Source organism: Trachurus japonicus, chromosome 22, assembly GCF_045865225.1.
Source record: "Trachurus japonicus isolate A0001 chromosome 22, Traja_1.0".
Classification (NCBI taxonomy): domain Eukaryota; kingdom Metazoa; phylum Chordata; class Actinopteri; order Carangiformes; family Carangidae; genus Trachurus; species Trachurus japonicus.
Genome location: NC_140928.1, coordinates 17,774,285 through 17,845,808, shown reverse-complemented (window position 1 = coordinate 17,845,808; position 71,524 = coordinate 17,774,285). Strand labels below are relative to the sequence as shown.

Below are 71,524 nucleotides of genomic sequence, written 5' to 3'. Positions count from 1 at the left end.
AATAACTTAGTGCCATTATTTTTTCTGTATTATCATTTCATCATCATTAGGGGCCCCCCTGAATCATGGGCCCCTAGAATCCGTCTCCTTTACCCCCCCTTTTCGGCGCCCCAGTTTACAGGAGAGAGATAAATACATTTTAATAATGGACTCAGTGACATGTTAGCAGGAAAATCACTGTGCCTTCCCCAATAGTCCTCAACTGAATCTCTTCTGACAGCTGGGATACAGTATGTCTGTGATAACTGTGATCCATCATGTTTTAACTAATGTGATGAATATGGTTTTTGCTTCTCTACAGCCTGGAGAAAAGACGAGCGTGCACATAACGTATAAAACTGATTCATATTTGTTTTATTTGATTCCGTTAAAACACAAAGTTCATTAGCTATATCCATGGTCCATACAGCATTTTATTTGTTTCCAGTTGTATTTATTGTTGTGTGTGTTTAAAGTTTAACATGAATAGTGAATTTGTTTAGACTATGTTTTTCTCTTCAGTGACGCTGGTGGTTCACAGACTTTTAGCTTCGTGATATTCTGCCTTGTCCTTTATCAGCAGCTGAGTAAAAGACAACATGGTATTTTATCCTGTAATAATGGACATTTCCATCTTTGTGAAAACTGAAAATGCATTAATATTTCAGTATACCCACTACAACAAAACTATTTAACTAATAGTCTATGTAATAAAGGTATGAACAGAGTAGGCCTACCCACCTAAAAAGCAGTATACCCACTACAACAAATTAGACCACGCCACTGTGACCGAGTAACATCCATTGTCCTCTGGGGTCAAAATGACCCCAACTGGTTTGATTGCTAAAAAGCACAAAACAACATTATCACACAAATGTATGTTTCATCTTTTTATTCAACTTCAGACCAACCTACTAATTTCACACTTTTTTTTGTAATTCATACCTCATTTCTATGAAATAATACCTATTTTTTGAGTTTCACAAAACAGAAAATCTGAATAATTTCAAATATTGTAAAAATCAAAGGAGAACTAATTGATGGATTAACAGACACTGGCATATGACAAACTTCCATCAGGATTTTTAACCCTTTCATTCTTTTTAATGGCTGCATAACTAACATCCATTGTCCTCTGGGGTCAAAATGACCACAATTGACGGCTAAAAACAAAATATAACATTATTAGGCCTACACATATTTGTGTTATAAAACATATCAACATTACATTCATTTCCAAAACATTTAACATTTAACAGCATACATTCAATCTTTCAAAACTAAGTTTTCAGAATTAATCTTCGTTCAGAAACAGTCTGCATGTGCCCTCAGGTGCAGGTAGCAGAGCGGTAGGCAGGTAGCGTGTTGTGTGCACATGTGAGCATTGCATTTTTGCAGGGCCGTTGTATAGGGGAGAAAGGTGATGATAATTCTAGGGGCCCAGCGCCCAGTAGGGCCCACGAAAACCCCAGTAGTCTAATCCAGTGGTTCTCAACGTAGGGTTCGGGGACCCCTAGGGGTCCTTGAGAGATTTGAAGGGGGTCCCCGATTTTTTCTTGAAACTTTACCACTTTTTTTAGATTTTTTTTTTCTTTTTTTGTTTTAGAAATTTTACCCCTTTTTTCTAGATTTTTTTTTTAATTTTACCACTTTTTCTAGATTTTTTTAAAAACTTTTTTGTTTTAGAAATTTTACCACTTTTTTCGAGAAAATTTTAACTTTTTTATTTTTATTTTGAACATTTTTTACGAGAAATGTTACCACTTTTTTTCGAGAAAATTTTTACTTTTTTTTATTTTTCACTTTTTTTTGAGAATTTTTACCACTTCTTCCTAGAAATGTTTAAATGTTTTTGGAGAAATTGGACCACTTTTTTCCAGAAATTTCTCTATAATATTTCCAAAAATTCACGCCATTGGCCCTAATTTAAATGTATAAAAAAGTAATGTTCTTCAGTCTCAGAACAATTTTGTGCATTTCTGGTGTTTACTTCTAAATTTGGTCCAATGGGGGTCTGTGGTCTAATTTGTGTCAATTTAGGGGTCCTTGATGTACAAAAGGTTGAGAACCACTGATCTTTGTATGACTGAATTATTCTGCATAAGACCCTGACTAATACTAGTAATGCTGCATTAGCATCAAAACAAAGAAGGCTAAATAAAAAATGATAATACATATGTAAGCTGTGTCCCAATTCAGGGGCTGCAGCCTTCGGAGGACCCAGCCTACGCGGTCTCCGGAGGAAACGGCTTCGGAGGCTCCTCCGGGGGCTGCATCAATGGTCGGTAAATGGGACGGTCTAGCCTTCAGAGCATTACCTGATCCGAACGTAAACAACGGCGTAACGTAAACAACGGCCGGACGTTAAACATTTGAAAGTGCCGCTTGCAACGGCTCTACTGCTCCTCCGCTCCTCCTCCTCCTCCTCCTCCTTTTTTTTTTTTTTTAAAGAAGTAGAATCAATACAAGGGCAGTTATCATTCATATACTAATAAACAAACCATTGAACAGCAGCCAGGGGGCTAAGCTTCAGGCTGTTAAGGCTATTAAGTGAATAGAGAATAAAGAGCACAAGTAATGTGTTTTCATAGCTTTCTATAAAAGTTGTCATGCTTTGCCTCCGCTCCTCACCTGTGCAGCCAGAGCAGAGCAGAGCAGAGCTCAGCTCAGCGGGCAGCCACACCTCCGAGCCGGCCGCAGAGCCGGGTTACCGTGGCTACAGCACAGAGCTGCTCCGTTCGATAGCTAGCGGCTAGGTTGCTAATAACAACAACGGTGCAGCAAAGCATCTTGGGATACGGGAGGCCGCGAAGGATAGTAGCGATGCATCCTCCGAATGCAGGGGAAAGGAGGACGCATTTGGAGGCTGCATTTGGAGGACCCTTCGAATTTAGACGAATTGGGACAGCCTTCGCGCAGCGCTGTGACGTAATTGGCCTTCAAATGCACCCTCCGAAGGATGCAGCCCCTGAATTGGGACACAGCTGTAGTTTAAGAAAAAAAGTGGAAAAGTCAGGGGCCCACTTTACTGTCATTCTATAATTAGGGGTACCTGTCATGTCCTTAGGCTTTGGTCATCAACTATAAATTCTTTGCTAAAAGTTTATTTAATGTAATTACTAATTTTATGTCAGGGCACATTTCCCTTTCATTTGATATGAAAATCCAACAGATCCCATCATTTATTTTTTGTTAAAAATGCATATTCTGTGCTGAAATAGCTGTTTTTGGGATGTCCAATTTTCTAAGTACAAAGTTTTGCTCTTCAGGAGAACACAAAAAAATTTTTTTTTGTGTACAATTTTTACAAATAGTTATTCAAAAACAGTGAAAAAACACGAGAAATGTGTTTTTAAAAGTATTTTTTGCTTTAATGTACACTAAATAATTCATTTTGATAGTGTCCGAGAACTCATGTCAACCGTGTTACCAATTGACCCCTTCCCCAATAACCAAGCAATGGTTCACTCCAAAGTCCAAAGTGCAACATCATGTGATGCCACTTTTCTTTTTGGAGGGAAACTTGAAGATACTATGGTAAATTTCTACTCCTCCTCTTCAATATTTTCTCAATATTAGGGTGTGCGCATAGAGCGGGTTAATTGACCGTCAACTGTGTTACCAACATATTCTTTTGAACTTTCTTTAGTTGCTATATTGACAAATATGTAGGGAAAGTGTATAAAAACATGAGTTAATTAAGGTCATGTGGTGATGGATCAGAAGCCTGCAGTTAGCACAAGGCCCCAAAAATGGCTGAAATGTCAACCTGTGTTACCTGTCAACCGTGTTACCCACAGTTGAAAGGGAGTAACACAGTTGACATTGTTGGGTGTTTCAACTGTACACTGCTGTCAACCGTGTTACTTTGTCAACTGTGTTACGTGTGGTTTTTTCGTCATAAATGTTTTCAATACTCTGATAAACTGTAACAAAGACGATTGGGGCTCTCTCTGGATAAGGGGATATTACATAAATATGGTGAATATTTCTGAATTCAGTGTTTTCAGTGGATTTATGTGGAAAAAAGATCCATCCTTCATGGTAATATCTCACAGAATTGACATGATAACGCTCAAAATTCATAAAATCCAATTAGTTAAACAAACAACCTCAAAACCCTTGGTGTGTGGACCTGAAAGCTTTCAAGAAAATGTGTTATCAAATCTGTAGCACTTCACACATGCTTTCTATGACCAAACATTTGTCCGTAACACGGTTGACAAAATAATGTATCCAATAATTATTTTCACAAATTTAAATAGACATTAAAGATTAAGCTTGGCAAATTATGAATTAAGCACATTAAGGGGGTATACTATGGAGACATCAAGTTTATTTTTCAAAAAAAGAATACAGATTTTTCTGGTTTTGGATATGCTGAAATGTACCCAGAATTCCTAGCAACGGCCCTGATTTTTGGCACATTTACCTGTTTTGACATCACTCTGGCGAAGGCAGAATGCTCACCTGAGCCTTTGAGTGATGAGCCAGGATCTGCCGCAGAGCTCCTACCTAATCATCTTGTTCATCATTTTCTTCTTGAGGACACACACTCACTCACAAACACTGCTTGATCGTAGGCTACTCCAGCCATGGATGTATTGACTCCAGCTTGCCGTAGGGAAAACATTAACAACAAATCCCTGTCTGTACTGTAGGTGGCAGTGTTGCGATCTACGGTATTCACTCCGCCGGAAATCCATCAGTGAAAGAGGCAGACTTCCGGTGTGTGTTACCATATTTTCGTCCGAGATATCTTTGGTTTAGCTCTTTGCAGTCTACATGGTTTAGCTACTAAATGAAAAAACGGTAGCACAGAGGCGAGGAGGCTGTTTTTAACCACCCCGGGTCTGAAATGGGTAAGAGCACCGTGGCTTCCACCTGGTGACATTTTACATTTTGTTTTTCTGTGTCCGGCTTTACACTGTTGTAAAGACGTCACTCTGTTTCATAAACCGACTGCGACACCCACGGTGAACTAACGTTAACACTAGCTGCTTCAGCACAACACTATAGATATGAGCACAACACTAGAGCTCTTCAGCGGCTCCTCAACATATGTATTTTTCGAAATGACATTATCAGACTGTATGTTGCGCAGCTGGAAAGAAGCGACGACTCGCTACTGTACAGAGTAACGCCCGTTATTGCCATCACTGTGAGTCCTAACTCACACTGAAGACGTCCATCATGATTAAATTATTTCCTTTTAGCTTTATCCATCTAAACAGCCAAATAAAACCTAAACTTGTCTGTGATCAACGAAAAAAACGAAACAACAAGCAATTGAGCTGTTGTCAGGGATGATAGGAGCCACCTGGAGCCTCCATTATCAAAATACGGTGAAAAACATGTCCCTGCACTTTCCAGACACACAAATGCTTGAAAATTTAAAAAAAGTCATCCACATTAAACCAAAATTATGTAATTTAAAACCATTTTAAATGATGATGATAATTTCAGTTTATATATTTACTGTTTTATTTTTTTTTTTTTCAGTTTTAATTTCCTTTGTATCTAAAAAAAACACTTGTCCCACTGCCATGGTTCAACGCTATTGGACAGTGTAAAAACATTTCCTCTTTCTTGTTTAAAAAAAAAAAGTGGTCAATAATGGGCAAACACTGGGCTTAATATATGAATAAAATTAAATCTAAATTGGCTATTTAATAATAAAAATATCTGTCCTTCGATTTGGTGTCATTGGTGTTACTGGTATCACAGACCATTATTTTGAAAGGTTAAGAATATGTAAGAAAACTCCCAAGGTCAGAAAGAAGAAGAAGAAAAAGAGCCATTTAAGACAATACATTGTGAGTGTCTCTTTCATGAGTAAAAAGTAAGATACTTATATATAAATATATAGATATATTAAAATGTCATTTTTCAATGTGGTTCTTTTTTTGTGTCATTGGTGTTACTTTGATTTGCGCTATAATGAAACATTTTTATGGACAAAACAGTTTAATAAGTATAATTTATAGATTTTAAGGTGCTGACTCATGCTGGCTTTGAGCTAGCTTGGACACTATTTTGTGTAATTAGCCTTTTATAGATATTTGTCATGGTAACACCAATGACAGAAAACTAAACACGTTTGATAGATGGAAAAAAAAAAAAGAAAAATATTATAGTTGTCCATTATAGTTGGTAACATGGTCAACATGCTAATAAATAGTTCCCACTAAATAAAATTTGTGAAAACTGAATTAAAATTTTTAACTTTTTTGACTCGGAAAATCACCGTATTTTGATAATGACCCTCTGCTGTGTTCACATGTGCCTTCTGCTGTCTAATTCATTTGTATGTCGTTACAGCCGTGGCCATGAGCTCAACATGCCCAGGCTTGTACTGTGGCAGGATGTTGGTCAACGGATCAGTGGAGGGAGAATGTGGGGTGAGTAGACGAGATGGGATGGTTGTTGGCGTGTGTATCCAGCTTTATGTCCTGCACCAGACTGTGCAGTGGGTGTAGTGTCCTAACCCACTACCACTCGACAGTGCTGTATCAGCTTCACTTACTGTGCTGTGATCATAAGCACCCTGACCACTTGCACACATCCCCTCTCAGGAAGTAAAACTAAATGTCAACGTGGTAAAGCTGTATACTGACATGTTAATCTATCTGGCCTGCCTTAAAGGGATAGTTCACCCAAAATTTAAAACTCCTTTTCTACTCACCCTCATGTCAACTAAGGGCTGGGAGAAGTTTCAGAGTTATCCGTGGCTTCTCTGAGTTACAGGGGGTCTCTGCGTAGCAGTGCATGTCCATTTAACGGTTGCAAATGGATACCAACTGTCTTCGTAACAAAAAGACACACCAAAAAACATCCAAATACCTCCATGCTGCTCGTATGTAATGTCCGTCTTGTATTGAAGCTTTGAAATGCGAAATTGTCCCGAAAAAAATTAAATAAGTCTATATTTTAGCTTGTTTTGTAGCGGAAGCTTCTCGAAGCTCCTCTTCCCGGTTCGTCAAATTTGGACGAACTGAGAAGAGGACAGACCCTGGTTCGTCCAAATTTGACGAATCGGGAAGAGGAGCTTCGAGAAGCTTCCGCTACAAACGAGCTTGAAAAATAGACTTATTTAATTTTTTTCAGGACAATTTCACATTTCGGGGCTTCAATACATACCCCCTGTAACTCAGAGAAGCCACGGTAAATCTGAAACTTCTCTCAGCCCTTAGTCGACATGAGGGTGAGTCGATAATGAGGAAATTTCAATTTTGGGTGAACTATCCCTTTAAAGAGGGTTAGAACAGGGGTCTCTGTCCCCTTTTACACTTAAGTAATATCAGACATGAGAAGCTGCCGGTCCAAGTAACTTTGACATGAACTCACACATCATTTCAAGATGCTCAAACTCATCACCAAACCAAATCTGCTGAATGAAAACGTTAAACAAGCCAGTGACACTGGTACATCGGAGACATGGCAACATATTTCCTGTTTGTTTGTTTGTTTGTAAAGTATAGTATAGTTTATATCTGTATAGAAATTACAGTGGTTTGAAATTGTAGATCATTTGTGACAAAATACAAACATCAAAATAATGCAGATTGAATTCTGGTCCCGAGAAGAAAATGTGAATGATTTGCTGTGCTTGGTTGTGTGTCTGTCCTGCCAGGTGTGTCCTCGTGGAGAGCGGGCCAACCTGCAGAAGGTGTGTGAACGCTGCACCGAGTCCCCGGAGCTCTATGACTGGCTGTACCTGGGATTCATGGCCATGTTGCCGCTGGTGTTGCACTGGTTCTTCATCGAGTGGTATTCTGGAAAGAAGAGGTACGATTAGACACACACACACACACACACACACACAGTTTCTCTGCTCTCACTTCTCTCACTCTCACATGGCAACAGCCCAGTCATTTACATCAAGCTCATTTGAAAAGACAAATATTGCATATTAAAGAAAGTAAGGAAACGCTGGTCGGCTCGCCCAGCATTTCCACCATTAATTAAAATAACAAAATAACGATAGAGACAAAACAATATATTTATCGAAAATGGAGCCATTAACAAGTGTGGCTAACGTAGATACATCCACATTAATGTGAGACTTTTTTATAACCAAATACAAACTCCTCGTTGTCCCTTTAAGGTGGATTGCACATTTTCATTTGATAAACAAAACTCATCACATGTACAAAACAAAATCACATTTAACCATATCATATTTGTGACTGTATCAGGGGGATAAGAGTTGGGATGTTTGCTATGTGTTGCTGTGAACACAGTACTGTGCAAAGGGTTTAGGCACTTCAGATGTTTAGGTTCTTATTCATAATGCAGTACCATCAAAGAAACCTCTGATCAGTCCCACATTTATTCTGCAGCAAGACAATGAGCCAAACATTACAGCTGTTTTAAAGACAAATGATCATTTGATTTAAGTTTCTTCTGTTGACTGAACTTTGTGTGAAGTTAATCCATAAATAAAGACTCTTCAAGGCATTGTTTTTGAAAGCATCTTCACTTTACTTATGTGCCTTAAACCTTTGCACAGTACTGTATGTGTTAGAATTACACGGATGAGTAACCAGAGTTGTGTCTCCTGGCTGATTCTGTGTGTTGTGTGTTCAGCTCGAGTGCTCTGCTGCAGCACATCACCGCCATGCTGGAGTGTAGTGTGTCTGTGGTGGTCACTCTGCTGGTCACAGAGCCCGTGGGCGTGCTCAATATCCGCTCCTGTGGAGTCCAGATGCTGTCGGACTGGTACACCATGCTTTACAACCCCAGCCCAGACTACATCAACACCATCCACTGCACCCAGGAGGCCGTCTACCCACTGTAAGAATGGATGGTGCAGAGAGGTCTTTGAAACTGAAATAAACCAACTTTAGGGCCCTATGATTCCTGCAATCACGGAATCGTGGAATTGGCCAGTTAAAATGAACGTGGAATATTGCACAAAAATTGCACAAAATAGTGTGAGCGACATGGCTTTCCCACAGCTCTGTGGGAAAAACTAAGAATCTCGACACTAACCCCTCAACACAGAGCTGAGCAGTTCCCAGTGACCTCTGTGTGTCAGCTGAACTGTTGTTTTGCAAATTCTGCAGCATTCTGTTGACTGGAAGTGTAAAAATACATGCAGTGACCACCTATTGTCCAAAGGCCATGAGAAAAACAAGGAAATTATTTTTTAAACTAATAAATGTATTTTACTGGAAACAGTTTAAAGCATAAGCATTAATATTTTGTTGGTACTTTAAGTACTTATATTGCAGTGTCATGTTGCAATATCTGTTCTTAAAGGGATAGTTCAACATTTTGGCAAATTGGCCCATTGCCATAATCTCCATAGTCTTAGCAGTAGGTTCGTTACCTTTAATTGTCGGTGTAAGATGTTTTTAGAACAGCAGAGCCGAGCCGCCAGTTGTGGAAGCTTATGGGATTTCTTGGTTTCCCTCATCAAATACACAATCCAACAACTCCAAAACGCTCTGGTGGACAAGTTGTGACCTGCACATTCACCACGCTATGAGATAATAACACAACGTTACCAGACAGAGTTGTTTTAGAGGGAAATTCATGCAAAACAGCTGATGCGTGTTCCCGTCGGTGGCAGTTTTTCATCAAGCAGTCTCTGTATTTACCTCGAAAACAACTCTAACTATTAACTCATAGCGTGTTGTTCACAAACTAACCGGTAACTGCTAACAATATCTTTGACCAAATACTATCGTTTTTTTTAAAAAAAGTCATATTTCACAGCAAAAAGTTACACAGGAGGACTTGCAGGATGTGCCAGTTAGGCAGTGCGGTCCCATGAAGGCAGATCAGAGGACAACGTACTGGGACATAGATATGTAACAATGGCGCTGCTAAAAAATAAATGAATAAATTAAAAAAAGGATGTGGGTCGCTGTGCTCTCCAGCCGCTGTCCCTCTCTCTTCAGCCTGGTGTTTTGCTGCACTTTGTATAAACACAGTTCAACATGGGAAGATGTGGCCTAGCTGCTAATGCTGCTCAGCTGTAGCACCGTGTGTGTTTTATAACGGCAGAAAAAAACAAAAACAACTACGTCGATCATCCTCCGGTAGGTGCACCGGCCACCTATGTATTATACTGTAAACAACTCATTCTAAGCTACGAGACAGTTTTCATTTGAAAAAACAAAACAAAAACAAATTTAGGTAAAAATAAAACAGATTGTATAGGGCCCTACTACTTAGTTGTTGTCATCATGTATGTTTGTGATGGCCTTCACTGTATGTCCTCCTCCTCAGGTACACCATCGTGCTGATTTACTATGCGTTCTGCCTGGTGCTGATGATGCTGCTGCGCCCTCTGCTGGTGAAGAAGATAGCTTGTGGTCTCGGCAAATCGGACCGCTTCAAGAGCATCTACGCCGCTCTCTACTTCTTCCCCATCCTCACTGTGCTGCAGGCGGTGGGCGGAGGACTGCTCTGTAAGTACTTGTGGTCACGTCACACAGCTGCTGCCTGTTTCAGTCTGAGTAATAATGTGGAGGTTGACCTTGTAGATGTGTGTGAGTGACGGTTTGTGTGTTTCAGACTATGCGTTTCCCTACATCATACTGGTCCTGTCTCTGGTCACACTGGCTGTCTACATGTCTGCCTCTGAGATACAGGTAACTACCCTCACTTGCACCGTCAGCATCAGGAGGATCGTGGTGTATCTGACTTCCTGGAAGCTGGTCTTAACCCTCTCGTCTCCATGTGATCTTCCACAGTCTTTTAAGAACCTGGTTGCCAAGAAGAAGCGTCTGGTGGTCTTGTTCAGCCACTGGCTGCTCCATGCGTACGGCATCATCTCCATCTCCCGATTAGACAAGCTGGCCCAGGACCTGCCTCTGCTGGCCCTCGTGCCCGGCCCCGCCCTCTTCTACATCGCCACGGCAAAGTTCACCGAGCCCAGTCGCATCCTGTCTGAGGGCGGCAACGGACACTGAGCTGGTCTCATCAGGAACTCAACATAAATGAGATTGAACTCACTGAAGCATCCGTCTTCAGACAGCAGTGTGTTCCCTGTCTGGTTTCTAGTGTGGTCAGACTCACTCAAGCATTGAACATGAACGCTGGATATGATATTTAACATTAACTTTACATATCCAAGTAAATTGAACAATAACTGATACTGATAGCTCTATATTCTTCATCATGAATGTACTTCTGTCAGATGGTCTCGTTCTGAATGAAATGCTATTTTAACAGTTTCATGTCCTAACCCTCCCAGATGAGTAAGGCACCATGAACTGCAGTTCTGCTACTGTGTGAAATCCAGCCTGAGAACTGCTTTCATCACTGTTTACAACATTTCTACTCTGCAGCGAATAATGGCTCCTACCGAGAAAATCTCAAGTTATTATTATTAATAATATTATTAAGAAAATAATTATTCAGAATATCCATTAGAATGATGACATTTGCCAAAAACCAGTTAAAAGTTACAGTTTTAAATTAAATTAAAAACCGATCATAACTCAAATAAAATCTGTAGAATCTGCAACCAGACAATATTTAATATGTAACTTGATTTGAAGAGCCAAATGATTAATTGAGTGACACACTTTTTATCATAGTTACCATCCTGCTTTTGGAAAGTTGAGTTTGAAGAGCCATCCTTGAGTGTTTTTGTGAATATTGTACATTTTCTCTTGTAAATCCAGTCAGTGAAGACAGATGGTGGCTTGGCTCAGGTTGTGGTGTAGACACTCACTGGGCCTCATGTAAATCACGGTGACATCAGCATCATCTATCAGGACACTGGCAGTCCGGTATGTGCTTCTCATATTTTAACGCTTATCTCAGATTCCAGCTGTCGAAACGTGAAGTCCCTGATTGTCAGATGAATGCATGGGGAATGCAGGCTCTTTATCTAACAAAAGACTGTAGCTGTAAATGAACTTGCTTGAGTAGCACAAAACAAATTTGACATTTTTTTTCCAATTATATGTGGATACACAATAACATTTAAATGTTTTGAGACAGACTCCTATCATTAGACAGACTGCGAGTCACATAAAGTCTTATGTGTTATTGGATTTACAAAGTTTGGGATAACATGATGACACAAGATAAATATAACACTGAAACAAATGAGCTGAGTTTACTAAAATGGGCTTCATTGAGGTGTACAGACATTTTAGAGATAATCCAGAAGAATTGAGGAAGCTGCGCAAAAGGTGTAGGTTTATTCTTTTTATTCAAATGATATATATATAAAAAAAATCCCTGCAACATAACTGAAAACGGTGAAGGGGCAGAAAACTTCTGAATATTCAAATTCTTCATGTTGAGTTGAAGCTGCTGATGTACTGTGCATGTACATGACTGTAAATTGATGTAAATATATGTAATAGTGTTAAGTAGCATTTGTGAGATACACAGTATTACAAAGTGCAAAGTAACACAGTCAGTCTCACTTCCTGTGTGAAATCACATGAGTTGTAACACTACGCATGCTCTCTGTCTGTTAGTGCGTGTGTTTGCTGAACAAGTTACTTTATTTTGCATGAGCTTTATGGGTCTCATAATTTAAACAAACACTGGGCTGGGAATGGGAATGGGCGCTTGCAGGTGAGCAAATCCAGCTCCATCCAACACAATATGAAGGTCACATAAACCACACCGGGAGCATGTTCAGAAATGCTGTTTTATTTGTTATGTGGATCACCCTGCCAGAGCCTCAACGGGCTGGTTCCACGGGTTTGATGTTGTACAGTCAAAGGAATTTGGTGCAGCTCACTCTGTAATCCTGCCTGTGGGAGAATACATGTACTGTATGTGCCTGTGTAAACAGAGTCTGCCCTTTGTGGGTGTGAATGCACAAATTAAGTGCACCAATAAACACAATCGAGCTTGGACTTCCTTGCAAAGAGCACTGCAGGTCCATGGAAATAAGATAAAACACCTTCTACATGTGACTTTGTATATTCTTTCACCCCCTCTTCCTTCTTTCATCACAAAGTCCAGTTGAAACAGTTTCACCAATTGCTCATAGTACACATTTTTTTCTTACTTGCATAATGAAACACGTGTTGAATACATTCTGGAGAGGATATAGTCAGTAGACAGTTACACAGCATTTCCCCAAACTGTCAGTTTCACATTCAAGAAGCCTGAATTGACTGTGGACTGACTCTCATCTCTGTCTCTGTCTCTCATCAGCACAAACTCCATTTATTTTCAAAATAACTGATTACATTTTCTCAAAAGAAAGACAAAACTGCAGCATGGCAACAGTGACTGAGCAGTGAGGAGACTGTACAGTAATGATGTCTCCCCTGGCAAACTCTGTAATAAACTCTAAAATCATAGATGACAACAGTGTGCGACATAATTACATGTTAACAACAACAACAACAGAAGAGTTAAGTATGTTCAATTGTTCTACCTGAGACCTTTATGACGGAATCCCCCCCCATTAGATTCTCCCCATCTACAAGATATGATTATTGTGTTGCTGTAAAATACTGATTGTACATATTTTGCAGTAAGTAAAGTGAAATCTTATTGTATCATTTCACTGGATGTCAGAATGGGATTAAAAGAAAGCAACCTTCATCTTTATGAAATGCTATTGTTGAAGACACTGTTTAAGTTTATGATAACAAGCCATTAGGCAACATCATATCATGGAGTTTATAATGATAAACGAGTTACATCAGCAACCACAAAGCTGCCAGTCTCTGTAGGCTAAATCAAATGGTGAACACCACTGACCAGCAATAAAAGTCTGTAAATGGAGGAAGCCTGGAACAAAGCAAAGCACTCAGAAATGGTTAGGCTACAAGAGCAGCACTATGTGATATGACATTTAATTTACATTATAGCTGTGTTCCAGTTCAGGGGTTGCATCCTCCGCCCTTAATCTGTCTGCCAAGTCCACATCTTTGGCCGTTTTTTTGTTGTTTTTTTTAAAGCAATCTTGATATGTAAATTTTGCATTCAAAAACTTCCGGTTCAGCTGTGAGGGTCTCGGTTTTTAATGGTTGTTCAATTCAAAAGTGTAAAATCCTGTTTGCAGCCACATTATATTTCGGGAGTCGTTAAAATAGGATGATTTTATCATCACACCACTGTGACACAATCATGGATTGGGACACGGCACAGCTTAGATTGAGTGCAAATGTAGCTTCAACTTAAGGACCAGATAAAACCACTGGCTTCGATGACTGAGGATGACTTACAGGGGAGGCAGACCGTCTTCCAGCTGATCCATATTGAAAACTGACACCTGACACAGCTGTCAAATCTGTAGCATAATGAGCTTAAAGAGACCTCCAAGGAGTTTGCTTTTGGTTATAAAAGAGTCTCATATTAATGTGGATGAATCTACATTACACACTTGTTAATGGGTCCATTTTCGATAAATATAAAGTTTTGTCTTTATAGTTATTGTGATATTATTATTTAGTGGTCGGCTCGCCCAGCATTTCCTAGTTTCGGTTTCCTGGACGCTGCCCAGCGGGTCATGGGAGTAACGCAGTCGAATCGCTAGTTGGCATCGTTTATGATCGGAACTACGACGGTATCTGATCGTATTTAAACCTCCAACTTTCATTCATGATTAGTGAAAACATTCTTGGCAAATGCTTTCGCTTTCGTCCGTTTTGCGCTGGTCTAAGAATTTCACCGTGCGCGCAGAGGCTCATGGGAAATGTAGTGTGAAAACACTTCGGTTTACGAAACTTCTCGTAGTCCCTCAACGTGCAATTAGTGGGGGTCTGAGACTGATCTGAGACATAGGACTGAAAAGGGAAGCTCGTGCAGGTTGAGATGTGAACAGACGAATAGTCGTGCAGTGTAAGCCCGCCTTTAGACTGGACACTGAAAATATACTGATATGGAAGGTGTCGGTTTTTGCTGTTAAAGTCAATATATCAAGGAGTGTGCTGCTACACAGTCTCAGGCAGAGTGGTCCCTCTAACCCTGTCACATGGGCTCCCAAATTAAAACCAAGATGTTCTGCTGCTGCGACATGCAGTCAGTGATCCCAGCTCCGAAAACTAAAGACACCTGATGCTTCAATCCAAACAGATGTAGTGGTTACACAGGGAAATGTAATGCTAATTCCACTAAACTAGAACATGCTAACAGGTGTAACTTAAATGTTACAAGGATTTAAAAAGGAGACATATTCTGCCCCCTTTTCACAAATTACATGCTTCGGTCAAAATCCCCCAAGGATCAAACATCACAGCTCTTTTCATCCTCTCAAAACAGCCCTGTTCAGAATGGCTGGTTTCAGTGCCTGTCCCTTTAAATGCTGCCCCACCCCTTCTACTGGTACCAGGTAGGGGTGGTATTATGGAAATTTGAAAACTAGTTACATCATTGTCAGACAACTGAGGGAACAGCTCGTAAAACCACATGGATTTCAACCTCGGGAGCCTGAAAATTACATATTTTTTTTGGTCAATTCTTACATTTTGGGGCCGGAAGGCAAGACAAACACCTAAATATACTGTATGTTAAAGAGCCTTCTGTGAATATGAATGTATTTCAAATATATAGACAAAACCCTACGACACAATATATAGTCTGACTGGCTGACATTGATATTGTGAGTTCCAGTTACTTAGATGAACAGACTATGTGTGAAGGTAACAAAGGTCAGTCTTACTTGAGATGTTGTCAGGCCACACCAAACCGGAAGACTGATATGTTGTTTGCATCCAGTGTAAAAGCTATACTTTCTCTCAAGAAATAGAATAAGAATACCTGAAGTAAACTGTCTCTGTTCTTGCCCTTTCATCAAATTTTTGTATCTCCACGAGTGGGAGATTTCTATTATACTTCACATCTCGGTCCATCCCCCTCAATATACAATTTCCACTTGTATCTATGAGCAATGCACTGATGTGCAATTACAGCTAATGACAATTGGATTTTTCCATTTATCAGAATAAACAGTGCATCTCTACTATACCACAAAGTAAACATTTTACAGTGAAAAGAGCATAACATATCCTGTACTGTCAGACACTGTTCCTAATGATTCATTATTGGAGTCATATTACTGCTGCACTTGTGCATTTTAACAGCCACACGTTTGTGCAGTTCTGTTTCCTGAGCACAGCCGCTTTCGGCCTTTACTCTGTAGCTTCTGACTCAAACAGAGACAAACCATTCTCCATCATATCTATCTGGGATTCTTTTTTTATCAACTGATCAATACTATTTAAGTCATGTGAGCAGAGGCATCAGCAGCTAGACTTCTCTTTCCTGAGGCATACGCTTCAGACCAGACAATCCTAAAGAGTCCTCTCTGGACAAGCATTGACCACAAACATGCCACGCCCTCTCCACCAAAGTCCCTCTAAAGCACGATCCACTGCATATTTCAATTCAATCATCAATTACAATTAAATTAGTCCAGCATGTGCAAATATTAACCAAAGAAAACAGCAGGCTCGGCCAAACTCTCATTATTTCTGGATGTAGATGATGATGATGCACAGAGTTCCCACCAGTCCCAGGGCCTGAATCCCCAGAAACCAGAGCAGCAGCCAGAAGAAGACAATCACCACCGGCTCCACTATCTTGTCCCCAAAGTACATCTGACTGAAGCCCATCCTCCGCAGACACTTGTTCAGCATCCCAAACAGGGTCCCCATTCGCTCACAGTCATCTAGCTGAGGCCGGGTGGTGGGGTCGTCCATGTGGGTCCATCTGGCAGTGGGGTCGCTGGGTAGTCCAACATGTGTCTGGCTGCCAACAGCCTGTGTGAAGACAAAGTTTGTGTTCAAGTATTAACATAGCTATTCCAATCCTCTTCACATTCCTTAGGTTTCAGAGAAGCTCCGTAAAATAAACAACAGTATTAATATGACTCAGTTTTTTTTTTGAGATAAGGATAAGAAAGACATGACATATTAGTGCTGTAGTGGACCATTAAGAAAATCCATAAACTATTGTCCCTGCCTGTCTATTTACCATAAAGTTATAGTTATGGTACAGAAGACTCGCTATTACTAATGAAACACTTCATTCATTTTAACCAGTGCTGAATCAGCTCAACAGAGTGAGGTGAAACAAAAAGTTTTTCTGAGTTCAGAGCTCTACAGCTGTTATTTTTAGTTGGAATATCAAATGACTTAAATTAGGATCAGTGTCAAAGAAAAGTCTGTTGTTTCCTTTATCATACTAACTAGTGCAGTCACTCTAATATATCCCTGCCAACAGGGAAACAAATGTACTATGTGGGAACAGTATTCCCCCCAGGCTACACCAAGAGCAAAAAAGAAAATCTTAGACAACATGGAACTAAAGGCCGTCAATACCACTGCTTTGCTTTTCTACTGTGACTGAATCATTAGAGACTGACTTTTTCCCCCAGGCAAGGCAAGGCAATTTTATTAGTATAGCCCATTTATACCAACAGTTTGTCTCAAAGGTCTTTACACAACATCATAACAACATCCTCTGTCCTTAGACCCTCACATCCACTGAGGAAAAACTCCATAGAAAAGCCAGGAGAAAGGAGGAGGGATCCCTCATGGAGTAGATGTTGTATACAGACAAGGAAACACTGACAGTTTGCAACATGGAATATGGGAAGACATGGAAATGCAATCAGTCAGTTAACAAGAGCAGGTGTGTATAGTTGACATGGTCACACCTCTGAAGTAGCAGTGAGCCAGTGCTTTTAATAGAAATAATGCTGAGGCCAGTCTGAACCAAAATACAATTGTAAAACAGGTTACAGGAGCATTTCTGCTGACGAAGGTTATTGATCCTGTCTCAAAAATGAAAATGAAAATGAAAACAGGTAAGTTGTCAGTCTTGTTGGAGACCTTTGGCCTCTAACTGCTGAGGGCAGCAGTAGGCTACGTCAGGTCCATCTTCCTTTAAACAAACTAAATCTAATAAACATCTACTAAACAGCAGACCTTCCCAATGCCTCCCCTCCCGTTTTATTTCACTAACACTACCGCGTTCATAGTGAAACCATCCCTGTCACATGATGATCTGCTCTCTCTGTTGTGTAACAAGCATTTGATTTAAAGTTATTGTATACAGAGTCCAGTGCTAGTCTGGTTAACGCTGGACTGTCTGTATGACAGGAAACGGTCCAGCCCGAGAGGTGCCAAAGTTAAAACTCTTGTCATGTCTGCCCGTTTAGAGTTTTTCCTCAGTGGATGTGAGGATCTAAGGCCAGAGGATGTTGTAATGATGCTGTTTAAAGACTTTTGACAAAGTGTTTGTAAAAATGGGCTATAAATCACCTTGCCTTGCCTTATTAAATTAGTTCTCTGAATAATAACAAAACATGTTGACATAAAAATACAGTATTTTGGGATTCTGAAGTATTTTCAAATCAATTATAGTTTAAACCTTCCTACTGTTATGCACTAGTCAGTCATCAAATTATGATTTCTTGATAAAGTGCCTTTTGTATTGTGCTGCTGTAGTTGGCACAGTGGTGGAGGAAGTGTTTTTAATAGTAAATATTATAAACACACACTGTGCTTCAGTTTAAGCACCACATTCCTAATCATAACACTAACTGCAACTCCCAGCACTACTAGGAAACAACAGTGTGTTGTACAAGATTATGGTTAGCGTAAAATGGCCCTCCAGTTGTGAAGAAACTCAACCAACCGGTCAACCAACCGTGTGCGGTCTAACTGAACAGTGAACAGCCCCAGAGTTTGGCTCAGTGTGTGTCAGGGTTAGCATAATTAGACCCAGTGAGTGCACGGCTACAGCAGCTAGCTTGCTGACGTGACGGTAGCCTACTCGTGTTTTACCCGGTGTCGCTGCTGCTGCTGCTGCTGCTGGTGGTGGTGGTGGTGGTGGTGGTGCGGCGCGGTCTGCCTGGCGCCGTGGACAGCAGGTTGAGCGCTGTTGTATCTGCTGCTTCCTCTCTGGTTCATATTTGACGGTGGCAGCTCGTCACATTCACGTCCACGGAAAACACACCGGTCGTTCACAGGCGGTGTCACGGCTGACATTTTGCACACCAGCCCGCTCCAGACAGCAACTTTCAGGAATCAAAACAAGCCAGTCGACTGACTCGAGCCGAGCGTGGTGGATGGTACTGACTGTCTGTAGCAGCAGCACGGTGTCTGTGTCCGCCCTGAGACTTCGCGAGAGCTGGTCAACATCATCAGCAGTCCTGTTGGATGTGTTAATGCATTGGGGCGAACTGGCGCCCCTGCAGGCCAGGACAGATATTACAGCAACACTGCAAGTAAGGTGGCCTATCTCAGTGGTTCTCAAAGTGGGGTCCGGGGAGCGACCCCCCAGGGGTCCTTGAGAGGGTTTAAGGGGGTCCCCAACTTTTTCTTGAAATTTTATCACTTTTTTCTAGACTTTTTAAAGTTTACTCAACTCTCCTGTCCATTAAAGGCGAAAAAGCCCCACAAAATATACTTTTAAAAAATAAAATAAATGTTCACCACATTTTTTTTGTTGTTGATTTTTTTTCTAGAAATGTTTGGTAACACTTTACAGTAAGGGTCCCTTAATTAATGATAGTTAGTACATTTCTAAGCATTAATACATAAACTAATGTGTTAATTAATGCTGAGTAATGCATACATAATGATAACTAATTACATTATTCAAATTTTAAATGTATTATACTAACTTTGAGTAGTAAACATTAACTAGAAAATTTCCTCTCGGGAAATTTTGAATGGGCCACGGGGCTACTGCCGGTTGTGCCATCTCTGTCAACATGGGAATCAAATCCACGATCTTAAGGTCAAGACAGAGCTGATCAGACACATGATCATCTTTCTATAAGCACTGATATGGAGGAGCTGTAATCACATTAGGTTAACTGTGTGTGTGTGTGTGTGTGTGTGTGTGTTTATCTTGTGTAATAGGGCCAGGACTCAATTAAAACAATTAATCTAATTAATTAGAGGCTTTGTAATTAATTAATCGCATTGGCTGGCCCCACTGGCTGGTGGGGTGGGCTGCTTTCAGCTGGGGGGGACTCTATCTGCTCCCACGAGAGGCATTTGACGCATTTGACACCAACATGGTTTAACTTTAAAACCAGATTAAATCATGGTTTAAGTTTAGACGACAGGCGCGTGGCTTACGTTTTTTTTTTTGGACCAAAAATTAAAATTTCTTCAAATTTCTCCAAACTCGGATATATCATCTGGGGGTCCGAGGGGAGTCCAACGCAGAAGGTTTGGTTGAAATCGGGCCGGTGGTTTTGGAGAAAATGACCAAAAACCAAACAGGCGATTTTAAAAAGACGACAGGCGCGCGGCTTACGTTTTTTTTTTTTGGACCAAAAATTAAAATTTCTTCAAATTTCTCCAAACTCGGATATATCATCTGGGGGTCCGAGGGGAGTCCAACGCAGAAGGTTTGGTTGAAATCGGGCCGGTGGTTTTGGAGAAAATGACCAAAAACCAAACAGGCGAGTTTAAAAAGACGACAGGCGCGCGGCTTACGTTTTTTTTTTTTTTTTGACCAAAAATTAAAATTTCTTCAAATTTCTCCAAACTCGGATATATCATCTGGGGGTCTGAGGGGAGTCCAACGCAGAAGGTTTGGTTGAAATCGGGCCGGTGGTTTTGGAGAAAATGACCAAAAACCAAACAGGCGATTTTAAAAAGACGACAGGCGCGCGGCTTACGTTTTTTTTCTTTTGACCAAAAATTAAATGTTTTCCAAACTCGGATATATCATCTGGGGGTCCGAGGGGAGTCCAACGGAGAAGGTTTGGTTGAAATCAGGCCGGTGGTTTTGGAGAAAATGACCAAAAACCAAACAGGCGATTTTAAAAAGACGACAGGCGCGCGGCTTACGTTTTTTTTCTTTTGACCAAAAATTTAAATTTCTCCAAACTCGGATATATCATCTGGGGGTACGAGGGGAGTCCAACGCAGAAGGTTTGGTTGAAATCGGGCCGGTGGTTTTGGAGAAAATGACCAAAAACCAAACAGGCGATTTTAAAAAGACGACAGGCGCGCGGCTTACGTTTTTTTTTTTTGACCAAAAATTAAAATTTCTTCAAATTTCTCCAAACTCGGATATATCATCTGGGGGTCCGAGGGGAGTCCAACGCAGAAGGTTTGGTTGAAATCGGGCCGGTGGTTTTGGAGAAAATGACCAAAAACCAAACAGGCGATTTTAGAAAGACGACAGGCGCGCGGCTTACGTTTTTTTTTTTTTGACCAAAAATTAAAATTTCTTCAAATTTCTCCAAACTCGGATATATCATCTGGGGGTCCGAGGGGAGTCCAACACAGAAGGTTTGGTTGAAATCGGGCCGGTGGTTTTGGAGAAAATGACCAAAAACCAAACAGGCGATTTTAAAAAGACGACAGGCGCGCGGCTTACGTTTTTTTGTTTTGGACCAAAAATTTAAATTTCTTCAAATATCTCCAAACTCGGATATATCATCTGGGGGTCCGAGGGGAGTACAACGCAGAAGGTTTGGTTGAAATCGGGCCGGTGGTTTTGGAGAAAATGACCAAAAACCAAACAGGCAATTTTAAAAAGACGACAGGCACGCGGCTTACGTTGTTTTTTTTTTTGACCAAAAATTAAAATTTCTCCAAACTCGGATATATCATCTGGGGGTCCAAGGGGAGTCCAACGCAGAAGGTTTGGTTGAAATCGGGCCGGTGGTTTTGGAGAAAATGACCAAAAACCAAACAGGCAATTTTAAAAAGACGACAGGCGCGCGGCTTACGTTGTTTTTTTTTTTTGACCAAAAATTAAAATTTCTTCAAATTTCTCCAAACTCGGATATATCATCTGGGGGTCCGAGGGGAGTCCAACGCAGAAGGTTTGGTTGAAATCGGGCCGGTGGTTTTGGAGAAAATGACCAAAAACCAAACAGGCGATTTTAAAAAGACGACAGGCGCGCGGCTTACGTTTTTTTTTTTTGGACCAAAAATTTAAATTTCTTCAAATATCTCCAAACTCGGATATATCATCTGGGGGTCCGAGGGGAGTCCAACGCAGAAGGTTTGGTTGAAATCGGGCCGGTGGTTTTGGAGAAAATGACCAAAAACCAAACAGGCGATTTTAAAAAGACGACAGGCGCGCGGCTTACGTTTTTTTGTTTTGGACCAAAAATTAAAATTTCTTCAAATATCTCCAAACTCGGATATATCATCTGGGGGTCCGAGGGGAGTCCAACGCAGAAGGTTTGGTTGAAATCGGGCCGGTGGTTTTGGAGAAAATGACCAAAAACCAAACATGCGATTTTAAAAAGACGACAGGCGCGCGGCTTACGTTTTTTTTTTTTGATCAAAAATTAAAATTTCTCCAAACTCGGATATATCATCTGGGGGTCCGAGGGGAGTCCAACGCAGAAGGTTTGGTTGAAATCGGGCCGGTGGTTTTGGAGAAAATGACCAAAAACCAAACAGGCGATTTTAAAAAGACGACAGGCGCGCGGCTTACGTTTTTTTTTTTTTTTTACCAAAAATTAAAATTTCTCCAAACTCGGATATATCATCTGGGGGTCCGAGGGGAGTCCAACGCAGAAGGTTTGGTTGAAATCGGGCCGGTGGTTTTGGAGAAAATGACCAAAAACCAAACATGCGATTTTAAAAAGACGACAGGCGCGCGGCTTACGTTTTTTTTTTTTGATCAAAAATTAAAATTTCTCCAAACTCGGATATATCATCTGGGGGTCCGAGGGGAGTCCAACGCAGAAGGTTTGGTTGAAATCGGGCCGGTGGTTTTGGAGAAAATGACCAAAAACCAAACAGGCGATTTTAAAAAGACGACAGGCGCGCGGCTTACGTTTTTTTTTTTTTGACCAAAAATTAAAATTTCTCCAAACTCGGATATATCATCTGGGGGTCCGAGGGGAGTCCAACGCAGAAGGTTTGGTTGAAATCGGGCCGGTGGTTTTGGAGAAAATGACCAAAAACCAAACAGGCGATTTTAAAAAAGACGACAGGCGCGCGGCTTACGTTTTTTTTTTTTGGACCAAAAATTAAAATTTCTCCAAACTCGGATATATCACCTGGGGGTCCGAGGGGAGTCCAACGCAGAAGGTTTGGTTGAAATCGGGCCGGTGGTTTTGGAGAAAATGACCAAAAACCAAACAGGCGATTTTAAAAAGACGACAGGCGCGCGGCTTACTTTTTTTTTTTTTTTGACCAAAAATTAAAATTTCTCCAAACTCGGATATATCATCTGGGGGTCCGAGGGGAGTCCAACGCAGAAGGTTTGGTTGAAATCGGGCCGGTGGTTTTGGAGAAAATGACCAAAAACCAAACAGGCGATTTTAAAAAGACGACAGGCGCGCGGCTTACGTTTTTTTTTTTTGACCAAAAATTAAAATTTCTTCAAATTTCTCCAAACTCGGATATATCATCTGGGGGTCCGAGGGGAGTCCAACGCAGAAGGTTTGGTTGAAATCGGGCCGGTGGTTTTGGAGAAAATGACCAAAAACCAAACAGGCGATTTTAAAAAGACGACAGGTTTGCGGCTTATGTTTTTTTTTTTTTGACCAAAAATTAAAATTTCTTCAAATTTCTCCAAACTCGGATATATCATCTGGGGGTTCGAGGGGAGTCCAACGCAGAAGGTTTGGTTGAAATTGGGCCGGTGGTTTTGGAGAAAATGACCAAAAACCAAACAGGCAATTTTAAAAAGACGACAGGCGCACGGCTTACGTTTTTTCGTTTTTGACCAAAAATTAAAATTTCTCCAAACTCGGATATATCATCTGGGGGTCCGAGGGGAGTCCAACGCAGAAGGTTTGGTTGAAATCGGGCCGGTGGTTTTGGAGAAAATGACCAAAAACCAAACAGGCGATTTTAACGAGTGGCCAGGCTGCACCTGCACTGTTCTATTTATAGACTTTGATAACGAGCTGGCCCCAACAGCTGGCCACTGCACACAGAGCAGAGCAGAGCAGAGAGATTTGTGCTCTGAGCAGCTTCCGAAAACAGCCCAGAAAAAGAGAACCGTACCTCTTATCAGAATGTGGCCATGACTACTGGGGCAAGGAGACCTTCCTGAGCACATTGATGTGCATTAAATGTTTGTAGGGCAAAAACTTTTGTCAGGGTCGCAAGGTAGAAAAGGGGGGCATTTCTGTTTTTCTAAAAAAATCAGCTCCTACTTTTATATTGAAGTGGATGAGCCACTGGAGCGGGTCTAGCTGCACAATTAGGCTCATTGAGACAATTCTGTAAGTCTGTCTGCTGTTTTGAACACATCAAATGAGACACGACAAGTGTGGCTACAAACCAGTGAGAAAATCATGTGTCTAGAGTTTAATTTGTGGCCGTGCTGGCAATTTATCCAGAAAAAATCCTGAATTTTTTTTCGATCCCTCTCACTCTAGCGATGATGTCACTCACTCTAAGCCCTGCTCGTTAGACGCAACACACACCCATTATAAAGCTGGATTTTGTCAAAAAACTTAATGATTTTAAAGCGGCCAAATATCAGAAACTGTTGAAGATATCAATAAGCTGAGTCATAGAGGAATACTTAAAAAGTTTGTCTACAGCTCAGAATTTGAATGAAGTCTCTAGCTGAAAGTATGTGGACACTTTAAAGGCTGAAAGAAGTAAGAAGATTTGAAGAGTTTCAAGACTGTTCCAATGCATTCTCTATGGGGAAAAAAAAATCAGAAATAGTTGAATATTGCAAAAAGTATGAATAGTTGAAAAGAGAAAAGACATAGCACACCTGTCCCGAAAAGGCTGAAAATTTTGATATTTGAATTGTTGAAATAGCACAAAGTATGAAGGACTAGTTACATGACAAAGAAAGGCAGAAAATGGCCGAACCGAATAACAATAGTTAGTTATAAGTTATAGTTATAGTTATAGTTATAGTTATAGTTATAAAACTAGGACAGGCTCCTCAAATTGTGGTTTTGTACAGTTGCATCATGCAACAAGTTCTGTATTCTAAAAGTTCATAGCCTATAGATGAGATGTACAGTTATATAAATATCTGTTTTCTTTCATAAAGACGCATTTTATGGAGCTAATTTATTCTCTCATTGCATGTGTTCCCATATTCCGTGTTTTAAACTGTTTTCTTGTCATGTCTGCCCGTTTAGAGTTTTTCCTCAGTGGATGTGAGGGTCTAAGGCCAGAGGATGTTGTTATGATGCTGTTTAAAGACTTTAAAGACAAAGTGTTTGTAAAAATGGGCTTGCCTTATTAAATTAGTTCTCTGAATAATAACAAAACATGTTGACATACAAATACAGTATTTTGGGATTCTGAAGTATTTTCAAATCAATTATAGTTTAAACCTCCCTACTGTGATGCACTAGTCAGTCATCAAATTATGATTTCTTGATAAAGTGCCTTTTGTATTGTGGTGCTGTAGTTGGCACAATGGTGGAGGAAGTGTTTTTAATAGTAAATATTATAAACACACACTGTGCTTCAGTTTAAGCACCACATTCCTAATCATAACACTAACTGCAACTCCCAGCACTACTAGTTCAAGTTCAAGTTCAAGTTCACTTTTATTTGTATAGCACAGTTAAAAAGACCTGTGACAGTCGTCCAAAGTGCTTCACAGAGCAGAGACAGAAACAAAGACAAATGCATGTGCAAGAAACAAAAATTACATGCATACTATCACACATTCTCACACACAGATGTATGTACATATACATATACGGACATATGCGCATACATACACATACGCAAATGCAAATGTGCACAGCTACAGTAGTCATAGACAACATTGCACATAGATATTTAAACAAAAAACTCGCCAGGATCAGAAGTCCTTATGGGTCCGAAGGCCAAGGAGAAAAGGTGCGTTTTTAAGGCACACTTAAACCTCTCCATGGATCCCGCATGTCTAACATGTAATGGGAGGCTGTTCCATAGTCTGGGAGCAGCCACAGAGAAGGCACGATCACCCTTGGTTTTTAATTTTGACCTTGGTGCATCCAGCAACAACTCACTGGATGACCGTAGATTTCTGGCTGGATTTCGGATTTGTATAAGGTCTGCTAGATATAGAGGAGCCAGACCAGTTAAAATCTTAAAAACAATTAATAACACTTTAAAATCAATTCTAAAGCGGATAGGGAGCCAGTGGAGGGAGGCCAGAACAGGGGTGATGTGTTGATGTTTTTTAGTGCCGGTCAAAAGGCGAGCAGCAGCGTTTTGCACCAGCTGCAGGCGACGGAGTGAGCTCTGGTCTAGACCAACATATAATGAATTACAAAAATCGAGCCTACATGTTACAAAGGCATGGATAACTCTTTCCAAGTCATTAAAAGATAAATAAGGCTTGACTTTTGATAAAATACGAATTTGGTAAAAAGACCCTTTTACCACTGAGTTGATTTGTTTCTTAAAATCAAGTTTACTATCGAAAGGAAACAACAGTGTGTTGTACAAGATTATGGTTAGCGTAAAATGGCCCTCCAGTTGTGATTCTGACAGTTAGGCATGGGATTACATGCCGCTTGTAAGCAGTGTAATCCCAGCTAATCTGGGATTCAGTTTCACTCAGTTCACTGTGGACACCACCTCAGACTGGAGAGCACCGGGCACATGGAGATACAAATGGCCTATCTGAGTGTGGGGTAGCTCTACTGAAGAATGTATCTGCTGGTCCTAATTTACATCTTGCAGTCGTCACTGTTGGCAGTCCACTGCTGTCCATCTTTGTGCACCTGCTCATATGGGAACAGTGGAACAGAAGAACTCAGGTTGAGTGAGACTGACTTAATTCTCATTTCTGTGTTGATTGATGTGTGTTTGAAGTGATTTGCCTCTCCATAAATATAACTAAAAGTAGTCTATTTATATCTTAAGAATTATTTCATTATTGAATGAATAGTTTCCCTATTGCAGAAAAGGGTGAAATTTTATGGATGTGTATCACATGCATATTAGATTACACTGTGGATAACTGATGTTCTATAATAATACTAATAACACCCCAAATATTTGTGTCCATGAAGAATCAGATTTTTAAAAAGAAAACGTTTCATATTTTTATCTCTCCATCAAGATGATTAGAATTTGGAGCTTCAGTCTTTTGAGTTTATGACCCATGAGACTGAAGGCTTTTGTAACTATGACCAAGTCTAGCTGGTTTTCATGCTAACTTCAGAGAGGAAAAGAAGTGATAGAAACACAGTTTGGTCCAAAAGTGCAAGGCTGGAAACACACTGAATGAGTGGACATGAGCGTGGTAGCTGTGGAATATGTTTATTTTCATTGCAGCAAAACAACACACATAGCTGGTTTGTTTCTCTTTTGTTCCTTTGTTCCCTGCGTAATTCCACAGTGGTTCCACGAGGTGGGTGGGGGTGGGGGTGGGGGGCAGGACACAGCACTGGGATAGAGGAGGAGTTAGGCCTACTGCCGAATGCCATCCCATTACATCACATCACACTACTACACACAATGCTACATGAAGATTCACTAATTGTTCATTTTTTAAATGTATTTTCTGGTCATTTTATAAATCACTTGATGCAACTGCTACCTTTGCACATGTTTAACCTTTTTATCTGATATTTCCACACTTCCTATATTTGGTGCTGTTCATTTTGTTAGAATTGTCTGTCTGTCTATCTATCTCAATCAATCAATCAAATCAAAATAAACTTTAATGTCCCCAGAGGGAAAATTGTCATGGACAATCAATGCTGTACATCCTGCATACAGAATTTATACACCATTTCACATACTCACACACACAACCAACAGAGATCACTTACAGACAGTACGACTAAGTTCCTGGTTCATACAAAGTAATAAATAATTATAGTAATAAATAATTATTGCACTTTCTCCTATAGCCTATTGCATCTTGCATCTCAGTATTGCCACAGTCTCTGGGTCTAAATTGCACCTTTTGTATGTGTGGACTCCACCATCAGCATCAATTTAAAGGTGCCGAAGGAATAGTATATGTATCTATAAAAAAAAAGAAGACATTTATATAACAATTAAAATGATGGATATAATACAGCAACACCCTTAAACATCATTTACAGTACACAGATAATGACCAAATACCTAATACAAAAAAAAAAAAAAAATTTAGAAGGAACACCTGAACCTCTATCTATCTATCTATCTATCTATCTATCTATCTATCTATCTATCTATCTATCTATCTATCTATCTATAGAAGTTTAGCCATAAACCCAATGCCACACATCTCATGTGTCTTTTTCCCTTTAACAGGTCGGTGCAGTGCAGTGACTCTGGAATCTCAGTTGTTCCAATTAATGTCCCATCTGACACAGTCAAACTGCGTCTGGAGAAGACCTTAATCTCCAGGGTACCCCGAGCAGCTTTCTATAACCTGTCGGAGTTGCGGTTTTTATGGCTGGTCTACAATGTCATCACATCCATCCACCCCAGCAGCTTTGTCAACTTGAAGGCTCTGCGAGAGCTGCGTCTGGATGGGAACCTTCTGACGTCCTTCCCCTGGGAGGGGCTGAGGGACATGCCACAGCTCCAAACGCTGGGTCTCCACAACAACCGTCTGTCCAGCCTTCCTGCTCATGCTGCTCTCTTCCTCTCTAACATTACTTACCTTGACCTGTCCAGCAACAGGTGGGTACACATTTGGTTTTGACACAACTTCAAGGTTTGCCATCCAACTTTGCAGCCACCTAGTCCAGTCATTTTATGAGAAAAGGTTAAACAAATTGCAACAGAAGCAAACTCATCTGATTTTGTATCCTCAGCATGTCCTGAATGAGGGGAAAAAAGCCCCGAAGAATCCCATTAGGGGAAAGTTTTGAAAAACACCCTAACATATCCCATTTATACATTTTTTTCACGTGAATAGGGTAAAATTTTTAACCTTTAGATATCTCCATGAAAATTACTGAGTTGATTACTTAAATTAAGACAAACAAAAAATGTATTACAAGTTTTTTGAAATTCTTTGTTAACATGAGCAAATTTGCATACATTTGCATAAATTCCACCGTATAAATGGGATATGTTTGGGTGTTTTTCGAAACTTTCCCCTAATGGGATTCTTCTGGGCTTTTTTTCCCTCACTCAGGACATGTTGAGGATACAAAATCAGTTGAGTTTGTTTCTGTTGCAATTTGTTTAACGTTGACCCCTTTTTTGGCCTAAAATTACTGGACTATAAAGGCAGATTAGAGAAAGTGTTAGTGGAGTATGCAAAAGAGACTCACATGGATGCTGGTGGAGGAGAGATTGGCTTATAGTTTTATAATGTTCTTGAGAAAGACTTATACCTCACATAAACCTGTTTCTTTGTTTTTAAAACTTCAACCGACAAATGTGAAACATAGTCATAGTACTAGACAGGCCTCAGGAAACAACTTCACCATGCCTTTACCTAGAACCAGTGCGCTCTATACATAAGGTCAGTTATGTATAGAGCTGTAGCTCACTGGAACAGTCTTCCCTCACACTTGATCACAACTACTGGAATGTCGAGTTTTAAAATTAAACTGAGAGAAGCTGCGTTTCATCATAATTAGGGCCACGGGCCATCGCACCAGGCACTGGCCCCTGCCTAGGCACTGGTCCCTGCATCGGTTAGAGTGGGAGAAAGCCCAGAAAAATTCCAGATTTTTTCTCTTTCCACACACACGCACACACACAGGTAACCTAATGTGATTACAGCTCCTCCATATCAGTGCTTATAGAAAGATGATCACGTGTCTGTCTGATCAGCTCTGTCTTGACTTTAAGATTGTGATTCCCATGTTGACAGAGATGGCAAAACTGGCCGTAGCTCCCGTGGCCCTCTCAAAACTTCCCAGAGGACATTTTCTAGCATTATGTTGCAATAGGCTACTATTAAATTAGGAAATCATGTTAAGTTGAACTCATATTACGCATGTTTATACATCTGCGTTGAACAACTTGGTAGGCCTACATTTTATGCTTCAGGTTACTTCATGTATACTCTTCTATAATCATGTAAGTCTTTTATAATCATGTAAAAAACTATATTATTCCTCTTGATCATGTTAACACATTTACATTGTACTACTTAATATACATTTCTATAATCATGTTACTGTAATATATTCAGGATGAATGATTTTAATGCTGTAATTATGTAATTGTTGTAAGAATTGTTTGATTTAATGTGGACCCCAGGAAGAATAGTCTTCATCTATGAAGACTAATGGGGATCCAAAGGATACAATAAACAACAATATGTGCAATGAAAAACTTTGGAAACAGGAATGGAAACACAATAAATTGTCAGGGGAAAAGTGAGCAGATGAAAGGGAGGCAGAGGTTACTGGACACAGGTGAAACACATGAGGACACAAGACAAAGCGAGGGAAACTAGACAAAGACAGGAAGTAAAGCAGCCCATAGACATCCAGGATACAGTGAAGCGCAGACCATAACACCTTGTTTCCTTTCTGTGCCTTTACTTTTCCTCTCCTTTTCCTCTCCATCTTTCTTGTACCTCTCTCTCCTCAGGTTGACTGTCTTACCTGCCGAGCTACTGGACCTGTGGTTTCCTCTCCCAGGACAACAGGGAGGACAGACACAACGGTGGATTTTGGGTACAGCATGTTTGGAGCAATGCAGGCTTTAGATTGCATCTGAATCAGGCCAAATACTTTAATATTTGCAGCATTAAACTATACATACCACATAGATTCTCCTGAGATTGGGTTTCTGACAGGATAATGAGATGGTTTCAGGTAGTTAAAAAAGATGAACACATCTCAGGTTTCCTCACATGACATCATGCTTTACAGTTCTCTTGGGAAACGTCTATTGTAGCATTCATTCAGTAGGGTTCCCAGGTTTGGTGACATTTTTGGAGACAGCTACAGCAGCAGTGGGCTGAATCTCAATATCTGTTTTCCCTACCCCTGTCTGTACTCACGAACATATTTTACTTCATACAAACCAGTCACATTATAACTGAGTGAGTGTAAAATATGAGCAAGAATTGTATTACTTTCTTCAGGGTCTGATATAGTCTGTCTAACTTCCCTAAATCCCCGAGGAGACAGATATCAGACAGCACTGTCAGCAGGTTTCATTTCAACAATGCAGAAATAATTGACTTTGCAAAACTGAAAACCTGCCATCACAGCAGACACTCCGCCAGTCTATGCGAATATCAAACTGGCAATGATGCTAACAGGGCAAATTTGTCCCGGCTACCCAGGTCTCCACGACAACCCTTGGTTGTGTGACTGCCAGATCTCCATGGTGATGTCCTTGTCCATGTCCCTGTGGAGTCCTGTGGTTCTCATGGACCAGATACTGATGTGCAGCAGAAACCTGGGCCAGTCGGGGACGCTGCTGACCCAGGCCGAGCTGTCCCGCTGCATGAGACCCTCGGTCCAGCCCGCAGCCACCAGAGTTGTCTCTCCGTTGGGCAGCAACGTCATCCTCCGCTGTGATGCCACTGGATACCCAACACCAACCCTGACTTGGATCAAGACCTCAGCCTATACTGGTAAGAAATTCTGGGTCCCTCTGCAATGATGAATGACTGAATTAATTTATTTCGGTATATCAAGCTTATATAACCGAAAGGGTGTAGGTTGAAGCCAAAGCTTATATACCCCTACCCCTTTTACCTTAAAAATTAAAATAAAATAAAAAAATATATATATATATATGCATTAATACAATAGGATCAGATCACAGATATTTGAAATTAATCAGTACACTTAAATTTCTGATCACAACAAAATAAAGAATTGTACACAGCGCATAACCCAAAATAGTACAAAATCATTGAACTTAATTTTCCATACTGTAACGAGAAATGATGTTGTTCTTATAAAGTTTTTTAAAGCTGACTAGAGTACAGCATAATTTAATATTTTCAGGACAATTATTCCAGATGTTAACCCCTCTAACAGAAAGACAGTGATTTTTTACAGTAGTTTGAGTCTTTGGTTTCTCAAATAATAGTGGTCTTCTCAGGTTATAACTGGAATCCTTCATTTTAAACAGATTCTGGATATCTTGAGGAAGAAGTTTATTTTTTGCTTTGTACATGGTTTGTTTGTATTGTAATGTAATCAACTAAGTCCCTGAATTTCAAAATGTTCAGGCGACTAAATAGTGAGTTGGTTGGCTCACGGAAAGGTTTATTACTGATGATTCTTATAGCCTTTTTTTGCAATAATAAAAAAAAAATGATGAAGTGATGTCACTAACTAACACTTGAGCAACAGTGAAGTCGTTTTTGTGTCTGGGTCTGTGCAGGCTGTTGTCAGCAAAACATGGTTGAGAGCTCTGAACAGCTGCCCAGGAACTTGGAGAGTTGTAAGTGCTTCTTCTTTGTTGTGTCTACATGTGTTCAACCTGATGTTCACTAGAGTGTGTGTGCATAAAAAAAAATGTGCAGCATGAATATGAGTGAATAGGTGAGTATGATGACAGACCTTTGGATCCCATTATGTGTATATGATGGGCTTCTCTACTTAGTACTTTCTATGATCTCCCCTAAAAGTTGGAAATAATAAGTATGTGTATGAGTGCGAGTGTGTGTTTTTTTCTTTCTCCATGGATGTTTTTGTTGTTGTTGTTTGTTTGTTTTTGTTTTGTTTTGTTTTCTCTCTTTTTTCTTTAATAATTTGCTGATCGATATATAATTTATTTTAATTTTTTTGTGTTATAGCTGTTCGTGTTTTTTTATATTATTATAATATGTTATTATTACTGATTCGATGACTAGTAACATCATTTACTATTGTATTAATCAATATGTACGCATGAGAGGGTATGCTTTGTTTTTTCGTGTTTTTTGTGTGTATGTGTATGATATGGATTAAAGCAGAAGTAAGCGATCCGGTCATTTTGGCTAATGCTGCGTTCCAGGCAGGCTTTTGAAACCGTAAATTACAGCTTCAAGTCACGACTTACGACTTTGTAGCGTTCCAGGCAACCCACTCGTGTTTTTCCGACCTGTTTTACCGGTGAAAGTCACTATAACGGTCACTCGTAACTTCCGACCCATGAACTCGTACCAGATCGAACTGGTACGAGTTCACAGGTCGGAAATACACGAGTTTTACGGGTTGCCTTGAACGCACCATAACTTCTTGTCAGCCGATGGAGTTAGCAGCCCCCGCCCTCGTCATGGATCTATTGGTCCTCGTCCCTACGTCACCACATTCAGGCGCATCCCTTGGCTGCACCACACAGCCCTTCATGCCGTTCTCTCTCCTCATTGGATAAAACTTGTAGGATACAAGGAAAGTTTTCTCCTCGGCTCAGAGCAGAGCAGAGTGACTGAGAGACCCGTTTTTCAGACCAAACTCTCTATGTAAGTGATTGCTGTCGGAAGATATAACTATTAAAGACTTATATTAACACAAAAATATCGCTTACTTCTGCTTTAACTGAAGAAAGAAATTAAAAATAAATGTAAAAAAAAAAGAGGAAATAATAAGTGTGCTGCAAGCTAAGCTTGTTTACCTTTTTCTGTCCCAGTTATGCAGGAGTCTCCTCGGACCGGGGTTCGCTGGTCAATAATCAGCTTGAATGGTTTGTCATACAAGGATGCAGGAGAATACAGGTGCCAGGCACGGAACATGGCAGGAATATCTGAAGCCCTGATCAGACTGAGGGTCGTGGGCATGACAAGACTATCCCGTCTCCCAAAGAAGAAGTCCCAAAAGACCCCACTCAAATCATTCCCAAAAAGCAGGAAGCCGAATCAGAGTCCATCCACTATCCCTGCCTCCTCAACAAAAGAGAACCAGATACTCCAAAACATCACACCACCTTCCATTAACAACAGCCAGATTTCTCCTGGTCCTGTGTCCAGACTGTTCCCTGCAGATAAGTCCAAAGTGAACTACCTTACAAAAAAGAAGACTCGGATATCTGCAAAGCTCACCCCTGAGTCGCCAAACAACTCCACAACTGCTCCTCTGTCAGAAACACTAAGGATATATAATGAAGATCAAAATCAGTGACATGCTCAACCTCAACCTGGCCATGAAAATAAAACATCTTGTGAATCTCAAGATTTAGTTTTCTGTTTTGTAAGATAATTCACAGGTTGTTGATGAGCTTTCCTGTCAGCAAAAATAAAGATTGTGATACACTAAAGTTAGTGTCAGTGATATACCTTTAATTTTCAGCAAAGGTATAATATTACTAGCTTGTGAGTCAGATTGTGTCTGCATTTACTCTCACGCTCACTAAATAAAAATAAAAAAGCAGCATGGCATTCTATAAAAGCATGTTTTACAGCCCCAGTGTGTAAACAAAGTGACAGTGGCAAACACATTCGCAAACTAACCATTAGCTTGGAGCAATTATTGGGTGTGTGGGACACACATGCAGACTTCCACTCCTGCCTTCAGTCATATTTTGCAGCAATGAGTTACAGGAGGACCTACAGTCTGTGCCTATGCAGCGCAGTCCCCGTGAAGGAAGATCAGAGGACAAACGTACGTAGATATGCATCACCTGTTACAACGGCCCTGCTAATTTGTATTTGTAAACATCTCATTCTGAGCTACAAGAAAGCTTTTATTTGTATGTGATAGTGATTAGACTTCGGTAAATACGTATTTATGAAATCAGTATTTGATTTTTGCTAATAAAAAGGCTTCTAAATAGTGTATGTGTGAGGAGCAGGATCTCAGTGTAACGGCCAGAACATTCAGACCTGCACGGCACAGAGGAGAGTGTGAGCTTACAGCTTAAGGAGTTGAATTGAAAATGCTCCATTTTCTTTGTTCACTGACAAGTGTTCATGTAATGGTATGTTCTACAAACAGCAACTAAGTAAAAATCTGTTCTGCTTGTTATAAGTAACAACTAGGACGACCACAAGGTGGTGCCGAAATATACATTAACTTACTGTGACACTGTCGACTGAGCTTTATAACAAAGGACATCATTTCTGTCATGCAGACTTTTGGAAATTAATATTATTCAAAATGCAATGCCAAAATTTGATTTAGGGGAGACTGGGACAGTTGCAACAAGGGGCGGTTACAACAAGTCTTTCTCCAATCAGAAACCTGCTAGAGTGATGACACTCACACTGGACCGTATGAGTTTCGCTTTTACAGTGCAATGCTGTCATGCATGTGTATGTGAACGCCAATAACAGAGAAAGAGCGCTATGCGGACATCAATGAACAGAACGATGTCCACTTTTGCGTACGATATTCAAAGATGGCGACGCAACATGACAGCCTCCGGTGGGTGCACCGGCCACCTATGTATTTGTAAACAATTCATTCTGAGCTATGAGACGGCTTTAATTTGTGTGCGGTTGTGATTAGACTAAGGTAAATACGTACTTATGAAAGCAATATTAGATTTTTGCTAATAAAAAGCCAAATAAGCTATATTGATCGATTGATTCTTTTAATGACCACACAGCCAGGCTGGTGGAATTTGCTTCCAGTACAGCTTATTGGTAGGGGAGAGTGGGGTTAGTTGAGCCACTTTTTGTATTCAGGATCACTACATCAAGACAATTATAGTTTTGTTGCTAACTAACACATCTGCATATATTTCAGGATGTTTTGCATCCCTACAAATTAACAGACTGAGTGTAAATATAACTGTTTTTAAAATATAGCATGTTCAAAAAAAGTGGTCTTGTGACTCAACTTACCCCATGAATGGGGTAAGTTGACCATAGGAGTGGGGTAAATTGATCAACCCCCCCTTCTTTCCTTCCATCCATCTCCTACCTCTCCCTTTACTTAATATCTCATCTGTCCAAGTTGCAGGTGAACACAAACTGCAGGGACTTCCTGCTGAGCCACCAATTCACTGAGATTTGGGGAGTTTTACAATTACGTTGCATCTTGGGAAGAATCCCAGATATTTTTCTTTGAAAGTAAAGTTTGGCACACTATAAACAACTTTTCCTGTTTATAGGAACATACTTACTGTAATCACAAACATACAGAATCTTGATTTAATCATTTGGACACATACAGCCAAAATACATTCATTAAGTGTATAGGATAGGTGGCTCAACTTACCCTTGGCCAAATGGATCAACTTACCCCACAGCTACCTTAGCTTGGGTTTATTGCTCTCACAGCTAAAATGGTGCAGTTTCATACTAGGTTTACTACCTCATGTTGTAGCTCATAGATACCACAACCCATGTATAAAACAAATTTGCAATAATCTCTTTTGGTCTAAACACAATTCTCATGAAACTTATGATCGACAAAATTCACTCTCGAGAGTGAAAAATGATTTTTTTTTTTGGTCATAAATGTTAAACCACTTTACTCACGTGGTTCTAATCTTCACAGACTCCATGAAATGATGCCTGCCTCCCTAATATGTGGTCACATGCTAACTTTTTCCTATAGTTTCCTAGAAACAAGGGGTGGGTCAACTTACCCACTGGCTCATCTTACCCCACTCTCCCCTACAGGTTCCAAACATATAACATGTATAGACAAACATACAATTACAACTTATGTAGGGCCATGCTTGTTCCACAGTGTACAGAGTTCAAGATATTTATATACTTATTTATATACTGTCCCTGAAAGCTATAGAGTTTTAATTGCACCAGTAACATCTTCTCATTGATTCAAGGCCTATGCAAAGCAAAACTCCAACTGTTCTTTGATATATATTACTACAGTATTATTGTAAAACAATGCATATTTTAGCAATACAATGCTTATTGAGACAAAAAGCAAAAGTTAATCAGTGAAATTTAATGTGTGTTCAATATGTTGCAACCGTCCCTGATCCGTGTTGCAACTGTCCCCAGGTTCTGGGTCAGTTGCGACGTCTGAATTCTTCCAATCAAACAGTCATTGTGATTGATGTGTCATATGTACAGTAGCCATCTTTTAATGGTATGGCAAATTCATGCAAAACCGCTGATGCGCGTTCCCGTCGGAGCCAGTTTTTCGGCTAGTAGTCTCTGCATTTGCCTCGAAAACAACTCCATCTCGTAACGTTCCCTTATTATCTCATAGCGTGGTGAATGTGCAGGTCACAACTTGTCCACCAGAGCGTTTTGGAGTTGCTGGATTGTGTATTTGATGAGTTTGATGAGGGAAACCAAGAAATCCCATTAGCCTCAGTAGCGTAGCTCTGCGCAGCTCACGGCTCTGCTCCACCATTCTAAAAACAGATTGCACTGACAATTAAAGATACCGTACCTACTCCTAAAACTATAGGGATTATGGCAATTGGCCAGTTTGCCAAAATGTTGAACTATCCCTTTAAGGATCCTTTTTGAAGGTTCTTGTGGGTCCCAATAATAATGATGACCCTAACCCAATTTATTGATTATTAATTGTCATGAGTTTACTTCTTTTTTTTTTGTCGGTTTAGGTTCCCTGATGTAAGTTTGAGAACGACTGTCAATTATTAAAGATGGATAGCCACTGTAATGTTACCCACAGGTTTCTACTCCATCGCCTCCATCTCAAATGTGACTATTGTGTGTCTCTCATGCAGATACTTTGTGAGTTCAAGGTTAAGGAAGTCTTAATGTTTATGAGTCTTATCGCCATGAAACCTGGGAAGACTATAAAGATACGTTATGAAGAAGAAACTCAGGGTCAGGCTGTTGTATAAGTGGCTCTGCTGCTGGGTAACATGGTCAGCTTAATTCAGCTTTTGAATTTATGATTGTGGGGATAAAAATAGAACACAACATGATGCTGCTGAGATCATTTTTTCCAAGTTATGAAATCCTTCCTCAGATGCTATTCATGTAAATAGCTCTGCGATTTTTCCCTGTTAAAAGGGTTTTCTATGGAGTTTTTCCTCAGTGGATGTGAGGGTCTAAGGGCAGAGGATGTTGTTGTGATGCCATGTAAAGCCCTTAAAATTGCCTAATTGCCTTTTTATTGGTTTATTGGGAATCTTAAAACCTGTGAACCCTGGCCTCCATGAATTGTATTGCTTTGCTGAAGTGCTGCCCATCCCAAAAAAAGTCACACACTCTAACACCTTCTCCTTTTTTTCGCTTTAAATATGGCACACATTCGCTGTGGCATTGTTTCGATAAGCTTCTGTAATCTCACAACAATGGTAGCAGGAACTGAGGCACTCAGGGTAGGAAGGTGATTTTAAAAAGCCTTTATTGCAGCATGGCCAAACAAATAAAATTAAAAAAAAGCCAACGCGTTGCGGCCACAGGCCTTCATCAGGGCTGGTATAAAATGGCCGCCCATATGTAACCTGTATATATAGAAAAAGGTCACATGACTGGGCGGGCCTTATGATAGAAGCACATGTGATGTTAATCAGTAGAACGCAGTATACATCCACATCTAAACAGACATGAAAGGAGAACAACACAAAATATACAGGCAATCAACAATAGAGAACAATTCAAACAAAATCATCAGGTTAATTAACAGGGGTTTCTCATTCAGGAAGCTGAAGGAAGACACATATTGGGAGCTGGTTCCGCCTAGATCAAAGAAAAGGGAAGAAGTCAAGTTCACCATTTAGTACTCTCACAACAATCATGATCATTCAAGATTTTTCCCCAACCACAATTCTTCCTTGAAGATGATACTTCCCCACTGTCTCTGCAGTTTTTAATAATGCATTGGAAAGTTCTCAATTTTCGTAGTCTCAGCAATTTCTTTAGATGTTTTATTTGCTTGATGAATGCCAATAATTTGACCCTTCTGAAACTGCCTAATATCTTTTCAAAAACCACAGGATGTGTCTTTCAAGATGGCTGTTTAAGAAATGAGGCTGCATCAGTAAGGGTTAAATAATTTGTTGCCAGCTGAAACATAATCATGCAGTAATTATCCAATGAGAGGCTCCTACACAGAATCTATAAGCCTAGTTAAGTCCAGGTGGTGATGTTTTTTTTTTTTGACGGGCATTGTATATCAAAAAGAAAAGAAAGGCAACTTAATCCTGAAAGAAAGCGCTAAGCTTCCACTTGAGAAACACCAAACTGCAGCAGATGAAATGATCAGATCTGTGTGGAGCAGAAATGTTTATGCTTCTTTAAAGGGACAACGAGGAGTTTTGGAAAAGCGAAGCGTTTTCACACTACATTTATGAGCCTCTGCGCGCACCGTAAAATTCTTTGACCGACGCAAGACGGACTCATGTTTTCATTCATCAAGAATTAAAGTCAGAGGTTCAAAGAGGTTCACATACCGTCGTAGTTCTGACCATAAACGGTGATTCGGCTGCGTTATTCTCATGACTCGTTGCGAAACCGAAAGTAAGGAAACGCTGGTCGGCTCGACCAGCATTTTCACCACCACTAATAATAACAAAATAACGATAGAGACAAAATGATATATTTATCGAAAATGGGCCCATTAACAAGTGTGGGTAGCGGAGATTCATCCACATTAACGTGAGACTTTTTTATAACCAAATAGAAACTCCTCGTTGTCCCTTTAAATAACATAACAGGGGAATATGCAATATGCATTTCTGGAGTTACTGTTGTGTTCTGTTGTTTAGATTTGGATGGAAAGATCACTAGCTATGTGATCATTTTCTGTCATTCCTTATCTAAATGTCTTGCAGCATTTCAAGAATCTCACTGGCTTCACAACAGTGGAAGCTGTTATAGTTGTTGGTAAGCGCCCACATATGAAAATGACAACTGACAAATGTGTGCTTGCTTGTCTTCTAAACTGTATTTAAAGAAAAGAAAACATACGGTACCTCAAATATTTTCATTTGGACTTAGTTATTGGACAAACGTCCACCATTATCCTCTTCCTCAGTCCCTGCTACCAGTGAAACAAGAACATTTCTCTGTACTGCTAGTGTGGTTAAGCATAATACAGCTGTTGTTTTGCTTATGTGCTCAGATGTCTCTGTTGCAACAACTTTGGCCAAAGAGCTATGCAATAGTAGCCAAAGTCATGCAGACGCCTCCCCCCTATGTGTCACTGTCAGCAGGGCATCCAGCTCACTATACTGAAACCACTCATAAGGATTCAAACAAAGCACACAACTTGCATGTTTTTAGAAATGTATGTCTAAAATGACACACAGTGTTCACATGAACACACAGAGAACAAGATGAAACAGTTTTAGACAAAACATTTATTGAAATATATACTGCATATGCACATATTTCTTTCTTTTTTTAACAAATACTCTCAAATAATCCCCCCCCTCTCTCTCTCACACTCACTCACTCACACACTCTCTCTCTCTCACACACACACACACACACACACACACACACACACACACACACACACAAACACATAGTTTAAAGCTGTTGATTTACAGACAGATTGTAGACATTGTAGATGTTTAACAGGAGGAGGCGTGTTATCACAATACAAAATAAGTCAGATTTCCTCTCCTCACTTCTCCTTCTCGATCTTATCTCCACCCCACATTACCACAGCTCACACAGTGAATATAAATAGGACAGGACCTTGTGTTTCAGTCCAGTGAGAGTTTAGGCTCTGAAGTCACCATGGTGGACAGCTTGGACATGGACAAGCAGCAGAAGCGTTACTGCATCCGTGGTAAGCATGTAGCAATCATATGTGTGACAGTGGCGGTGTGCTCTCTGGCGGTGGGCCTCGGGGTGGGCCTCTCCAAGTCAAACACTACTAATCCGTCCACCCAGCCCCCGACAGTGGAGCCTCCCGGGCCACCTGTGCCGAGCAGAGGGCCTTGCACGCCTTCCAATGACTCCAGTGGGGACTGGAGGAATTTCCGCCTGCCCAGCTACGTGAAGCCGGTCCACTACGACCTGCTCCTGGAGCCAGACCTGGTCGACGACACCTACACGGGCACCGTCGATATACACATAGATGTCAGCAAGCCCACTCGCCATCTGTGGCTCCACATCAGGGAGACATTTGTCAGCGCCAAGCCCAGGCTGGTGCTGAACGGCCAGGGGGGGCAGAGGGAGATACCTGTCAAGAGCTGCTTTGAGTACAAACCTCAGCAGTACGTGGTGGTGGAAGCTGCAGAGGAGCTGCCTGTCACTAAACCCGGGGAGCAGTATGTGCTCAGCCTGGACTTCCAGGGCTGGCTCAACGGCTCTGTTGTGGGCTTCTACAGAGTCATCTACAACGAAGGGGGCGTCACCAAGTAAGTAACAACACACATTTGCTCTTATTAACTGAGCAAAGGCACAAAGAGAGAAACAGTGGCACTCAGAGGACAGACAAGCCTTTCATCTGGGAATAATGTTTCTGGGACAACTACACATCCAAAAACCTCCAAGTAAATGCTAAGCAGCTAAGCAGAAAAGGTCTGAGTCAGGCTGCTGCCACTCCTAATGAGTGTACTATGACTCAATTTTGAGGGAGTAATGATTATAGTGGAGTTTGTGAGGGATGGAAAAACATCTCCTGAATGACACAACCCAGTTATTTTAGTTCAGACCAGTTATTGTTACTGCTGGATGCTGTGCATGGTAGTACGTGATTCCAGTAACTGAGCTCCTCCATGAAAGTTTATGTCAGCTGCAATGAACCCTAGCAGCGGACTCACTTGTAGTTGTTTCACCAGTAAAAGTTGGTCTCAGCAGCTCTGTGACATATGAGAAGACCTTAGAAAACATTGTTACATACTTAAAGTGTCCAATGTTCAGGTTCAGGTTTGCTGTTGTAGTTTAATTGTATGATTTCTCCGCATTTCTGCTTATAACACTATACATTTGTAATTATTCATATTTATTATGTGTTATGTATAGTCTTACATCTTTATTTTACATGTTTTGAGATCACAGATTTGTTTTGAGCACAGATGAGATGAGCACACAGGTTTGTTGAGTGAACTAATACTGACTGAGGATTAATGATTGTTAACAAAGGCAATCATTCTTAGAATTAAATTACAGTGTTGATGTTATGATGTCAGTAGACTGAAGACAACAGTAAAATATGTCAGAATCCACCTGTTTGTTCGATTAGAGATGTGGATGAAGAAAAGTGAGTGGGTGAAGTTTCCACAGTCCAGAAGAAACTTTAGAAGACGATTCAAGAGGATTTTCTGAAATTCTTATTTCCCCTCGTGTTATCCCTTACCAAGCTTTAAACAGAATAATAGTAAATTGCTTGATAAATACCTTAATAAACGCATGATAAAGTTTGTTTATCAAACTAAGTAGCTAGTGTTAGGGGAAGTTTGGAGTGTTCATATATCACTCTGCATGGAGAGTTCAAGTTATCAAGTTATCTTGAGGATCTGGCCATCAAAAGACATTTCAGTTGGTACTGGAAAACCTGAAAGGAGTCGGTGATGGTGAAGCAGATCAGTGTGATGTGGGTGGTTCAATTCCTGGCTCCCCCAGTCTGCATGTTGAAGTGTCTTTAGGCAAGACACTGAACCTGCACTTGCCCTGTGTGAATGTTTATGAATGATTAGCTCCCAAAAAGCCTGTCTGCGAACACTATAAAGCGCTAGGCTATATACTGTAAGTGCAAGTCCATTTACCATTTAAGAAATAAGCAATAGCACAATCAACACTGAGTCAGATGTTGTATGAAATGCACCGTTTGCATTTTATTGTCCACTGACTTCAGTAAAGTCAGTGTTCATGTTCAACCTGTCAGCTCCTCCCAAACAACACGGCTCTTTGACTAGCTGTCGTAAAAGACCAAACAACATGACATGTGTAAATCATTAACCCTCAGTTAACACATCAATTGACTGACAATTGACATTGATAAGGCCTGTTTAATGGAACACTGTCTTATTCAATCTGTTGGGTGTGGTATTAAATGCTTCCAGGTAGTGTAATAATTTGATGTTTGTATGACTTCAAAGGAAAATTGCCGCAACTGATCATGAGCCAACAGATGCCCGTAAGTCATTCCCCTGCTTCGATGAGCCAAACAAGAAAGCCACCTTCAGTGTCTCAATCATTCATGATGGTACCTATAGTGCTCTCTCCAACATGCCGGTCCAGGTAGGACTCAAGTCAGCTGAAATAAAGTCAGTGAACACGGTGTGTCACTTACAGGTTGAGTGAAACCCACATTAACCCCCTCCCTCCCTTGCAGGGCTCCCCTCAAGAGCTGCGCGGTGAAAAAAAAAAGACCTCCTTTGAGAAGTCAGTCCCAATGAGCACCTATCTGGTGTGTTTTGCTGTGCACCAGTTTAAGCATATAGAAAGAACATCTGCTAAAGGAATTCCTGTGAGTTCATCATCACAACACTTGAATGAAACTAATAGGTGTACACACACACACACACACATCCCAAAACTAACGCTCACACATTTCTTCCTCCTCTGCTGTTTCAGCTGAGGATCTATGCTCAGCCTAGTCAGCTGGAAACAGCCACATATGCAGCGAACACCACCAAGGTCATCTTTGATTTCTTTGAAGAATACTTCAACATGTCGTACTCCATCTCCAAACTGGGTATGTTTAGATCCACTGCTTCATGTCACGTCTTATCACTACTGACCTGTCCTGTGTTTTACTCAGTATGACTATGTCTGAGTTTCTCCTACTGTGCTTTACTTTGCTGCTTCAGTGTCACACATTGTTCATGTCCCAGCACTTACCAAACAATCCCTGCTAGCAACCATGTAGCTGCTGTTTTATTATGGACTTTTCTGCAAATGTGGATGTCGGACAGTGCACGATTGCCCATCTGTGCTGATAATAATACACACAACGGAGATTTTGTGATTCTAATGATGAAGCAACAGCATAGGTGAAAGAATCCAACTGTTGTATTATTGTAAAGGCTTTATTAATGTAAATTAATAAAAGTCTTTATTAATGTACCGTAACTCACTTACTCACAGCCCAAAACATTAATGTAACCAAACTGAGTGAGGACATCTATGTATGTCTATGTCTAAATCTATGTAAGGCAACAGCCAATTAGTCTTTCACACAACTGATATTTTTCAGCCTTTTTGTCAAATTGTAATGCTATAACAGTGTCCTACAAACAACTTTTAATCAGACAAGGAATTTTCTTCAAAGGAAGAAAGGCCTCTCCAACTCTAATGGTTATACAGCTGGTGTTTGTAAAGCTGCTATCTCGATGTGAGATAATGCAGTGATGCCATAAAACACGATGACATGGTCTTTTGTCTTCTTCTATTCTTGATCCAGATAAGATAGCCATTCCTGACTTTGGGACTGGTGCCATGGAGAACTGGGGCTTGATCACCTATAGGGAAACTAATCTGCTTTATGATGAGAACCAGTCGTCCTCCTACAACAAGCAGCGCGTGGCCAGTGTTATTGCCCACGAGTTGGTTCACCAGGTACCACTGTTTGGTTACTTATTATTCCTTCTCTGTGTTTTACAGTATTTGTGTGATGGAGGCTGAGCCACTTAGGCACGTGTCACAGCTTTGAAGTAAAGTCCAAGATATTACTGGTCAGAGTGGAGGAAGCATGTAGGAATTTCAAAAGTCTCCACACTGGTTTATCACAGTGTCTTCATATCTGAAAATAACCATGAAAGGAGTTTTTTAAGATTTTTTTTATATATATAGGTTTGAATATTATTTTCTTATAGCTATTAGGAACAATTTTTACATTTTCTAATTTATAATATTTTTTAGAATGACATCTTATCAATATAACTGTACTGTGTCTACATGATCAACATACATGTCTTCTCAGCCCATTTTTATTTATTTATTTAGCACAAACAATATCATATAAAAAACAACATGAACAATCAACATGACTGGGATGTGCAAAGGGGAGGTATGAAACCCAAAAGGGTTTATATGAAAACCTCACCCACATATTCAAAGATCAAATTTGTTATGGTTTAAAAACAATAACATAGTAAAATGATTAAACAATAATGAAAAATAAGTAGAAAACTAAGTGATTATACAGTAAATATAAGGAAGTAAGGAAAAAAATAATACATACATAAATGTATAATACAAAGCCCATCAGGAGATGTTGCCAGGTTGGGAAGCACTAAAACACATTTCAACCCAAAAACACACGTGCAAATAAACCAAATACAAATACATTCAGAAGACATCTCCATCAGTGTAACAACTCACGTGCAGCCAATAACCAAAACAAAATGCAAGTGTTTCCCAGGGACACTAAAAATTGATGAACCTGGTTGACCCTGTACTTGAAACTTAGTTTATGGCTCCTGGGAGTACACACTGTACACACTGTTGACAGACTGATCAAGATACAGTCTGTATTTGTAGGATTTGTGCACCAAACCCAACCAAAAATGCAAGCAGAGAATATTTATAAAAGAATGTTACACAATACAAAAAGTTTTGAACTGTAGAACAACCTTGTATGTGGCAACATAATAAGCACATACTAACAGTGAAGAATACTTTTTGTCCATCGTCACATTAAAAATTAAATATTACTGGTTCCTCACTGCTGTAACCTTTTTTTTTTTAGTAGCCTATATTTTGGGGCTTTTTTTTGCCTTTATTAGATAGTATAGTTGAGAGAGACAGGAAATGGGGAGGCAGACAGAGGGGGAATGACATACAGTAAAGGGCCGCCCGATGTGGCATTCGAACCAAGGTCGACTGCAGCAGTGACTCTAACCTGCTTAACCCACTATACTCAACGCACCGTCACTGCTGTAACTTTGAACAGTTCATAAATCTTTATTGACTACCTCATGGTATCTTATCTGTCATCATAGCAAATAGCTGATATGATGGAAAGAATTGTTCCCATCATTCATCATAAAAAACCCCACCAAAAAAAAACCACACAAAAAGATTCATCATTTACTGCTGTGAACTCTCATCTCTGTGTGAAATAAAGATAAAGGTATTGTCAAAAGAACAGTGAGCTAATCTTTTTTTTTTTTTTTTTGTGATCAAGTTTTTATTATTTCATCCCCCCTGCCCGTTTTACAATATGCCCACATTAAATCAAATTCACAGTTACTTAATTGACATATATACATACACCACCTTAAATCATATATATATATATATACCACCGTACATCGTACATATACCACCATACATCATATACAAAATGAGTGTGGGCTATTGTCCCACCCTTATCCCACCCATACCACCCCTAACCCTCTGGCTTATTTCCCTCCCCTCCCCTTCCCCGTGCTGGATTTAGTCTCTGAACATAAAGTGAAATAGAGAATAATAAAGTCAAATAACAGTGAGCTAATCTGAAAGATTTTTTTTTCCTATGACATGTGGCAGAGTGTTCCCAACAGAGACAGAAAACAATCTACCTCTGACTGGGTTTCTACTGCCCCTTTGGTGTCAATGGGCATATTATCTCTTCTAAACTAATTTTAAAGCAGAAGTAAGCGATCCGGTTGTTTTGGCTAATGCTGTGTTCCAGGCAGGCTTTTGAAACCGTAAATTACAGCTTCAAGTCACGACTTACGACTTTGTAGCGTTCCAGGCAACCCACTCGTGTTTTTCCGACCTGTTTTACCTGTGAAAGTCACTATAACGGCCACTCGTAACTTCCGACTCGTGAACTCGTACCAGATCGAACTGGTACGACTTCACAGGTCGGAAAAACACGAGTTACGGTTTGCCTTGAACGCACCATAACGTCTTGTCAGCCGATGGAGTTAGCAGCCCCCGCCCTCGTCATGGATCTATTGGTCCTCGTCCCTACGTCACCACATTCACGCGCGTCCCTTGGCTGCACACACAGCCCTTCATGCCGTTCTCTCTCCTCATTGGATAAAACTTGTAGGATACGAGAAAAGTTTTCTCCTCGGCTCAGAGCAGAGCAGAGTGACTGAGAGACCCGTGTTTCAGTCCAAACACTCTATGTAAGTGATTGCTGTCGGAAGATATAACTAACTTAAGACTTATATTAACACAAAAATATCGCTTACTTCTGCTTTAATGTTATGGCCGATCTGTGTCTATGTAAGGGTAGACCACCAAAGTGCCAGACCTTCAGAGACCTACAGTATATGCCAGAGCCAAATGTATCAGCAGTAGACACGGGTTGGGTCCATCATCCATGAGTTCAGATTCTGACCCCACAACCTGCTGCCTTCATCTATCCACCCAGAGCCACCAAACCAGATTTGATCTGTCTAGTGTCAGTGAGTCAGCCTGGTTAGACATGTTTCTCACTACAAAGCTTTCCTGCTCAGCACAGTTGTGAAGAATAGTTATCTGAGCGACTGTTGCCTCGGTCAGCTCCAACCAACCAGCCTGTCTACCCTCCTCTAAACTATCTCGTCTACTCAGTTGCTGCTCACGAGAGCCCTTTTAGACTAGCAGGAAGGGCCCTCAAATTTTGAGGTACCCCTACCCGAGGTAGAACAAAACACAACAGTGTTGTTTTTTTGTTTTGTTTTTTATATATTTAGGCTCTCTAATTCATGAAATGGATTTGTGTGAACTTTTATTTTAAGGAAAAAAGGATGAAATCAATGAATATATTTGTTGCTCCATTCTGAGGGGAAAAAAGGAGTGACTCCGGTGGGGATCAAACAGGCATCAGGCATCTTACACCACATGTTTCCTCATTAAGACTCCTCACCAGAATATGCAGACTGGCTTTGACTGATTGAATAAGTGCACGAATAAGCATGTGTACCCTGTGAAACCAGATACAGCAAATTAAATATAAATCTTCCTTTGCTTTGAATCTTGAAATCTGAAGTCTGCTGTTTTTCTCTAGTGGTTTGGGAACATAGTGACAATGGACTGGTGGGATGACCTCTGGCTAAATGAGGGCTTTGCCAGTTTCTTTGAGTATGTTGGTGTGGAGGAAGCTGAACCTTTGTGGGGCATGGTGAGTTCTCCTCTAACTTTCATTCACACTGACAATAGACGAGTTGTGTTGAGGTCTGTTCTGTAACTGTTGTCTGCAGCGAGATATCATGATCATCAGTGACGTGCTTCCTGTCATGGTGGATGACGCTCTTCTCTCCTCTCACCCGATCATTGTGGATGTGTCGACCCCAGCAGAGATCACTTCTGTGTTTGATGCCATCTCATACAGCAAGGTACAACTGCCAGAGAACCTCAGTGTGAGCTCTATTATTGACATTTCCAATGAGACACAGTCAAACAATCGTGGAAATGATCGTCTCTTTCCAGGGAGCGTCCATTCTGCGGATGCTGGAGGATTGGATGGGTAAAGATCTGTTCAGGGATGGCTGTCGTGTAAGTCAGACACTGCTGACCCATATCAACGATTCATGTACATTAATGCCTGTTTTTGTTGGTTTGTAATTGCTTTGCTTCATTCTCCAGAAATATTTGAAAGACTACCATTTCAAGAATGCCAAAACAGCCAACTTCTGGGAATCACTTGCCAGTGTGAGTTTGAGTTTCTTCCTCAATTAACTATCAGTTTTATTCTTAGTTTCACTGCAGTGGGAGCTCAGAAAATGAAGATCATTGTGAATGTTAAAGGGACATTGTGTAACTTCTCCTGTTATCTATTCACGAAAATCGATTATTTGGTTCAAAAGTCTGTTTTTCATTAACCAGTAATCCCCCCCATCAACAAAGTGAAGTGTTCCTTTCAGCTCTGAATTAGCCGTTCATATCATTCATATCATACATGGAGCGGGTAAGCTCGGTGCTGGCTGCCATGTGGTGTCGCCATGTTTTTACGTTCAGTGGCAGCGTGACGACATATGACAACATGACAGCATGACATATGACAGCATGACAACATATTGTTGCGTGTATTGTTTTGCCCCGTGCTGACTGACCACTTGTTTACATAGAGGCTTGATTATGCCGTTACGTGCAGCAGCTGTCGTCTGTCTGCCGTCTGCCCAATTTCACGTGAATGCAGCATGAAAAATACGATTGAGTTGCTTGCGATATACAACTGCAACGCTAGATGGGAGTAATTCCTACACAATGTACCTTTAAGTACAGAGCTGGAGTCAGGATGATGAGCCTAGCTTAGCATAGAAGAAACACTTTCCCTACTGCAATATGGGGAGAAGGTGGGTAGTCAGGCATGGTTGGTAAAGCCAAGGTTATATGGTATTCATCCCTGAAAACACTTTACTTGACGCCTATCTCTATAACTCATTATAACCATACTTATAATGAGTTATAATGCAGTTATAGCACTGTATAACTACAATTATAAACACTCATAAATGATCATAATGCTTTATAACAATAATCATAACACATTATAAAGCATTTTATCTTGACTTATAAGGCCAGGTATTATAATATGTTATAATTGTTAGTAACTCGCTGACAATGCCCACATCAATAATGCATAATAAATGTAGCTATAATGTGTTATAATTTACTTATAAACATGTATAACTATCATTATAACCATTCATAAATTATCATAAGGCTTTATAACAATTAGCACAACACATCATAGAGCATTTTATAATGGCTTATAAGGTCAATTAGGTCAATTATTATAATAGAGATATAATGCTCTATAATGTGTTATGCTTATTGTTATAAAGCCTTTTATAATTTATCAGTGTTTATAATGATAGTTATACATGTTTATAAGCCAATTTACAACACATTATAACTATATTTATAATGCATTATCAATGTGGGCATTGTCAGCGAGTTACTAACAGTTATAACGTATTATAATACCTGACCTTATAAGTCATGATAAAATTCATTCCTTAGTATGATTATTGTTATAAAGCATTATGATCATTTATGAGTGTTTATAACTAGTTATACAGTACTATAACTGCATTATAAGTATGGTTATAATGCGTTATAGAGATAGGCATCAAGTAAAGTGTTACCAAACAACCTTTACTGGCTTTATGCCCAGAGACAGAGGAGCTGCTCCTGAATGCCTGACTCCAGCTCTGTGGACAAACTGAGCATCTTGCACTCACATAGAAAAAAACAAAAAAAAACCTCTGTTCACAGGTGAGTGGGCTGCCAGTTGCTGAGGTGATGGACACATGGACCAACCAGATGGGTTACCCCGTGGTAAACCTATCTGTCACAGAGACAAATGCCAAACTGAGCCAGGAACGTTTCCTTCTGGATCCTAAAGCTGATGCCAGTCAGCCTCCCTCACCTCTAGGGTAATGAATTCAAAGAGGACTACAAATACAAATACAGTACACACACACACACACATACACAACCCTAACCCTAACCTGCCAATGACATCTGATGACTGCAGTGTTGATCAGGCAAATGGACATGTTTTTGGCCCTGGTTTAACCTTGTAAAGCCTGAACCATGAAATTATTGTCAGAAAATTCAAAAGTTTTGAAATTGGACCCTTTATTGGACCATCAGACAAAAAATATAATGAAAAAAATATAATTCCCTCCAAAAAATTAAAAAAAATTGCACATCAGATTTGCATAGAAAATTACCTTACCTACCTGCTGTATCTATTTTGATACACACATTTTCAACACGGTTCTACTATAAAATAAGTTATGAAATATTAAGTAGTTTCACTTTGCATCAATGCAGTAACAACTCTTCCTATTGAAGTTTCAGTAACAATTTTTAAGTTTGTCTTACCTTAACTTTTTCAAAAGTCACTGATTGACAGCGGCCATATTGGATGTCCCAAGTGAAGGCCTGCTGGTGCATAAATAACTGCACCCTGGTGGATTATCTGATCATTGCATGTATCATTAGGTTTTTCATGGGGAAAAAAATCACAGTGAGGATGTAGAGGTCTCAAAACCTCATGTATTTTCATGTATCAAATTTGATACAAATGGCGACATAGGGTTAAGAAGATTGTAATGTGAATGTGACGGTTTTCTTTATCTTTGTGTATATTACAGGTACAAGTGGACGATCCCAGTCAAATGGCACTCTGTGAAAAGTGACAAGAATATGCTCAGCATGTTCAACAAGAGCAGCACAGGTACTATGATCAATAATCAGCGTGATCAATCTTTTCATTATGACACAATCAGATGACAAGGTAAGGTCCATGATCCAGTTCAAATGTCTCTTTCCATACACTGTTGATTTTCAGACCACGTTATTGGTGACTACTCTCCGTCTGCCGATGGTCTGCTGAAGATCAACAATGATCACATCGGATTCTACAGAGTCAACCACGATGGCGCCATGTGGAACGCCATCCGTGACCAGCTTCAGAGTAACCACACGGTAAAGCTGAGATCTGAGCATTGTCTGCTGTCAGATCGTTTTTACAGTGTTACACACACAGAGCTTTTCAGAATAAAGTTCAGATTAAAGTCATTTTGTGATAAAAAAAAAAACTAAACATTGTGTACAGAACTTTGACTGACCTTATTTATTGTATTCCTAGGAATTCTTTCTTCTTTCGAGGAAGTCATACTTCCCATTTGCTGAAAAATCACCAAACTTTGCAAAAGGTCCAGTCCCATGCCAGATTAACTCAATTCCAAGGACATGTCCCCACCCCTCCTGGGGGGGGCACAATAAACGTTTAAATCTAAAAACTTTAAAAATTCCCACAAACCAACGGTAGATGCTACAGTTTTGAAACTTCACCACAATGTAGCCCAGATACTGCTGAAACGTTTTGTCCACCTCCTAATACCTGCACAAACGAGTAAAAGTTTTTCTTATATTTTCAAACCAAGGCAAGGCAAGGCAATTTTATTTGTATAGCCCATTTTTACAATTTGTCTCAAACTGCTTTACGTGGCATCATAAGAACATCCTCTGTCCTTAGACCCTCACATCCACTAAGGAAACACTCCCGACTTCTTGGTTTTATGGTTTAATTTTTTATTGCACTTACATACATATCTTTATTATTGTTCTGCATATCCACTGTTGAAATAAAAATGAACTGCAGCATGGAACAAGGAATTATTCACTGAGCAGCAGTGTACCTAATATCTTAATACTAAAATTAGTGATGAATAAACTTAAGAACAGATTTGTTATTTTCATATTTCCCTTACACTTTCATGAAGACATTTTGTCTGTAATATGATTTACTTTTCATTTCACTTTCAAACATGCACCGTAACAGTCCAGCCAGCTAGGCCAGGGCCGTTGTATAGGGGAGAAAGGTGATGATAATTCTAGGGGCCCAGCGCCCAGTGGAGCCCACAGAAAACCCCAGTAGTCTAATCTTTGTATGACTGGATTATTCTACATATGACCCTTACTGATACTCATATGTAATGCTGCATTAGCAAGATGAATCTGATGGGCGTGTTATGTCTCATAGTGCTGCTTCATCTTTGCTGACTCATATTTATTTATCATGTTGAAGCGATTACACCCCTTAAAATCAAGGGGGCTTCTTGACCCCTCCCCATGGGTCTCTGGCACCCCCCTGTGGAGGTTGGGCCCCCTGTTCAGGTGGCACTATAGACAATGGATGGATAGATCATATAACAATATTACACCTCACTCCATACCATTATAACTGAGACATTAAAATGTATTCTCTACAACGTATAAAAAGCAGTGACCCTTTAACTGCAGATAATTATTATTATGATTTGCTTTAGTTGCTAACTTCATAGCACTGGAAGTGAAAACATGAAGTACAAAAAGACATCCGACTTTAGTTCTTGGACTAAGTCTTCAAGAACATTATTGTTACTGTGTCTTTTAGATATATCTTTACAACTTGGGTCTCATCACAGATCACATCACAGATGTCCAAGTCACTGTCATGGTCTTGTTATTAATTTTATGTTTGAATCTTCTCAAACAGGAGTTTGATGCCGCTGACCGTACAAGCTACATAGATGACGTCTTTGCACTTGCAAGGTATGATTTCCCTCAACTCAAACTTTCAGGTCTGCAGTCACATAGACAAGACTTAAACTGTGCCTTTTCTTTCTGGTCAGGGCGAACATCATTGATTATGGTAATGCCTTTAATCTCACTATGTACTTGAAGAATGAGACTGACTACATCGTCTGGGACCGCCTGGCCTCATCTATTGCCTATGTCCGTAACATGCTGTCAGGCGATGCTTCAATATACCCGAAGTTCCAGGTGAGTGGGGTGATGATCTTTCTAGGTGTGCAAATATGTGTTGGTGTCTAAAATTCACAGCAAAGCCTAGCAGATGTTCATTTTTTTTATGTAAACATTAAATATAGAGTTAAAAGCAGGATCACAGAAGAATAAAAAAAAGTATAGAAAAGAAAATAGATAAAGTTTAACGTTCTTAAGAAGAGCTCAGCTAAAAGTTGGGGCTGATCTCAGTTCTGCTGGAAGTTTGTTCCAGTTGTGTGCAGGATAACAGCTAAATGCTGCTTCACCATGTCTGGTTTGAACTCTGTGCTCCACTATCTGACCTGAGTCAGTAGATCTCAGAGCTCTACTGGGTTTATATTCTACTAACACGTCATTCATGAGGATGATGACGTTGCAGGTTCTTTCTGAGTCCACTGTCCTCCATGGTCAGTCCTTATTTCAGCACCGTCACCAGAGCGTGGTCTTATCTATTGTTTTGGATTGTCTTGTCCCTTGTCCTTGACAGGGACTGCTGGTGCCTGACACAAAAAATAAAACAACATAATTACATTATGAAAAGAATGCTGTATAATTCTGAGATAATCTTCCGTTTCTGTCCACGCCTAGTCCAATATAGTGCAACATGCACAGGTGTGTGTATTCAAACATTTTACCTGTAAACCCATAGTGTGTATTATTTTGCAAAAACTCAAAATCTTTCCAAGAATATTTGTCTCATTTCTAGTCAAAACTAAACTCTTTTCACTCAAAATAAGATTCATCACCTACAATGAACTTGTTTTTAGATCATTTTCATTTGTTTCAAACAAATTTTCACTTGAAATAAGTAGAAAAATCTGCCAGTGAAAGCAAGTTTTTTGTGCTTGTAATAGGAAAGAAAAACTTGATCCACTGTCAGATTCTTCTACTTATTTCAAGTGAAAATCTGCTTTAAATAAGTAAAACGTGTCTAAAAACAAGCTACTTTTTAATGTGATGAGTCTTATTTTAAGTAGAATGAGATTTGTTTTGACTAGAAATGACATTTTGACTAGAAATAAGACAAATATTCTTGGTAAGATTTTGAGTTTTTGCAGTGCAGTAGAAACATCACTTGTTGTTGTAGTTAGTCAGTTACTGTATGGTCTATGTGTAGTTATCCCTGTGTTGATTGACAACCGTATTATTTTTTTAATCCTGTAGAAACTCTTCCGTGATCATGTTAAAACTATCGCAACACGACTTGGATGGGATGATGTTGGAACGCAGACGGAGCGGTATGCCAGAAACCATCACACACCTCCGGGCTTCCCCTAGACTCTTCACAATCAGTTCATTGCTGTTGAATATCATACTCTTCCATGCACACCTGTATCAGCTGACATAAAATGGTTGTTGGATGTGTCTGGCAGGTTACTGAGGGAGACTGTGCTCGGTCTGGCCTGTCAGATGGGAGATGAAGAGGCTCTGAATGCGGCTTCGCGTATCTTTAACCAATGGATAGATGGAAGTCTTAGGTAACTTTACTCCACTGTTTCATTCCTCACAAACACACAAGACAGTATTCTACAGTAATAGACCAACAGCTGATATCCAGTATATGTTATATTTGTATCATTTATCATGCACTGCTGTGAGATTCATCCTGACCTGGTATTTACCAATGTTGCTTTAAAAACACAACCACACCTTTCAACTGTACTATGCACTCATTGATCCGTACTTATCTTACTGTGTTGAGGTATGGGGAAACACATATAAAAGCACTTTACAAAAGATTTGCATTTTACAAAAAAGAGTCATAAGGATGGTTCATCATGCTGGGTACCTTGATCATACAAATCTGTTGTTTTTAAAATCGGGTATTTTAAGATTTGAGGACCTAGTCAAATTCCAAACAGGTCCGATTTTGTTTAAAGCCTGGAATAGGTTGCTACCAATAAACATCCAAAAAATGTTTATGGTCAGAGAAAGCATATATGATTTAAGAGGGAACTGTAACTTTAAACAATCTACCATCCATTCTACCCTGAAAAGTTTTAGCATCTATTTTTGTGGTGTTAAAATGTGGAATAGACTAGATGAGGATATAAAAATGTGCAATAACTTAAAACAATTTAAAAGTAAGTACAAACATACACTCTTGGACAGCTATAAAGAACTTGACAGCTAATTTTACTCTTTTTATTTATAATCATGATCTTATTTCATATTAAAGCAATATGTTTTTAATCTTCTGAATTGTATGGAACTACAGATGTACTGTATGACATGAATCACAATGTAAGGGGGGGCTGAACTTGATAAGCTTTGCTTCCTTCAGCCCCTTCTCAAACTTGCACAGTATCATTATTGTTTTGTTTCTTGTTACATAGATTGTTTGTCTTTTGATGTGCTTGTTTGAGACAAATAAAAATCAAATCAAATCAAATCAAACTCCACTGTGAGGATTTTCCTCTCGGGTAACCCAACATTAAAGTCTCCTGACCCTCTGATCTGCAGCGACGTGGCAGTGAATCTCAGGCTGCTGGTGTATCGGTATGGCATGAAGAACTCGGGCACCGAGGACAAGTGGAACACCATGTTCAAGAAATACAAAGACTCGTCTCTGGCTCAGGAGAAGGACAAGCTGCTATACGGCCTGGCTTCTGTGGAGGATGTCAAACTTCTCACCCAGTATGTACAATATCTCATCTTGATGTTGATGTGATGTAGGGGACCTGGGACCAGAGATGAGCCAACCCATGTCACATGGTTTTACCTGCTGTCAGTGTCAGAGATTTTTTAACCTTCCTCTTGTTAGCTTTTTGTTACCATCTCTTGTGGGTCGGTTTTGACCCGAGTCTTAAATCAGCCGTCACACTAAAAACAATTATTTATCATCCCATTTGTTTCTTAACTCTTGGTTACGTTGTTAGGCTTCCTTATCCATGAAAAGGTTGGTTTTACACTTATGATTTCAGTTTTAACTCCCATAATTGTTCTTATCATTATAACCGGATCAAAACCAACCCTAAAAACACAAATTCTTTACCAATTTATTTTGTTTAAATAGAGGTTCCTGACAAAGTCAAAAAGCAAAAAGCGTTGATGCAATAAATGCTAAAATGTATGTGGTACTTTTATGCATTAAAAACTTAAAAACAGGTCAGTGGCGACTCTAACACAAGAGGAAGGTTAAATCATCTGTACTAAATCATCCAGAAATCCTTAAAGGTGATTCAATAAATTAACAGAAAATAACTTGCTGAGACTGTTAACTAACCTCCAGCTCTGTTAGCTGACGTCTGAGAATGTCAGTTCAATAAATTAGTTGTCAGGGTAGAGCAGGCACTGGGCAGAAACAGCAGCTTTTATTTCTACAGTCATGGAATGGGCGTAATCGAGCAGGTTATCGACAGAGGACTGGTGACAAAGGCCGGTCCAGACTGGTTAATGACAAAACTGGGATCAGGGCTGCAGTCCACATCACCATTAATCACTTCTTCTCTGTCTCAATTGAAAATGGAATGAGATGAATGACACACATGAAGGAGGATTCATAAGTACTTACTCAGCTTACACTGAACCCATTTAAACAAACGTTTTACTGGGATAACTTAGACTTACAAAACTAAAATTCATACCTTAATTAAAAGAGAGACATTTTGATCTGCCCCACAGGCTCCTTGAAGCCACCAAGGACGAGAGTGTGGTGAGGAGTCAGGACCTTTTCACCATAGTGCGCTACGTGTCCTACAACCGTCTAGGACAGAGTATGGCATGGGACTGGACCACTCTGAACTGGGACTATCTGGTCAAAAGGTCAGTTCAGCTGACAGAGACAGGCTGGGACCTTTCTCAAGCCCTCTGATGCTTTGTGATGCACTGGTCTTTTATGGGAGTGGCCAACGGGGCCAGAATGGAAAAGTACTGGCCGGAAAGTGGCTTGTGACATCTATAGGGTGTGTTTGGTGGCAAACTACAGTGCCATGTGACATTATTGTATCAATGATGAGGAGGAGGAGGAGGAGGAGGATGATTAAAGCTGTTCAGGAGAGGAAAGATCAGGGCCGGCCCCTGGCATAAACACTCTATGCGGTTGTTTAGGGCCACAGCCGTTAGGTGGGGGGCCACATGATCAGAAAGGTACCGGGGTTCATTCAAGTCATTTAAACATCCTGAGGTCTGCACGTGCACACTATGAGCTTTATATGTAGTGTGAAGTCAATATTCAGCTTCTTTTATCTCACATTTGAGACATTTGGTGAAAATAGAATGGCAGAATGACAACATTTGTGCTCAAAAAGCAATCTCACAAAATTTCATTTTAGACTTGTTTTCTACACTTACCAAAAACAGTTAATTCCCATGACTGAAGGTGTGTTTCCCAAGGGATTTGAAATTTTTCAAAAAGCAGACCTCAAATTTCCAGCATTTGACCTAAATTATTTCTTCATCACGTCAGTGTTCTAGGACAAACTGGCCTCAGTGTGCTTACAGCTAATATTTAGACATAAAACACTTAAGTATTGTTACATCTGCAAGTATCTTAAAAAATATGTTAAATTAGAGAAAATGGCCTCAAACCTCAGAAGGGATAAACATGTCTGTATTCAGTTTTAACCAGTGATTCGGTGTTTGCGCTTAGACTGGGCCACAAACAAAAATCTTGTTTAGGGCCACCAAAATCCTAGGGCCGGCCCTGGGAAAGATAAGAAGGTGAAAATGCTTTAGATGTTAGTCAGACATGTTTCTGTTTATCTGTGTTTATCCAGTGGTCGTTACAAATGTTCTCTGTTAACAGGTACACCATCAACGACAGGAACCTTGGTCGTTTGCTTACTCAAATCTCCACCACCTACAACACAGAGCTTCAACTGGGGAAGGTCAGCTTTGTTCCTTGGTTGCGCTGCATGTGCTTTGCTTTGTTGTGTCTGTTGAACCTTATTGTTGTTACTTACAATATTACTCACTCAGTCTATACTTATGCAGATACAGATATAGATCATTTTTTCATTAGAGAACTTTTTCTCTCACATGTACAGTAGTCATAAATAATACAGATAGTGTTTTCGAAGGAAAATAAATATCTGGTCCAATTTTGTAACCTCCTACACTTTTATAAGAAAAAATCACAGTTTGGCCTATATTTGGATAGAATTGTGTGTGTGTGTGTGTGTGTGTGTGTGTGTGTGTGTGTGTGTGTGTGTGTGTGTGTGTGTGTGTGTGTGTATATATATATATATATATATATATATAACATTTATTTGACTCATTGAGAACTAAATTCACTCATATTGAACTGAATAGATTGTGGGTGGGCCAGTGCGGATTTCCCCATCCTGCTGGGTTGCATTCATTACAACCTGGGGTTAAAGAAGTTTTAAATGATAACTACTACCACAACCTTCAGCACAAACTTCAACACATGTGTTCTAATTGGCAGAATGGCTCGATACACTCACTATACTACACACGCCTGACACTGTTTGAGTCACAGTTGGTAGTGGTTGTTTGGGTCAGGGTCTCTGGTGACATGTGTCTTTCTCCCTGGCTTGTAGATGGAGTATTTCTTTGGTCTGACTCCAGATGCAGGAGCTGGGGTGATGCCTCGAAAGCAGGCCCTGGAGACAGTGCGGAACAACATTGCATGGATCAAGAGCAATGGGGATGAGATTGCAGGCTGGCTGGAGGCCAATGTGGCCTAAGACAACAGCAATGGCTGGAAACAGGCACACTGTAACTGACTACCACAGTTCCCTCGACTTTACCTGAGGTCTTGTCTCAGTCTGTACAGTAGCCTACATACAGGGGGAGTTCAGGCTGCGGTCAGATTTACTTTGAGGCAGGGAGCAACAGTAAAAACAAACATCCACTTTCTCGGTAGTATGATAAATGAGTCTATGTCCAATTTCAGTCCAGTCTGAAGAACCTGTCATGTAGTAATTTACTACTGTCCCCAATAATACAGTCAGCCCCTTCAGTCGCCCCACTGTTCTCTTATATCTAGATAAGAAAGTTGTTTTTCTAACAATCATTTGTGATCTTAAAGCATATTTTACAGTCACCTCTCTTCCTTGAGCTTTTAACATTTCTTCAATACTTTTTGTAAAACTTTATCTTTTTTTTTTTTTTTTAAAGAAAGAAACGTCTTTTTTTTTCACAAAGACAAGTTTGTGTATGTATGATACTCTGTTGAACTGAATAAAAATTAATGGGTTTTTAATGCACAGGATCTTACATTACACACTCTACAAAGGGATAGAGAGAGGAGGGGAGGAAGAGAGAGAGAGAGCAGGTAGGATTTACACAGTAAACACTGATGCACAGCCAGATTATTAAACATATATAATTACAACTATAACAGACAGATTCATATTACTTCATCAGACCAAGCATCTGTACGTGGTTTTAATGCCAGGGTCTACTGTATTCATACAATGCAATGCCTTCATTTCATTTCATTTCACTGGGTCAGAGGTTGCTGGGAGGTTGTCATGGGAACCTGGGTGTTGATGGTGATTCTCTGCCTTGTTTGACATCGGATCATCCCTACTATGGCTCTTCTGAACCTGGAGGAAAAGGTCATCGATGATCATAATAAGACAAACACACCTGTCTATCACAATGTGATGTAAATGTAAAAAAAACAAACAAAAAGCACTCACTTCTTGTTGGCTATGACATAAATGCAGGGGTTGTAAAAAGTGGAGGACTTAGCAAAGAGAGGAGCGATGATAGCCATTGGAGCAGGTATGGTCATCGGGTCACCAAATGAGGCCCAGAGACACACCAGGGAGTAAGGAGACCAGGCCACCAGGAACATAACAATCATCACAATGGACATCTGATGGCCACAGACACAGAGTTGGGATTCATTAGGAGAGAGACAGTTCACTGTTACCAAGCAGGCATATATGAGGAGGCAGTCAGAAATGTGAAGGGGGCATCATGTGAACACATCATGCTCCAGCACTTTTTTTTCTCTGTGCTTATAGTAACTTCATTGAATTGGGTTGTTGGCTGTGTGTCCAACCCCAACCTGGAGAAGTGGATTGCACTTTGTCAGGCCTCTACCTTCAGACCTGTCCAACTCGGGGCCGGGGGGCCAACCAGGGTCTTAGAGCCCAAATTTGTTACTGTCATATGCAAAGAGCCACATTATATGAGGGGTTAGGGCTGCATATACCTGAAGATGCATTGCAAACCCAGGGGGGGTGGAAAAGGTGAGTAGCTAAACCCCTGTAGGGGGGTCTGGGGGCATCCCCCCCAGAAAATTTTTGTGATTTTAAAATGTGAGTGAAGCATTCTGGTGTACTCTGAGAAGAGGGCGGGGGGTCTACTATGGTCAAGATTTACAAAACTGAAAGGTAGTCTTATGATTACTAAAAAAAAGAGAAAAAAAAGAACAGAACATTTTAGAAAAGAACAGTGTCCCTTTTTTGGCAGATTTTTGTGCTACTGCAGATAATTTTGTCAGTGTGTAATATACACATTTTTTGAGTATATTAAAATGTGCTTTCTCAACTTCTAAAATTAGGATTTGAGGGGGCAAGACATTTATTTGAGGGGGCGCTGCCCCCTCTTGCCCCTGCATAGAGCCGGCCCTGTTACCAAGGGTCATAAAAAGGAACAAATGAGGACAAAAGTTTACAACAGTATATCAATAGTAGCTTTACTGTAGAAGTAGTAGTAGTAGTAGTAGTAGTAGCTGTATATGTGACCAATAAAGTACCTTTTAGTAGTAGTAGTAGTAGCAGTAGTAAACCTTTATTTAACCAGACAAGAATTGCTAAGAATACATTCTTATTAGGGCAATGGCCTGGACTGACTGAATGTGAGATCTACACCATCAGTGTAGTGACATACACCTGTATACAAAATAAACTGAATACAGAGTCATGTGAGACTGATGGCCATAAAATGTGACTAGAATGCCAGCGGACACAGGATGTGCCAGCATTGTGTTTGGGTGCATTAAGACTTTTTTTATTTTTTTTTATTGTGAAATTATATAGTACAGTGGACAAAAACGAAATGTGACAAAGATAACAAGAACAAATTGTGAAACAAACATTAAGGTGCATTAAGACTTGATATTACATCTCTGCCATAGTTGAAGTGAACTCACTAATTAATGGACTTTTAAGCGAATAATAGACTGGGTACCTATTTCTATCCACTGACACAATGGCTTCCACCACTACCTCAGGGACAACAGCAGAGAGAGGCTCAGTTCTCACCTTGGTAACATCCATCTGATCGGACCAGTCGATGTTGACACTGTCCAGGGAGTTTCCAGCTTTGTACCTCCTCACAGTGACTGAGACGTTGTAGTAGCAGTAAAACATGGTGGACAGAGGTAGCACAAAGTTCACAGCAATCACTGCCATAGTGTAAGAGATGAAGGAGCTGCAGAGAAAAAGGTCACAAGGTTGTATGTTGATCAAATCTCATATTGGGCCTGGTTAATGTGCTAGTTTGTGTGTAAACATTGTAAATAAAGTTTCAGTCCGAATAATCTAGACTTAATTTACATTTTATATATTTTTAATGATTACAGACATCTTAAATTATTTTTAAAAAAGTTTAAACCAGGCCAGGTTGGCCCCATAAACACAGTCAATGGGTCATGTTGGCCGAGCTCAGATTCTTTGGTCTGATCTAAGCTCTACCCAAAGCTGGGATGTTTACCACAGATGGGTACATTTTAGTGAGTTAAGCCAGTTGATATCTTGTAGAAAGTTTATTTTCAATGACCGACTGCTTCATGTCTCAACTGGTTATGGTGTTGGTATCTTAGTGTTTATGGAGGGTGTGGCAGAAATAATCGTTGCGAACTGTGAACTGTGATCTGTGAACTGTGAATTATTTTCTCTGCAGTCTGGTATATGTTGTTTGACATTAACCTGGGCTGACACCTGTCTAAATAATTATTTAATTTCTTTCAGTAGGGGAACATGATATTTTACTAATAGAGGTGGTATCATTTAAATGTTGTGTTGTGTTGTAGGAAATTCCAAAAACATCCCTTTACTATCCATCCATCCATCCATTGTCTACCGAAAGAATTGTGCTGAATGCTCACGCATCGTTCTGTCTCCAGTTGATGGTACATGTAGCTCCAGTGGGGTCCGGGGCGTAACCAGCCCAACCCACTATGGGCATGGAGGACCAGAACACAGCATTCAGCCACGCTGCCAGGATCAGGAGGTTGTATGACTGCACTGTCATTTTCTGTCCTGGAGAGACACATCGGACACAAACAGGACATTGTGCCAGTGTGCTGATATTGGTTTCATACATACTTACACATAACTCAATTCAGTTGAAATTGTAGTTTGTGGTATGGCAACTTGAAAGTGCAGCAAAAAGAAGCTTTCCTCAATAGTAAATATTGCAGGGAAGCTGGTCGGTAAGCAACAACATCAACTCGGTGAGCTGTTCAACACCACAGTTGTCAGGAAGGCCAGACAGATATCTGAGGATGTTACACATCCCAAAAACTCAGAGTTGAACTGCTTCCATCCAGCCCAAGATTCAAGATTCAGATTTCCCAGGATGAGCCGGGACATTTTAAAGAATTCCTTCCACAGGCCATACAAACTCTGAATATGTTATGATTGTTTGACTGCACCTGGCAACCCCCTTAGAGGGCTGTTGTGTCTGCTGCTATGCCTGTTTTGCACACACTGCAAAAACTCAAAATCTCACCAAGAATATTTGTCTTATTTCTAGTCGAAACAAATCTCATTTTACTTAAAATAAGACTCATCAAATAAAAAGTTGCTTGTTTTTAGACACTTTTTACTTTTTTCAAGGATATTTTCACTTGAAATAAGTAGAAAAATCTGCCAGTGAAAGCAAGTTTTTCTTTCTTATTACAAACACAAAAAACCTGCTTTCATTGGCAATTGATTTTTGTACTTATTTCAAGTGAAATTAGTTTGAAACAAGTGGAAATTATCTAAAAACAAGTTAATTTTCAGGCGATGAGTCTTATTTTAAGCGGAAAGAGATTAGCTTTCACTAGAAATGAGACATTTTGACAAGAAATAAGACAAATATTCTTGGAAAGATTTTGAGTTTTTGCAGTGCAACATTTCAGTTCATATCTATCTATCTATCTATCTATCTATCTATCTATCTATCTATCTATCTATCTATCTATCTATCTAATTGTTATCTTTGTGACCGATGGGATTGAATGGGTTAACACGGGGGGGTAGAAAACAACAACAAATAAATTAATAATAATAATAATAATTTCTTCCTTAATAACATTTTTGTTTCAGAGTGGTGTAGCTGACTCTGCATGAAGTGCACTTACACAATCACTATGAAACATAATCCAATAAATACTTTGGATTTATTCCTGCTTCATAATATTTCATGGCTTCACATATCAGCCAATCTAAACCTCTGAATTTGCAAAACAACATCTGCAGCTCTACTGCAATAGAAATGAATGAAATACACAAAGAAGAGGTCTCTGATGTGATTTTGCAAGACTGTGTTACTGAGACAGAGATTCAGAATGATTCTGAATGACCCAGTCCAACAAAACCTAAACAACTTTAATGAAGGCAGCAGTTACTTCAGAAATGTCATGTTCAGGGTCGTTGTATAGGGGAGAAAGGTGATGATAATTCTAGGGGCCCAGCGCCCAGTGGGGCCCATAAAAAACCCCAGTAGTCTAATCTTTGTATGACTGATTTATTCTGTGTAAGACCCTGACTAATACTCATAGTACACTGTAAAAACTCAACATCTTTCCAAGAATATTTGTCTTATTTCTTGTTCAAATGTCTCATTTCTAGTCAAAACTAATCTCTTTCCACTTAAAATAAGACTCATTACCTAAAAATTAACTTGTTTTTAGATAATTTTCACTTAAATTCACAATAAATAGAAAAATCTGCCAGTGAAAGTAAGTTTTTTGTGCTTGTAATAAGGAAGAAAAACTTGCTCCACTATCAGATTTTCTCTACTTATTCCAAGTGAAAATATGCTTGAAAGAAGAAAAAAGTGTCTAAAAACAAGCTACTTTTAATATGATGTGTCTTATTTTAAGTATAATGAGATTTGTTTGGACTAGAAATTACATTTTGACTAGAAATAACACAAATATTCTTGCTAAGATACTTGAGTTTTTGCAGTGTAATGCTGCATTAGCATCAAAATAAAGAAGGCTAAATAAAAAACGATAATACATACGTAGTCTAAGGGGGAAAAAAAGGAAAAGTTAGGGGGAGGGGCCCACTTTAGTATTCTTTAAGGGGGCCCAGAATTCCTAGCAACGGCCCTGGTCATGTTAGTTAGTTTGTTTTAGTGTACACTAGTCGGATGCATAGGGAACAGTAAATAAATACCTATGTCTGGTCTACAGATGGTGAGGTAGCGGTCGATGGCGACCACAGTCAACAGGCCGATGCTGGCCATGCCAAAGAAGATGTTGAGAGCTGCATAGATCTGGAAAAACAAAGCAAAGAACACATTTGATCATGATTTCTGATGTTTCTGTGACTTTTATGACAGCTACCTGTGTATTCGTGGCACAAAAACACACTAAACAAAAATAAGTCTGCACATGACTCTGCTCCTAGGGGTAGGCTATACATTTTGATAATAGATCACCACATGCATGACGTATGTACTGTAGTTACTGGCTGCATGCCATATTTGTTAAATTTTTCCACTACCATGTGAAATATGTTCTATAGTTGATACAATGCTGAGGTTTTGTCACCACTTGCCAGAGGTTGGTGCCTCTATATTACAGTAATTTCCTCCCTTGATATTGCACAACATTATGACGGTGTTCACCTGATGTTTCTTATGATATTCAAGGTGTGTCAGAATATTTTCACATATTGCAGGTGTTTGGGGAAAAAAAGTAGTATTTATATCAATGTTATGTCTGTATGTAAAATAATTATTTCTATGTATTATATATATGCCTTTGTATAGATGAGTTGTGTGTAAAGATATATGTGTGTACATCAGAAACTTGTTGATTGCATCATTTTCTTCTCTTTTTATTCTACTGAAAATTGCAGCGCTGTTGCATTACTGTAAAATAGATGTAATGGAGTGGTGCAGTGAGCTCAACTGATATCGAAATAAGTTAATTTATAGCTAATCGAGTATTCTCATAATTCTGTGGTATCTCTTTTGCAGTATACCAAAATGAATTGAGACCAGCAAGTTGATAGCGAGATTGAATAGACACTTTCAGCTACCTGCTAGTCCACTGTACACTGCAAAAACTCAAAATCCTACCAAGAATATTTGTCTTATTTCTAGTCAAAATGTCATTTCTAGTCAAAACAAATCTCATTCTACTTAAAATAAGACTCATCACATTAAAAAGTAGCTTGTTTTTAGACACGTTTTACTTATTTAAAGCAGATTTTCACTTGAAATAAGTAGAAGAATCTGACAGTGGATCAAGTTTTTCTTTTCTATTACAAGCACAAAAAAACTTGCTTTCACTGGCAGATTGTTCTACTTATTTCAAGTGAAAATTTGTTTGAAACAAATGAAAATGATTTAAAAACAAGTTCATTGTTAGGTGATGAATCTTATTGTGAGTGAAAAGAGTTTAGTTTTGACTAGAAATGAGACAAATATTCTTGGAAAGATTTTGCAGTGTACGCCTGTGGTTAGCAGTAAAATCTATGTGATTTTTAGTGAATGAATAATATTGCTATTTGTCCTTTTTTGTTTTTACACTGCATTCCCTTTTCTCACTTGCACAACAGTTCATTCCTAGGACCATACCTCATTCACTGTATCCCCATGGATAAAGCTAAAACCAACAGGAGATGTTCATTAATATTTGGCTGAAACTTGATATCACAACTAAGAAAAACAAGTGAGAGCCAACAAAATGTCTGCAGTGGACCCATTTTCCCCATTTTAACAAAGTCCCCCCTCTCTCTCTCTCTCTTATCACCAAATTCATAAATTGATTTCCTTACGACTGTGCATAATATGGAAATGCAATCACTGGCCTAATGGATTGTGTGGCACTGGGTTATAGCTCTCCTTCTCATTGTAGATTACTGTAATATCACATGGGTCAATATAAGGGTGCAACAACAAGGACTGAGGAAAAAACACATAATCTGCTGAAATATTCACGTGCAGAGCAACAGCCGAAGTGAATGTGCATCAGCCTGCTCACAGGTTTAGTCTCAGGGCAGCTCACCATAAGTCATGTTAGTATTTGTAAGGGCTTTAGAGACCATGAGGGAATTTTATCCAATATCACTTATGATTGGGCCTTGTGAATAACTGGACTATTTATATACACAGTTGGGAGGGACTTGTGGATTGAATAAAATACCTCAGCACACATTATAGAAATGGTAGGCACAGGAGGGGGCCAAATCATAGGCTACACTACTGGACAAAGTTTTTAGAAAGTTTTAGCAATCTCGGAAAGTTAAAAAACTATTTCATTGGAACTGTGGACAGCACAATGTTTTGCCAATGTTTTTTTGAAGTTTGGTGTCAAATGAAGAAAAATTATGGGAGGAGACAAAAGTTTTCTTATAACATTTTTCCCTGTTAAAGAGTTTCCCAGGAGTTTTTCCTCAGTGGATGTGAGGGCTAAGGACAGAGGATGTTGTTATGATGCAATGTAAAGCCCTTTGAGACAAACTGTTGGTAAAAATGGGCTATATATAATAAAATTGCCTTGCCTTGCCATTAAATAGGCTATTTACACAGCTAACAGTCATATTTAGCATGATGAAAATCCTTTAAAAAATTTGTGTGGGCGTTCGTGAACGTTTGTTTGGCGTTGCCTAGGAAATCTGTGTCAAATCTCGCCAGTTGTTGAGCCAGAGACAGGTCTCCTGATGTGTTTTTTCATGAAAATTGCCATTTTCATGAAAAAATTTGTCCAATATTGAATCAAATTACTATGGGGTGAAAGAATCGACCAAAATCTGTGTTCACGCCCACTTCTCTCATTGAGTCAAAAGACCTGCTGCTAGTCTCTTAAGGGGGCGGGGCCGTGGAGAAGCCCACGTGACATGTATACAGGAAGCTGACTCATCATGGGGACAAGGATATCTGGTGCATATAAGGTACAATATGTATTTGACAATGCCCTTATTTCTACTTTTAGTATTAATTATATCCTGCTTTCTTTTAGCTTCTTGCTTCAGTGTTTTCCTCATTGGGGGCCCCGCACACTGGGAGCTGAGTCTGGACTGCCTAGGGGTGTTGCCCTGGGGCCTCCTGGCCGGTTGATGGGGTGGGGGTAGGGGGTTACTGCACGGTGGCTTATGGTGTGGACTCCTACTTCTGTCCTGGTCAGGAATGTGATACTATGGGGGCAGCTCCCTAATAATGCTCTCCTCACCTGGATCAATTAAAAGAAATTTGGAAGTCCATCCATGTATTTTTCCACTGTCTAGACCAATTATCTGAGCAGGGTCACAGGTGGGCTGGAGCAAATCCCAAAAGATAGGACGGGGGAAATGTACATCCTAGATCCAGGTTATGAAACAAAGCTGACATACAGAGATAAATAACACACACTCTCACATTCATGTCTACCCAGAACTCTCTCTCTGAAAGGTGACAGTGGAAACCTGAAAAGGGTAATAGGTTAATGGAGATGCAACACAAATCTATTTACTGATGGAGCCTTCCAACATTCATTTCAACATTAAATTTGCTGTCATAAACATGACATTTCAATGTAAATGTGATTCAGTAGTCTATCGATGATAATTTGTCTAAAGGGGCAGATGCAGTAGATGTTGTAGGCTACTGTATGTAAGTAAACACAAAGTCCACCCACCTGACAACCAGTGTAACCAAATTTCCAGCTGCCATGAATATCAGAGGCGGCCGACATGGGATAGCCGATACCAGCCACTCCGACGTCAGTGAAAGCCAGGTTGATTATGATAAAGTTGGTCGCAGTGCGAAGCTCCTTGAACTTCACAAACATGAGCAGCACCACAATGTTGCTTGCTAAACTGATGACACCTGGGAAGAGGAGAGAAGATGACAGGAAATGTGTGGGACTATAGAGCTGTATTTTTACTGAACATATGTCGATGTCAGGTTATTACCCCAGACAGCATGAGATCTCAGATTCACTGGGATACACATTGCCTCCACCAGAACAAGATCAGAATTTGGAGGCCTCTATACAGTGAAAGGAGCATCTGATAAGGATAAGACTCCTTTATTATTATTATTAAATCCCACTGAGGTCTGAGATCTCTTTTATAAGAGAGACCTGGCTAAGGTCACAGCCATGTAAAATCAGTCATACAAGTCAAACAAAACTTACACACACACAGTTCATACGAGAAAAACAATGACACTCTTCCCTCACTGCATTCTGTATAATACACTTGAAGTCACTCATAGGTACAAATGATTTTAAGTTAAGAACATTTTGTAAATTATTCCAACACCATGGTGCATGGTAGGAGAATGATATTTTGCTAAGGTCTGTCCTGGCCCAAGGTAGCCTACATCCAAAAGCAACCACTTATGCACATGTTGCAGAGCTACTGGAACTGACAGAGAGAAGGGCACTGAGGTAAGAAGGCAAGGTAGCCTGGCTTGGTAACATCTTGGGATTGTTCAAGAGGAGCTGGAAACCATTACCGTGGACAGGCATGGTAGGAAACTGCTTAGCCTCCTGCCACCACAACCCGGCTTCAGGCAGGCAGGCTGGATGGTTGGATGTACAGTGTGAGACACAGTCGGACTAATGTACAACTAGTCAGAGTAAAGATAGTTGTGTTTTGACTATACGTACTTCATCCTACTTTATGTTTAAGGAAGCTGCTTGTCTCATCTTTGGGTAATAATTTACATGGTTCTATTAGTTAAAAAGAAAAGACTCGTCAGGTCAATATCAAACAGAAAATATTACATCTTGCACTCGGTGAATCATAAGTCGATCATACCAACAGAAACATACTGTATAAGCACAATACAGTTGTTCATGTGAATGTTTGCCTGTTAACCATGAGCCTAGACAGGAGCTGAACATGTTTTAATACGAGCAAGGCTCAGTAAACCACCATGATACGGTGCCAAGATCTGGATAAATTACATAACACTATCGGAACAGATTTCTAAGGATAATAAGACTAATTTCTTTCTTTCACCATTAAAAGCCTGCAAAGTCTGAGTTCACCCAGCCCACGCGTCTCGCTCCCTATATGTGATTTTTATTTCACCGTTTTCACCTTAAAGTCCTTAGAAACAGACGAGCACATGAAACAACACTAAACTATCACGGTGCAGTTGTATGTAAAATCACTTAAAATCATTAATGTGTTCATTATTCATTGTTGCTCTTCTTTACAGATAAATTTGCATATCCAATATATGTCAAAATTTCCTGAAAATTCTGTCAAATGACCTCAATCAATAAAGACTCTTCTGAACCCCCAATGAGCCCTATGTCACACTTTCTGACTGTGAAAGGCTCTGCAGAAATATAAAGCAGTGAAATCATAAACACAACATCCATCACAACAACATGTATCCAGTCATCATGCCACTGGCTGTCCTCTGGTTGTTACCTGCAGTAATCAGATAGGCAGCCACTATGTTGTGCTCCAGCTGGGTAAAGGCACTTTGTCCCCCGTAAGGTAAAACATCTGAGATATTAACTCCAGAGTCCAATCCCATGTTCTAGCTCTTGAAATTGACAGCTGTCCCGAAAAACAACAACAGCCAAAAAAAAAAAAAAAAAAAAAAAAACAGTTTCGGGAGGGAAATTACACACAGCGATAATAAAAAGTGCAGAGGTATGAGAGTCAGTATTGTAAACTGCTGCCTTGGTCTAAGAAGAGTAGGAACCAGTGGTGAGCCAGAGGGGAAAATGTGGAGGGATGGGGTGAGGGGGATTATTACATACCACTGTTCCCCTGTCCCCAGTGAGCTGGACTCTCTGTGTGTTAATGGGCAGCAGGGCTACCCAAGACAGGATTACCACTCACGTGGCATTGGCTTGAAGGCCAGCTCTGACCAATAAGCTTTGACACTACAAAACTGAAGTTACTGAACTGAAGTTATTGCCTCAATGGAGACTATTTACCTCACAGAGGGTCCACACACTGTGGGCAACACCAGCTGTTAAAAGTTAAAGGCCACACACTCACTGGGTCTCATTCATGAAACGTGAGTAAATCTGTGTGTAGATTTGCACATAAAAGCTCACTCTACTAAAACTCTACTCCGGATTCATGAACGGTGCGGGAAACTCAGATTTGATCGTAAACACGTGTGTAAGATGATGAATGCCAACCCATCGTAAACTAACAACACGCCCCCGGTGATCAGCAATTAGCATAGATCTCCATACATGAATAGCCATATAAGGAGATCCTGACCACCATATTAGGAGGTAGGTGCATCCTGCTCACCTGCGGCCATGACGCAAACGAGGAAAGAGGGAGAGAGAGAAAAAAAAGAGAGATCACGGATCGTAGTCATTTTGGGTGAAGTGGAGTCCAGAACAAATATTTAATTCTCTTCTGTTGGTAGTGGTGTGACTGGGACAGGTCAAAGGCGTGGAGAGAAGAAACAGATTTAGTGAATTAAGTAGGCCTATCCTTGGTTTATTAAAGAACGAAGTAAAGCCAGAATAGTTCGATATGAAACGTGAAAAAAATAAAAATAAAAAAACACACAACTACAGAGCTACAGCAGCGACGGGAGGAGGAGGCTCTTCACAGCCTCAGCTGTAGAGGAGCATGGTTGTATCAACACATGAAGTTATATAGGCAGGTTATATTGTTACAGATGCACCAGCCGTCTGTCACAGCTTCATCCAAACCGGTGCCGACTGCGCTGCTGCGCAGGGTGAAGTGTGCGTCCACCGAGCGTGTTGCAACACAAACATTTTTTTTCCGGTTTTATATCAGATTATTATCATCATTAGATGGAGCCTTGACGTGTTTGTGCGTGTCCGATCCCTAAAACGTCTCTCTCTCCAAATATTTCTAATTGTTTGTCATGTTTAAATTACGTGTTTCAAAGGTGTCGGCCTATTTTGAACATGAGAGAGAGTAATACAGATTAAAATTGTAATTTTCAACAGTGACAAGCAGTATTTATTTGCATTCCTACATTTACACAAGCGCTACACACAGTCCGGAGCAGGTGTAGATTTTGTGAGTAGCTACGAAAAAATCTGCACTACTAAAAGATTGATGAATGCGGAAATCCACGTAAATTTGCGCTGCTCAGGGTTTACACACAAATCCGTGCTGCTCACATTTCATGAATGAGACCCACTGTGTGGTGATACGTTTGGAAATACACATCATGTGACTATGAGCTACAGTGTGAGGGTAGTGAATCCACTGCTACTGCTATACGCTGCCTACTTTGGGGTTTAAGAGACCCATCAGGAAAGTGATGCTGGCCAGCTCTCCTTCTAGCAGCACGGCATGGTGAGAGAGAGACATCCTTTCTCTGGCATGGCCCAGGACTGTATTACAGCCCTGTTAAAATTATTAACACACACACACAAAGTTTGTATTCCGTTATTCCTTTAGCCTGTAGGACTACACCCTGGAGAAGACAAAGAGACAGGTGAGTATTTCATACACTTCACATTAACGTAGCTGATATAGCCTACTATGGCATATGCGCATAGCACAATGTTATAGGCTACACATCATTTCATATTGAGTTGCTTTAGTCCAGTGGTCCATCAATTAAAAACACATGGCTGTACATCTATGTCCCTCTCTTCCAGGTGGAGCAGAGTGGCCACGCCACCACAGACACAAGAAAATGATTGTATAAAAATGACCATGGTTAAAACATAATAGGGGAGACCGGGGGCAATTGTAACATTTTTTGGTTTTGATGTCAT

General features: G+C 40.0%; 5 protein-coding genes across 5 annotated transcripts; 3 read left to right on the top strand and 2 right to left on the bottom strand.

The window, feature by feature from the left end:
• The first annotated feature begins 4,701 nt into the window (after positions 1 to 4,701).
• Positions 4,702 to 12,170, top strand: jkamp (jnk1/mapk8 associated membrane protein). The gene is made up of 7 exons (XM_085767270.1): positions 4,702 to 4,841; positions 6,301 to 6,380; positions 7,613 to 7,767; positions 8,569 to 8,775; positions 10,219 to 10,400; positions 10,507 to 10,583; positions 10,686 to 12,170. Exons 1-7 carry the CDS (start codon positions 4,838 to 4,840, stop codon positions 10,902 to 10,904), a joined length of 924 nt encoding a protein of 307 aa, XP_085623396.1. The 5' UTR covers positions 4,702 to 4,837; the 3' UTR covers positions 10,905 to 12,170.
• Positions 12,171 to 12,588: 418 nt separating this feature from the next.
• Positions 12,589 to 19,019, bottom strand: fam241a (family with sequence similarity 241 member A). The gene is made up of 2 exons (XM_085767271.1): positions 18,711 to 19,019; positions 12,589 to 16,679 (listed from the first exon to the last, which is right to left on the bottom strand). The coding sequence occupies exons 1-2, from the start codon at positions 18,912 to 18,914 to the stop codon at positions 16,386 to 16,388; spliced, it is 498 nt and encodes a 165-aa protein (XP_085623397.1). The 5' UTR covers positions 18,915 to 19,019; the 3' UTR covers positions 12,589 to 16,385.
• A 7,317-nt stretch (positions 19,020 to 26,336) lies between these two features.
• lrit3b (leucine-rich repeat, immunoglobulin-like and transmembrane domains 3b) lies at positions 26,337 to 33,918 on the top strand. The gene is made up of 6 exons (XM_085767927.1): positions 26,337 to 26,599; positions 28,092 to 28,466; positions 30,342 to 30,427; positions 31,045 to 31,338; positions 32,100 to 32,159; positions 33,330 to 33,918. The coding sequence occupies exons 1-6, from the start codon at positions 26,490 to 26,492 to the stop codon at positions 33,815 to 33,817; spliced, it is 1,413 nt and encodes a 470-aa protein (XP_085624053.1). The 5' UTR covers positions 26,337 to 26,489; the 3' UTR covers positions 33,818 to 33,918.
• A 6,322-nt stretch (positions 33,919 to 40,240) lies between these two features.
• Positions 40,241 to 59,005, top strand: enpep (glutamyl aminopeptidase). Its single transcript, XM_085766476.1, has 20 exons — positions 40,241 to 40,907; positions 42,591 to 42,732; positions 42,827 to 42,961; positions 43,069 to 43,189; positions 43,898 to 44,052; positions 47,423 to 47,536; positions 47,616 to 47,750; positions 47,845 to 47,910; positions 48,001 to 48,066; positions 49,636 to 49,796; positions 50,523 to 50,605; positions 50,720 to 50,856; positions 52,412 to 52,467; positions 52,548 to 52,698; positions 53,866 to 53,939; positions 54,075 to 54,179; positions 55,165 to 55,338; positions 56,326 to 56,466; positions 57,449 to 57,530; positions 58,206 to 59,005. Exons 1-20 carry the CDS (start codon positions 40,282 to 40,284, stop codon positions 58,350 to 58,352), a joined length of 2,871 nt encoding a protein of 956 aa, XP_085622602.1. The 5' UTR covers positions 40,241 to 40,281; the 3' UTR covers positions 58,353 to 59,005.
• rrh (retinal pigment epithelium-derived rhodopsin homolog) lies at positions 58,938 to 69,478 on the bottom strand. Its single transcript, XM_085766478.1, has 7 exons — positions 69,219 to 69,478; positions 67,466 to 67,656; positions 64,017 to 64,116; positions 61,733 to 61,886; positions 60,888 to 61,056; positions 59,313 to 59,491; positions 58,938 to 59,216 (listed from the first exon to the last, which is right to left on the bottom strand). Exons 1-7 carry the CDS (start codon positions 69,325 to 69,327, stop codon positions 59,111 to 59,113), a joined length of 1,008 nt encoding a protein of 335 aa, XP_085622604.1. The 5' UTR covers positions 69,328 to 69,478; the 3' UTR covers positions 58,938 to 59,110.
• Between the last annotated feature and the right edge of the window lie 2,046 nt (positions 69,479 to 71,524).

Excerpts from the sequence above, each read along its gene's own strand:
- jkamp (XM_085767270.1), top strand. Across the intron at positions 6,381-7,612 it reads CAGTGGAGGGAGAATGTGGG|GTGTGTCCTCGTGGAGAGCG; the intron begins GTGAGTAGACGA and ends CTGTCCTGCCAG. Across the intron at positions 8,776-10,218 it reads CAGGAGGCCGTCTACCCACT|GTACACCATCGTGCTGATTT; the intron begins GTAAGAATGGAT and ends CCTCCTCCTCAG.
- fam241a (XM_085767271.1), bottom strand. The coding sequence starts at position 18,914 with ATGTCAGCCGTGACACCGCCTGTGAACGACCGGTGTGTTTTCCGTGGA. Across the intron at positions 16,680-18,710 it reads AGCAGCAGCAGCGACACCGG|GCTGTTGGCAGCCAGACACA; the intron begins GTAAAACACGAG and ends GTCTTCACACAG.
- lrit3b (XM_085767927.1), top strand. The coding sequence starts at position 26,490 with ATGTATCTGCTGGTCCTAATTTACATCTTGCAGTCGTCACTGTTGGCA. Across the intron at positions 28,467-30,341 it reads CTTGACCTGTCCAGCAACAG|GTTGACTGTCTTACCTGCCG; the intron begins GTGGGTACACAT and ends CTCTCTCCTCAG. Across the intron at positions 30,428-31,044 it reads GACACAACGGTGGATTTTGG|GTCTCCACGACAACCCTTGG; the intron begins GTACAGCATGTT and ends CCGGCTACCCAG.
- enpep (XM_085766476.1), top strand. The coding sequence starts at position 40,282 with ATGGTGGACAGCTTGGACATGGACAAGCAGCAGAAGCGTTACTGCATC. Across the intron at positions 47,751-47,844 it reads ATGCCATCTCATACAGCAAG|GGAGCGTCCATTCTGCGGAT; the intron begins GTACAACTGCCA and ends GTCTCTTTCCAG. Across the intron at positions 53,940-54,074 it reads GTTGGAACGCAGACGGAGCG|GTTACTGAGGGAGACTGTGC; the intron begins GTATGCCAGAAA and ends TGTGTCTGGCAG.
- rrh (XM_085766478.1), bottom strand. The coding sequence starts at position 69,327 with ATGGGATTGGACTCTGGAGTTAATATCTCAGATGTTTTACCTTACGGG. Across the intron at positions 67,657-69,218 it reads TGCCTATCTGATTACTGCAG|GTGTCATCAGTTTAGCAAGC; the intron begins GTAACAACCAGA and ends TCCTCTTCCCAG. Across the intron at positions 61,057-61,732 it reads AACTGGAGACAGAACGATGC|CTCCTTCATCTCTTACACTA; the intron begins GTGAGCATTCAG and ends TTTTCTCTGCAG.